At 42.6% G+C, this 68,180-nt stretch overlaps 2 protein-coding genes across 4 annotated transcripts in view; both read left to right on the plus strand.

The window, feature by feature from the left end:
- TNC (tenascin C) overlaps positions 1-4,089 on the plus strand; it is a 73,644-nt gene extending 69,555 nt beyond the window's left edge. For all 3 annotated transcript variants that reach the window (XM_085320110.1, XM_085320108.1, XM_085320109.1), the window contains 3 exons: positions 673-834; positions 2,085-2,248; positions 2,771-4,089. In XM_085320110.1, coding sequence (XP_085176236.1) covers positions 673-834; positions 2,085-2,248; positions 2,771-2,881 — 437 coding nt within the window. In that variant the 3' untranslated portion in view covers positions 2,882-4,089. The remainder of the gene's footprint in view (positions 1-672; positions 835-2,084; positions 2,249-2,770) is intronic.
- A 27,817-nt stretch (positions 4,090-31,906) lies between these two features.
- Positions 31,907-48,342, plus strand: TNFSF8 (TNF superfamily member 8). Its single transcript, XM_085320092.1, has 4 exons — positions 31,907-32,101; positions 39,342-39,387; positions 47,317-47,388; positions 47,945-48,342. The coding sequence occupies exons 1-4, from the start codon at positions 31,907-31,909 to the stop codon at positions 48,340-48,342; spliced, it is 711 nt and encodes a 236-aa protein (XP_085176218.1).
- The last annotated feature ends 19,838 nt before the right edge of the window (positions 48,343-68,180 follow it).

Below are 68,180 nucleotides of genomic sequence, written 5' to 3' on the forward strand. Positions count from 1 at the left end.
AAAAAAAAAAAAAAAAAACTCCCAAAGGACTAGGGGCCATTTTGCAGCCTTCATTTGGTTGGCAAAAATATTTTGTAAAGTTCCTTGTGGCAAGAAGATTGGGCTAAGGAGACTAGGAAAAGCATTCTGTGATTGTTGGATCCAATCTATTCCCCTCCAGTTGCAGTTCATAAATATGATTTCTTCTCTTCCTAGGTGAGTAAATGTACCAAATCCATGTTCCCTGGTGCTCTGTAAGAAATCCCATGATTACCTGAGAAGYAACTGCAAACCTTCCTCCTGTATTSCTAGGACACCCCAACCAACATAAGCAAATGGCCCAAAGAAACAAAGTGGGGTGAATAGAACTGAAAAGCAAATTTTCAAAGCTTGCTYAACATTTGTTTGGTGATAATGAATCACACCTTTCATTACTTTTCCCAAAGGGTTACATACTGCTGTGATTAGAAGGGTTGAGAAGGTCCATGAGAATCTCTTAAAGTCTCTGCCAGCCCATTTTTAACCACTTACTTTTGTACTCACATTACCCTATAGCTCCATAAGCTCTCTTTCTTCACCAGTGTTTAAGTACTATTTTATCTATACAGACCAATTAGATGGTCTTTATGAGACAACATGATGGAAGAAGGATAAACATGGGGAGATAAATGGATCATTCATATATTTCTACAGGTCTGGAGAACCTCCACAAAATCACTGCTCAGGGCCAGTACGAGCTGCGTGTGGATCTGCGAGACAGAGGCGAGACAGCTTATGCTGTCTATGACAGGTTCAGTGTTGGAGATGCTAAGAGCCGGTACCGGCTAAGAGTAGATGGATACAGYGGCACAGCAGGTAAGCTGGTATATTTTTTTCCTCTGATTTGCAATTTCYTTCCAGTTGGCTCAGGGTAACGATGTGTAAATGTGGCAGATCATCCCCGCAGCAGGTACCTCTTGTGTATCAGGCATTTGAAAATATGAATATATCAATATCTTTTATGCTTCCATTCTAAATCCTCCGTTCATTCAGGTGCCACTTTTTATGGCATGCTTATGATAGAATGTAAAGCAGTGTATTAAACAGGCATATATCTCATCTGGAAAATACTTGATTGTCATTTATGCAGCTAATAATAGTTGGGCACAATCTCATCTCTTGTCAGTAGAATATGCTATATTCCTGCTATAAAATGATTTGTAATTTTGGTAAACAAATCATCTGTCCTTTGTAATTATACTGGGGCAAACTCTGCTGCTCTTACTGAGTCCTCTTTGGGGCTTCAGAGGAGTAGGATGTAAATCCAGCTCCACAGGATATCTCAAAGKGAAATACTTTGTACTGCAATGTGTATAAAACAGACAACAGAAAGATCCAATTATGGACTCTTCTCATTACATGAACTTTCTGCACAGCTACTAGAGGTGCACACAAAGGTTTTCCAGCTGTACTAGAATGAATGTCTATTACAGGATTTAACCTGGAGGCTGCTACTGCTAGTAGGATCTGATATGACTACTACTTCTTCATGAGTGTTTAGGGCTAAGTAAAAGGAGATCCTAAGGCATTGAATATAAGATCGTCTCCACATGTATGTTGAAGGCTTCCCCCATTACACCCAACTATAAGTGGGCACCCAGACCTTAGGCCTAGGAAGTTAACAGTAGGCAGACAGCTGTAGTCTGTGTTGCTGGCTGATGAAGATGGGTAGGTTAACTGCATGGACCATCTAAGTGTGGAGACTCCTGTGGCCTCAACTCACTCTTTGTGGCAATCCCTTTGAACCTGACTTGTTTAAACTACCTTCTGTAGAGAGGGCCACAGTCTAGTTTCCAATAAGAAGTGCAGAAACAGAGCTGCTGAGTGACCATTTAATAAGCTGGTGATTACAGATGACCTGGAAAATGTTTTGAATGGCTTCCAATGACAAAAACTGTGTGCTTCCTTCTGAAGTAAAACAAGTCCATTTTGAAAAACTTAGACACACAGCCAGGCCTTTCAGTTGCTATAGGCACAGTCCAAATATTTTGTGCAGAATGGTCCCCTCCGTATAATCTAAATCATGCAAACGATGACCCCGCTCTTTCTTTTATCCTCTCATCCAGGTGACTCCATGACTTACCATAATGGAAGGTCCTTCTCCACCTTTGACAAAGACAATGATTCTGCCATCACCAATTGTGCTTTGTCATACAAGGGAGCGTTCTGGTACAAGAATTGTCACCGAGTCAATCTSATGGGCAGATATGGTGACAACAGCCACAGTCAGGTGAGCTTGATGTTTGAAGGCTTCAATAATGCATTAGAAGAGTGGGAACTGCAATAATGAATCTATTGTTCATTCATTCATTCAGGTGGTTCAGGTAGCCAAATGCCAGAGCTTCAGTAAAAGATTTGTAGGAAAAGACGTACAGTTTCTCACTGAACAACAATTTAATGTCAGCTGAGGAARTAGTGATGTTTTTTAATATGTTTTTCCATGGGAAAATCCCGGGTGTGCAGGGAAGAACTATCAACCATTCAACCATAGGTTCCCATATGTGAAACAAAGTTCTTTCTGCCATGAARGCCAGGGAAAGAATGGCTGCTCTAGGGGACAGTGTGTGGTCTGGTCCATATGTGCTGTGTGTGCTAGAGCACTGGCCTGTGCTTCTCAAAGTGCCTTTWCTTTGCTGTGCTTCTGTTTGCTAGATAGAAAACCGAACCTGCAATCTGAAATGAGGGCAGTAAAGGCTGAAAACGGAGAGCAAGTGAATATGCACCCTCTCATGCTTCATCTTTGCCTTTTCAGGGTGTTAACTGGTTCCACTGGAAGGGTCATGAGTACTCCATCCAATTTGCAGAGATGAAGTTGAGACCCTCCAGCTTCCGAAATCTGGAAGGAAGACGAAAGCGAGCGTAAAGCCCCAGGATGATGAAGGCGATAGGCAGGGCAATGGGGGGAGGGGAGGGGAGGAGGGAGGGAGAGAGTGGGGATGAGGGAGGGGATCCTCTGGTATCACAGGGTGGTGGGATGTGAGGAGCTGGTAACCTTACCAAAGCATCAGCAACCCTTGACTTGGCCCGACAGAGGCTTCTGYAGCAATCCCAACAACGAGCCTTATGCAGCCACCACGTTTTCAGCAGAGCAGCTCCGGCTGCCCGCAATTAATGTCCTTTACACCAAAGACAATGATCTCAAGGGTTGTATGTTGTTTTATTAATTTTTATTTTCTCAGAAAGCCTCTGGGATGAAGTTCTTGCACAGTCTGACTATCTCTTGGGTGGCCCATGGTAGGGGAGGGAGAACAGCTTCTACATTGGTAGTTTGTTTTAGAACCAGCCATATTTTACACACAAAAATGTGTACGATTAATTATCATTATTATTATTATTAGTTATAAATGAAATCCTTTGGTCATTGGAAAGCCTTTTTATATATATATATCAAGTACCACAGAGAAGGATGGGGTGGGAAGGGGAAAGCAGTATGTTTTTAAACTTAAGCATAAAATTAATATTATTAATATAATGACAAAGTAATAATAATAATGATAATAGTAATAAGCTAAGTTTTGTCATTTTTAAGAGAACCATGCTTTCCAAAACACAGCAGGACAGTGTCTGATTGTAAATTTTCTTTTTTAAATAAAAGCACAATTACTTTTAAATAAATTTCTACCTTTTTTCATACATGTTGAGTTTGTGCACATCCAGGGTATATTCAGTAAGTTAAAGGGGGGCGGGGAGTTAAAAAAAAGGCTGAGAATGATTGGTCTGCTAAGCACATATAGAGAACAGTTCCTTTATTAGTGGTCAGTTGTGAGTATTCTGCTGGGTCTGTTGCAACGAAAGGCCCATAGGATTTGGTTTCTTTTAGAACACATTTCCTTTTCTTGCCTGCCCAAAAGCTTTTCACATGTATTTCTAAGTGTTACTGACCAGCACTTGCTCCAGCTAGGTGGGAATAACTAACACAGGAACACAAAGAAAATGCAGAGCTAGGGTTGGGTACCAACGGTGAACACTTGTGTAAATAAAGGGCTCTCTTTTTTATATGAATGAAAACTGTGTGTAGTTCCTCTGTATCACATTCTTGAAGTGAAGACAATAAAAGATCTTCTGTTTTAATCTAGTCTCTCTACCCTACTTCAAGGTTGCAGTTTTCAAACAGAGCAAATGTTTCTGCCTCTTTCTTTGCCATCACTGGAATGTGACTGGGCAAGAAGAGGTTCACACTCTTGACCTAAGCTCTGACATCACCTCAACGGGGACCCCATCACTGGGGTCTGCACTGGGACCAGCCTCCCTGTGAGAAAGCACCRGGACASCTGGGAGTGCCATGCCGAGCCCCAAGGAGTTGCAGATACAAACTTCAGAGCCTGTATGCTGGGCCATAAAGCACAAAAATCAGTCTCAGTAAGTACATTTCAGAAATGTCCAACATTATTTGAAGCATGATTTTAGTGTAGGTGCCTGTGATGTGTCTCCCAGGAGTCACTCAATGCAGTGCACAGCTTCTCACCATGAAGCCAGCTTTAGGACTACAGGCTGCAGACAGTGCAGAGGATGAGAAAGGGAAAGGCCTGGCTGGGGAAATGGGAGAATTTCCTCAGAGAATTAGCTATACATTGGAGGTCTTCTGTTCATTTGGTCCTTATTCCAGCATCTTTTGGTAGCCACGAACTCTCTTTAGTGCAATTCAAGTACGCTCCTGTGTTCTGAGGGCCAGCAGATGGCACACGGAGTCTGCCTTGGTCTGTGCCGAGACTCTGCTTGGCAACATCTGSAAATCTTGCAGGTACCCAGCATCAGTCCAGGCACTGCCATCTTCTTGTACGGAGGCATCTGGCACTCAGAGCTTCTTAGCAGTCCTTGGCATCTCTGCAGCCGTGTTAGGAGAGCTCATTGCRTACAGTAAAGCCCTGTGGCCACAGAGCAGCAATTTTGCTCCTTATGATAACAGGCTTTTTCTTTTTGTGATAAAATACTCTTGGCTTGCAGAAGTGGAAGCTATGTTACAGCAAAAGTACTCAACAAAGAAGGAGSAACTCCTCCTGTTCATGTTCTCTCTGAATATTATTTCACATACTTCAAATTTCTTTCTTCTTTTCCCCCAGTTGAAGTTATACTAGTGAATATTGCTTCTTTTGCACAGGGAACATGAGTGTCTTTTGCCCTTCCAGAGCACTGGCAAGGGTCTGAGCTGCAGCACTACGTTAAACACATTTTCTGTAATCAACGGGCCTTCTTTGGTGTTTGTCAGAGCAAACGATGGGCACTATTAAAAAGCAAATGCAGCGGTGAAGAATCATGGCCCTCCTCTTAAGATATTTTTCRAAGTATTAGGAAATGACACTAAATAATTCTGAATAAGTGGGGAYATGAAAGCCCTTGCAGTCTTCTGTTTGCAGACATTCAAAGAAAGAAGTGACATTTATAAAACAACTTCCCCTTTTCTAGTAACTTCACRAAGCTGCCTGTGTCTGGCTGTGATGTCATGTAGCTTTGGCCGATCCAAGCACGGCTGCTGGAGACGAGCTCAGCATTGCAGCTAGCCCCAGATATGACATTAACAAGTGACACAGAAAAAAAGATGATATTTCCTGTAATTACCCACTCGTAGATGATCCACTTGGTACTTTTCAAGGTTACTACTGCGAGGGAAACTGGCAAATTGTTGAAGCAATGAATGCCAAAATACCCTTCAGACCTGTTATAAGCTTGACTTGGTACCGATCATCTACATCATGGGCTATTTTAAGCGGTATTTTCTGTCCATATTTTTCTCTTCCCTCCTCTCCCCTGATTGTAACTTATAAGAATAACTTGAAAACACATTTARTTTTGAATTTCATTCCAAACTTGCCCAGGCTGTGCTGAATTGCTGTCTGGGTGGTTTGCAAACTCAGAAAGCATAAACCAYTTTAGCATTGGGATTAGCACTTTTAAATCATGTGATTAAGCAGTTTAGGAGCCTCAAGGGGGCAGGAAGGGAAGGGTTTCAATAACGCACATGCAGCAAAGTCCAGACTCTCAAAGACATTGAGGGACATAYTGAGAGGAGTGAATGGAATCTCTGCGGTAGGACCGCATACATACAGGAATCGAGTATTTCTGAGACATGCAGATGACAAATATATTCCAGTGCAGCTGCACCTATCCCCTCTGATTCAGCCAGTGTGTATGCTCAGGTCTGCCAGACACCCATGCCCTTATTTGCACTCCAGCCCTAGTAAGATCTCAGATGTGGATTTCTTACTCGCATGGGGACCCTCAAGCCAGTAGGTAAAGCTTTGTGCAAAAGACAGCTGGRTAGGTCAGCACTGAGACCGAGGTTCAAATTCATGGCAGCAGTTAATATATTAAAACCTTGGGGTTTTCGTGGGACTTGGGCTACTAAATGCTGCTTTGTGTGAATCCAAGTATGAGTGTGCAGCTGTAGTAACATACTGGCTAGAGCACTCCTGCGGGATGTGGAAGAGACTCCATCTGTCTGATTCCATATGAGCACCCTCTTAGGATACTCTGCTTCTGGGTGCAGCTCTCTTCCGTCTCCTCCTGATACTGTTCCATTTTGTTCATTAATCTGTGGATTTAATCCCATCTATTGCTGGGCTAAATGTAACTACCAGACCAGGGCATCTTCCTCGAGCTCACATTAGTGAACAAGTGGCCCAAACTATTGCAGCGGTCTATAACAGAAGGCAATTTCTATTTTCTGTATTTCCTTGGAAGTTACTTCATTCAGAATTACAACTTTGAATTGCTCCTTTAAAAGGACTTTGGGCATGCGAAGAAGCCTTTCAGGACAGATGCGCAAGGCTCCCCTGGGTTGAAGAGTGTGTATAACCAGGAGTCAAGCACTATGTGCTACCTGCCTGTGCACCCCTCCCACCCATCTGGCCTCTGTTTTAAGTGCTTGAATCCAAAASTGCAGCCCTAAAAAAACCTGCTTGCAGCTGCCACATTAACCCTGAGGTTGCTAGACTTTGGCAGAGCAGTATTTTTTTTTTAGTGTCATTTGTCCTTAACTTCGTGAACCTTCTTTATCAGACATTGATTAGTAGCAATGAAAGCTGAATACAAATGTTTATGTCTTACCAGYAAACAGCAGCGTGATCCTCCACCTGGCAAGTGGCTGGAGGAAGACCTGGGTGTGCTGCTGGGACAATACCTTTCTCATAATTCTTGATGGCTAGTGGATCTTGTAGATCCTTGTGGATATTTGAATCTTCTGGAGAAGTCCTTTTGTGTCCTGCATTTGAAGTCTCACTAATGAAGGGCTGCAGGCCCCAAAATGTTACTGTCTCTGGGCAGAGGCTGGAAGAATTTATGTTCTTTGAAAGAAAAGGTTGAAGACTTTCCATCAGAGAAATACTCTCTGCTACAAAAACCTCAGCTGATGATGATGCCTCCCTACAAGCTCCTAGGCAGGTCCTTATTGCCCAGGCYCATTGGCATCACAAGGTGTTCTGTAAAAAATGATTAGAACTAAGATAGCTCTGGAGAATGTCTTACAGTATTCAGGACCATTTTGTACACCCCTGCGCCCTCACTCCTCCTCAAGCCGAGAAGGCTGGGTGGAGCCACCGCAGCAGATGCATGCAGTTGTGCCTCATTCGGCTGATACCGAGGCACTTACATGTGTCAAAGTTATATCAGATGCTGTTTGGGCCCTACTTCGAAAGCTTGCTTCCAAGGGGTTTAGGCAAGGTGACGTGAGCCCCGGAGTAGAGGTAGAAGGGTCTAGACAGACAGGTGGCCGGTTGYTTCTGGTTTCTTGCACTTGGTCAGCAGCTACAGACAGACCGGAAGCCAAGAGCAGATTTGAAACACAGTGCATGGAAAATCTAATATAACATTATGTGACTATCACAWCACCACTGAATTAAGTCAAGAAAAATCATAAAAGTTATTTTATGGGAAGTAGGGAGGAAAAAAAATGTGTAAAAGGAAAAAAGAAGAAACAAACCCTTCAGCAGCTCTAGATCTTCAGGTAGGGATATCCCCTGTTTAGGATCTCCTTATCATTTTCTTTGAAAAAGTCTGCTCAGAAATCCTCTTAACTCTTGTCTTTGCTCATATACAATGAACAACGTTCTTCTTGGGTACTTCCCCGTCAGCCTCATCAGGTAAAGAAATCGCAGCCTTAGGTGCCATAGCAGCAGCTTTGTGTGGGTACAACATATGTTTGTCCTGATAAATAAGGTGAGTGACTGTGAGCAGACAGCAGCAAGAGCTGTGCCTATGATCATCATTCCTGGAAGGCTGACAGCCACACTGTAAAACAAAAACACAATCAGATCTTCAATCTAGAGAATAACATGACCTTTCTGTGGTGAAGAAGAAGCTGGTTTAGGTGAGAGGTAAGGACAATTCTCAGAAAAAAAAACCCAAAACACTTAATATCAGAACCACCTTGGCACTCTGGGTTRTCCTCAGTGCTTGCAGCCTGCTCTTGGCTCTGGCTCGAGCAGCCTTGGAGCAGCAGCCCTGATGGTTGTAAGACGCAAAGGTTTTCCCTTGCCTAGCAGCCCTGGGGGCAACATCCATAGTGTTGAGGCAGATTCTCCGGCTGGGCTTGTGTCAACCCATGTTCCTTGTGTAAAASCAATCAGCCCTATTTTATTTTGCAGTAGAAATGGTATCCCAAGTGGAGGATGGAGCAGCAAAATAWAATCACCTGAAAGCTTTGCAATATGTTTAGTGAAAGGATGGTTTTGTGGAGGTAGTGGGAGCTGGAGAAGACCAAAAAAAGGAAGTTACTACACTGTAGTTAAGCCAAGAAGTTGATATTCTACTGAAGTATGCTATCTCTGCTTATCTTTCATCCATTCTACTCCTACATTTAGATACATACATACTCAAAACCCACCTCAGTTTTACTCACTTTTAAAGTATGGGGAACTCATGGTCTCACTGAGATGCTATCTGAAGAGTTACTCACTTGTACCCTTTTAGGTGACACTCTAGATACGTTTTTTTAGGGTAAAAGTTCCTCTTCAGGACTTCTGAAATTACAATAATTTGGGTTGAGGTTTTCAAAGTGGCCTTGCAATTTAGGCTGCTCAGGTCTCTTTCCTTTTGGCTGAGGTTTTGGTCCCCTCATTTGGCTTCTCAAAGGTCTGGGTAGGGCGATCAAGGAAACCGGTTTGAAACAGCAGCTACGGCTTTGTCTCGGAGCGGCACAGGGGAAAAATCCCAGCGCGGCGTCCCTGTCACCTGCCGCGCACCGGCGCACCCACATCAAAGGCGCCGGCGCCARCGAGATCGCACCTCGGCCTGAAACGGTGGAGGACACAGGAGTAGCGATGAAGTCAACCAGCCTGCTGAATTTACTTACCAATATTACTTGTTCACCTCTCTGTCGGGTACTTTCCTCAGAGGAAATCATTCAGCTTCCTGTCTTTTTACTGTAAATTATATGCTGCAAAGAGGAAAGAGAGAAAGAGAGCAAGACCGCCAGACAGATTAGGGAAAGAAAAGCACACAAGGATGGTTTCGGTACAGATGCTTCCCTTCAGCGGCACCTTTGTGGCTCCGCTTGCCTAGGACATCACCCTTCTTTCCGGTTGTTCAGAAGGGGTTAAAAACAACAGCTAACCTGCAACTCTGTCCACTGCTTAAACTGAAACTACTTTCAAGACTGAAAGTGCTGGTTTCCTCCCCGCCCTTCCCTTGCCACTTTACTTTTACTTTACTTACTGGCTTGTCTGGCTGCTTGTTCTCTCTGAGCGAAGAGGAATGATGTGAAAAAGACTGCTTCTTGTCCAAATGGAAGAGAAACTAGACGTGTCACTAGAGAGCAGAACTAGTCAAGGTTAGTCTTGCAGGTAATTTCCAGTCTTTCATCAAACCAAGTGTAAAGAGTATGGGCAAAAACTTTGAGAAGGGTTAAGATTTTTTTTTAATTAACAAAATATTGTAGGTTTCCATGCAAATGAAAGAAAAAAAAAAGCTATTTTCCCTGGAAAATTATTCCAAAGGGAAATTTTCAAGTAGCCTCAGCAGAGCTGTTGCTAGACCGTAGAGCCAAGAAGTGTTAACTGACTGACATAAACCTGGGTGGAGAAAAATAATTATATATATGTACATATAGATAGATACATARAAATACATATCATATAAATCATTCTATTATAAATACATTTATATATTCTTATATATATGAATATATATATAATAAATATATGTATATATTATATAAAAATATACTTATATATTGTATAAATATATATTGTGTATACTGTATATATTTTATATATATTTCATGTATATGACAAAATATATATGCATGTATATGTAAAGTGGGGCTATACTGGAGGAAGTACCCTGATTTCACATGTGTGATTGCATCTGGGTGGCTTGAACCTTTTGCTCTCCAAAGATCACAGCATCAGCTGGTGCTGGGAATGCCTCTCCCTGAACCGGCCTAAAGGCTCTCAGCTGCCAGACCGGCAGTGCCCCTTGTTTCTAAGCCCTGCATCGCTCCCTGCTCTCCAGAAAGGTCCAGGTGGCCATGGAGTGGAACAGCAGCTCATGGAGGTGGTGCTGCGTGCAGATGGTAACGGGAGAGTCTGTCTTTAACAGAGAGCGGGACCGAGGTTGCTGCGTGCATAGCTCACAAGACTGCAGCTCTGTGTGCCCGTGTTTGTATACAGATGTGCCCGTTAGCTGTGCGGCCTTAMGACTGCCGTCATGCTATCAGAATAYTGCACCAATTCGGATGGGAAACTCCCCTGGTAAAACCCCCAGTGCCGGAGGACATAACAGTCACCTTAGGTGACACATCTCTTGTCGCTCCAGAGTCGCTGGCGGGTGCGGGCACCTTAACCTTGTTTTCTTTCCTGTCTGATGCTCAGTCACTCGTGCAGGCTGTTGGGGCTTTGTCGAGCTGTTGGGTGATGCCTTGCCTGGGCAAAGGCACTCCCTGCCCGCTTCCCAGCCTGCGCTCTGCCAGGCTCTGTGACTATATCTGTGTATATAATGTTTATGCATATATAGAAATTATCCATGACTGTGTAAATATTTATCCACAAATATACRTCTATACAAGCATGTATTTGGTCTAGGAGTGCATGTGCGTGTGTATGTGTGTGTGTGTTTGTGCACTCATTGCAATGCAAGGAGGTGTTCAGCTGAGCATCGCTGGTAGAAAGATCACAAACTGCTACCACCTTAGCATAAACTTCAGGATTTTGTCTTATAGAAATCACTGAGTTCTGGTACCTGCTGCCTTGGTACAGGAGCTCGGCATCAGCCCTCATGGGCTGCCAGCAGCTGCTTGTGACTGTCAAACCCCAGCCCCTAACAACTGCAAGAAGAAATCACCAGAGCTCCAAAACAGTCATGTTTTGATGGATCCTCCCTTCTGCTCCTCTATTAGCCTGTGATAAGAGGACACAGTTATCATCATTACTGTTGTAGCTTTTATTATTGCTATATTACATTTATGAGTATGGCTGCTCTGATTTCTTTAGCAATCAGTTCATTCACACTAATGTATATGTTTTAAAGTACATTACAGGTAAAGAAAAGAAGGGAAAAACTGAACAGATGTCTCTGTCCTGAGATAGATTTGTCCCAGACTGGAGCTTGCTTTATTTGTCTGAGGCCCAAGCAGATGAAACATGACTCAAGCCAAAGGAGCAGTAATCATGTATTTACTGTGTTTGTTTGTTTAATACTCTTAGCTGAAAAGTTTTACTTCTCCCAAGGAACGAATGAACAGCCTGTGCCTTTAGAGCTTGTCTCCTTGCTACCATCTGGCAATCCTCCTCAGCCTTTCCATGTCAATAAAGCACCARTTTGGGAGGCTTTGCAACATGCTCAATTCAGAGAAGACTATTTCCTTTTCCATGTTAGTTGACCGCTGCACAAACACCATCTGATAATGTTACATATGCGAGACATACCCAGGGATCTTCACAGTACTGGAAAAATTGAGACACTTGGTATATCTGAGAAAAGAGATACTGTTTTTTCATTTAAATGAGAGGATTTARAAACAAAGATATCTCGTCAGCTTTATCACAAAGGCAGCTTTATAACAAAGCCAAAGGCTGCTACAGCAAATGGACTATCTGGCATCAGCATGTGGCAAGAGAACAAAACATGGGTATGCTCAGCTCGCTTTTGGTCCAGGCTGACCAGTTAGTTAGTGCCCAAATTCAAAATGGATAAATTGGGTTTCCTTCCCTGTACACTTGATTAGACTGCGGAGCTAGAAGAGAGAGGTTAAGCATGTCTGGTGAGCAACTTTGGCTCTTACTGACGCTCAGACTGTTGAGACTTCAGGCTTTCTTCAGCCACGAGAACTGAGCTTCGTAGAGGTTGCTGGCCAGAGAAACCTCAGCCGTCTTACTGTCCGTGGCGGCCACGTGCTCGTCAACAAAATCAGAGCCTATTGTGAGGACTTTACACCCACTCCAGCGATGAGGTTTCCAAAGTGCTGGAGAAACAGCACATTTTAGGGGCCTATTGTGCACTTATCATTTCTGAAAATAAGAGCACCTTGTTGAGTTACCATCTAGAGATTTAAAAACCTACACTGAGAGTTTCATTTTATGTCAGTTTTAGGCCTGAGGTTAGTATGTATATTCATACAGTTGAAGTATCAGATTAAGCATGTATATAAAGTGAACGTATGATAAATATGCTACGTAACTACTGCTTGGAAATCTGTTTTATTTCAGACAAGTGGGTGTATAATGGTTGTTTTTAAATCTTAACTTTTATTGGTGATCTGCATGTATGAATATGGGTTGGTACAGATATATATATATATATATATAGGTACATTTATATATATATACACACACACATATATATATCACAGAAAGATACCATCTCCCACAAACAACATAGCGAGAAATATCCCATCAGCACAAATGATTTTCAGTGCTTTCTGAGTTCACAAGAGTGTCTAAAAGCAAGATTAGTCTATGTGGTTTTATGTTTCAGTGCTAACACTTCACAAAAGGCTTCTGTTGTTATTAGTGCTGTTATTTGCAGAGCACTGTTTCCTAGAAGCTCCACTTGAGACGATGGACTTTTAGGGGGCACATTGAACCAACACATAATATCCTGCCTGGGCGTTAACCCTCTCCTCAGCACAGTACTTGCTGCAAAGGCACCATATCCAGAGTACATCAGCCTTTACCACCTGAGGGCATCTGGCTGTTAGATGTTTGTCCACTGATACATCAACAGACCATCCTGGGTGTTGTGGCACTACTATGTTTCTTTGAAAAACGGCKTCTCCTTTCTGGGGAGACAACTGCTCTTGGTGGTCAGACCAGCTGAACAGGCCACAAGGATGAGCTGGCTAGAGGGTGTTCGCAGTGGCAGGAAACGAAGGTATGTATGTGCTGTGGTCATTGCAGCTCACCAGTGCCGCAGTGGAGAGCATTGCAGGAGAAATCAGCACAAAAGCCGGTACATTGGCTTATGTAATGGGCAAGGTGAGAAAATAATAAAGGCAGGCAGGCTGTCAAAGAGGATTTTAGCAAGCCATACTCACATAAATCTTCTGACCTAGTTTCTGAAAAGGCCTATATAAGGAAGAATATTCTTCACTGAGCAAGCAGCTAATAAGCCGTGCCAGCATTTAAGATTTTGGAGCGCATCAGTTCTGAGATTCAGCTATCTCTTCCTGGAAAAAAAATAAAAGCTCAGAAAGCAAACATTCAAACATTCAAAGTAAATTCCACCCCCATCCTTTCCCGGGTCTAATACAAAAGTGCTGCGTCTCTGCCGCACTGTGACCTGGCATGATGACCCCGGAGCCATTGGTCTCTTTGCACCGCCACAGGTGAGTTGCCAGGTGCACTGTACCAGGAAGGAAAATTCCCGGCCAAGAATTACCACAACTTTCCAATGTATTTTTCCAGAGTCACTATAGACGTCTCTTGAACTACATGTTTGCGTAAACATCTACGACAACAGAGTCTTGGCATTGTCCTCTTAAAATTCCCTGATGGACTCTTTCCCCCCAACACGCACTTTTTTTTAATAATTTACAGCAGGCTGGAAGTGAAACTGTTGACAGATTTAAGCCTACACAAACAAAAAGACCCCTCATGTCAGCGAACATGACCACAGTATGAAGTTCCCTGCCCCTTTGGAGACTCCATTCCTGGGAGGTCAATGGGAGAGGTTCAGAGATGTCCTTCCTTCAGAGACACATAGCTGCAGGCCCAGCCCTTCCACTCCCAGTAGGGTTGTACGTACGCAGCATGTCTGAAAATTAGTCGAAAGGTTGCCAATATGGACTTCAAAAAGTAGGAAACCTAGTGCTATTGTCCAAATCTCATCATTCTGGCCAATTTTCACAGGTGACAGATTTTACTTCACTGCTTGCATTGGTTCTAGCTGGATACACCACAGCACTGGTGTTATTTCTAATTTATTGAGTTGAAGGACAAATAGTCCTTGTAAGAGTCACAAGATTATTTTTCTTGTCTTTCTCCTTTCAAGAGGTGCTTCATGTGTTCTAAGGAGTAAAAGATATCACACTGTTTTAATGCTTCTTATCCATGAATCAAAAAAGAGATACATCAGAAATTACACAGAAGTGCCTTCCTCTGAAAGAGCTCCAGCTTATTTTTGTAGGCTTAGGTATACAAACCTTAGCTCAAAACAGTCTGCTCCTCAACGACATGATGTTTTCCAGGCCAATGGGAGAAAGTGAAAACCAGTTGTGCAGTACTGTGATTGGAAGAAGAGATGGTTTGGCATGTAAATCATCTAACATAATTGATTTGCTAGCTTTCTTGCTTTGTCCTTACAGAACCACTTACAGGAGAAGACAATCCATATATTTTTGCTTTTATAATTGCAAAAAAAACCCATAGCCAGATGTTGGTGCCCTTGAGCCTAGTAGCTAGTACTTTACATGACCATGAAGACGAGGACAAAATAAGGGCTATTTATAACGATGCTTGTCTCTAAATGTTTTCCTGATCTTCTTCTGGTAGCCTAGTAGCTTGTACTTCACATGGCCATGAAGACGAGTACAAAAATAATGGTTATTTACTACCATGCCTTTCTCTAAATGTTTTCCTAATGTTCTTCTTATATTAAATTTTTCTTCATACAGTAATTTTATGGAAAACATTTCCTATAGGAACCTCTGAAATACATCAAGTAGTCCCATTTCAAACCTCCTAGCTCCCCCGGGGATTTTCACTTTATCTGGGTCAAAACCCAGAGACAGTCAATGTCAATGCGGCTCAAGCACTCAGAGCAGAGTCGTCAGCATCCCCTTCCCCTCTACTTCCATTGCCCTCGCTCCAGCCATACAAGCATCGCCTGTCAATCTCTGCCCTGCCTCCTCGAGGGGCAGGGATCAGGACGCATGCAGCACCTGGGTGGAGGCCTCCTGGCACATCTGTAGGATGCCACTGTAATAGTTTCCACTGCATGTTCTCTCCTATGTAAAAAATATATATATATATAATAAAAAAAAGTGCAAAAAGAAATCTAAAGCTTTTTTAAAAATAAAATAGCGAGCCCCAGGGGAACATATGACACAATCCCCCTCCTCCTTTTCTTTCAGCACTGTCTTGTACAAAATACAYTGCCTTGTGGGAGGACCTATGAGAGGAATTTGGCACAGGTGCTAGTAAAAACTAACCGCATTTTCTTGCAGCTTCATAACCATCTGCCTCATTGGTATGTTGAAATCCCTCAGTGCGGTGTGTGCGATACGGCTACAAATAACCTCAAAGCAGGTTTGYTGAGACCGAAGAGAGACCGGAAGACTAGCTGGCCGTGGTAGTGCAATGATTTTTTGTCCCTCTAAACTTTCACAACACCTGCCTGTTTATTAGGTCTGTATAGCACTTAAGCTTACTTGTGGCTTTCTGTAATATTGCAAAACAACAAATGTCCCCTGATTCTCAGGAAACCATACAAAACCACACTAGAAATCTGTCAGCTATTCTGAAACATGTTCTCACTGTGCCTGCGTTGGGTAGGGATGAGGAGACTAAGACAGACCAAAAGAAAAACTGACCTGACATTGTGCCTGAAACTGCAATGAAAACAAACGTTAAAAACGGCTTCAGCTTTTTTTCTTCTTTTTTTTTTAAAAAAAGTAAATATAACTGCATTTTGTTTTTTCTTTATAAGTTTGACTGCCTTGGGATTTCCTGCTCTTGGATAAACTTGAAGGTGAAAATTCTCAAACCAGAGAGAGACCAGCTTAGCTTTGCTGTTCTCCCTGTGCTGGGCAGTAGTGGCAAAGGGCTGCATCTTTCCCACTYGACCAGCTTGTTGTGCAGAGGGCACACAAGGGTGGGCAGCAACGTCCACCCTCGGCACAGACAGGGAGCCCTTCCTGATGCCAGTGCCTCTTCCTCCCAGAAACCCATAGWGACACCATCCTTTTTCATGATGCTCATTTTTTGGTCCAGGTCAAATACACAGCTGCACAACTCTTTTTCCCTCTGGCTTTTGGAGTTTCATTTGTAGCTGTCAGGGGTGGCTTGAGGGCTCCCTGAGGGACACTAACTTCCAAGTCTAGCTGCAGGTTTCACATTATTAAAGCACACCTTGCCTTATTCTTTCCCATGTTCCTAGATTTCTGGGTGTTTTCATGCAGTGCTGTGTGTGCTAACCTCCCAAAGGACCCTAGGCACCACACGGGTGAGTTCTGTATCTGGAAAGCTGGGGAGCTGCTCCTCTGTCCTGCTGAGCTTTCTGTCTGTCCAGGCGTTTTAGTGTCTTGAAGACAGAGTCCTCCAACAAAAAGCAAACAGCATCTGAATCGGAGGAGAGAAACAGGCACTTCCAGGGCAYAAATCATCTCATCCTGAAGCAGATACATTAAAAAAGTTAGACCAAACCCCTTCTAAAAATATCTGTTTCTCTCTGTTGATTACAAAGTGATGGTTGTACACGCAAACAAGTCCAATCACAGATGTCTACAGATAGGTGAAAGCAGCATTCYAGTGGCCTTCAAAGTCAGCAGCCATCAAATAAAAAGGATCTCAGTGCTCTTACAGCTCAAGCCTTCTACTTTCAGTGCAAAAGACAGCTCCTGGCACAGAGCTAGGTGTCCTTTCAGTTAAGCAAAAGCTCCTCATTGACTTCTTTCTCCTATGACCAGATGTTCACAGCTCCTGTGTTGCCTGGGAGACCCTCTTGTCCTGAGGTCTAATTACAGCAAAAACCTTGTGCAATGGGGTTGATGCTCTTAGTTATTTCCTCCAACAATTGTTTAGCAAAAACTGTCATGTGTTTGAAAAGGCATCTTTTGCTGTTGTGTCACTCTATATGGAGCTGGATGGACTGGTAGAGGAACAGTTGAAGGAGACAAGGACAGTCAGAGGATTCAACAGCTTTTGGGCTTCTCTGCCTTAAGAGAGGAGGTATGAAAGAGCACTACAAAATAATGAGTGCAAGGAGGTAGCAAGCCATGATTCTAGTTCTCCATATAACAAGTCCAAGGGGCATCTCACAAAAATAAGCATGTAAAATATTTTAAATAAATGAAAAGAACATTTGTTTTGTCCATTGCATCATTAAATTATAGATCTCATTGTCACAGCACGTAACTGGACTCAAAAARGAATTGGACAATGCAGGGAGATGAGCACTGTATTTTGCCTGTTTCTTACACTCTTTTCCAAGGCATCTGCTACTTAGTGACTGTGGCTGAAGATGGTATAATGGTSTAGGCGGACATATGGTCTGACTCATTGCATTGACCAAGAACAGGGGTAGTGAACTCTTCTGGTGTTTTATGAGATGGCTCTTGACAGTCTGTGTCTGCTAGCTCTATAATTGTTTTATTGTACACATGGGTCACATCCTTCTAGGGCCCATTGCTGCTGCTGGGATGAAATTAAAATTATAGTTCTCTCCGTATCCAGCTAGCATTGAATTGGTTGTTGATCTGCTGCAGGGTCTAAGCCATAAGTGAATTCACAGACTTACCTAATTGATAATTATTTGGTAAAAGTGAGTCTCAAAGACGGAATTTTAACATGCAGTTTTCAGGAAATRATTATCAGATATTTTCTCACACTTTTGTTTTACTTATGGCATTCTATTCTAATTTGTGCCTACTATTTAACCATTAATTTATTGAAAGAAATATCATGAGAATAATTTATTGAGGATAAGAGATCATTGCACAATATGTACTCCAAATCAGTCATATAAGGAAATTATTACAGTCTGTATTAGTGTCTTTATCATCTAGCTAGTGAATGAAGAATAGCATCTCCATTACCAGCAACTCTGTGAACCTAGCTCAGTTTTTTGGCATCAGCTTCAAAACGGAAACCTTTTGGATGCATCAAAGCAGTTCACTTCAGAACTGTCTAAAACTGCTTAATCCTGTCTAACTTTGGTGTTTCAGCTTTTCCAGAAGTTTTCAGCATTTGTGGTTTTGCCACCGCTATTCAGCAAAATGCAACCCAAATTCATGAACTGTCTTGGCCAACCTGAAAGTGCATTTTCCAATGAATCAATGACTCATTAAACCAGTTTCTCCCAACTGTAGACCCTCAGCATTTCATGGAAGCCAGCTCTACGCTCAGTGATGACTATCAGAGCTGATTCCACCGTAGGAGTGTTGAAAGCCTGATTCGTGGGCTGTACAGCCATCTAGAACTATCTTCTGTGGTAAGCTGAATACCTTTGACACTTCCTCTTCTGCCTTCTTTCATTTAATCTATTCAATATACAGTATACTATTTACTTTGTCAAACTTCACATTCTCTTTCTGAGTGGCTTGTGCTTTGATTTATAGGGCCATTGTGTGCAYTGTTTGTCCCTCTGCTTTCAATTTGACTGGTTTCACCTTCTGGAGGCTGCAGAGTCAGCTGCAGTTCATGCCAAAGATTTACAACTTGACACCATRTAGGAAGGGAAGACAAAAAAAAAGTCTCTATCAGTTGCACTGGTAATCAGACTTGCCTTGTAGTTCACTCTAAAGCCCATACTGTGCAAACACCTGAGTTCAGTGCTTTTATTTCCTATCAGATTTTGTATCATCTTAATCAGACTATAAATTCTTTGATGAGAGATTGTGCCTTATAATACTACACGCGTACCACAACTAATGCAGGGTGTTTCCATTGCTAGCTGTTACTATGACATGGTACTTTCAGCTTTCTGAAATAAGTGCACTGACACCTCTGTCTAGCTGCTTGTCAGTGGTCATAGATCTTGTTAGCTTCCAGATTTCAAGTTGAGTTCTTTATGTCTCTGCCTAAGTTGTCTTTTACGCAAAAAAWACTGCTTATGGTAATACAGACACCATCATAAAGCAAGGGCAATCACAACTACAGAGTAGCGGTTCAGCTGTGCTGTCCTTCCTTCACAGCAGATGCACTTGAGGAAATGACCTATATTTGCTTTGTGGCTACACAGTATCTGGTACATCACAACCCCAGATGCTCCCCTCCTGTTATTCATATTGACTAATAATAATAACAACAACAAGTTCTTCGCAAGCTGTTTACCACCCACATGAATCTACCCCCCAAAAAACCCAGAGGAAATAACATGAAGCAATAATGTTGTTTCTATTTATAATCAGAAAAAAAGTTGATTCCCAGTAATAAAATAGATAGATGTTTATCTGCTGCGACAGAAATGTTGAGTCGATTATTTGAAATTCCAAACATGAAGTTTCCTTTGCTTATGTCAAAGCTGCTTCATCTGCTCTCACAACCTACACCACCACCTCCTCTTTCTCATTATCTTCACCAAACTCCTTCCTTCATTCCTTGGGGTGCCTGGTTATGTGTGAAGCAACAGCTACTTGCTGCCTCCAGGGACTGTGTGGCTTTTTCTCCCAGCCTTGGCCCATGATACTGCCTCTGTTAACCAGCTGTGCAGGCAGCTTGTGGCAGGCAGGGTGGAGGGGTGGACTCCCTGTAGCTTCATGGAGGTCATCTGCTTTGGCAAAGGCTTCAGATACACATAATGTGCCTCTGCTCTATTAATCATTTCTCCATCTTCTGCCTCAGTTTTCCTGGCTGTAAAATAGGAGAAATCAAGTAGATCTTTCCTGTAAAAGGATCTGAAGTCCAGGGTGGAAAGGGCTTGAGTTAGAACTATTGTGATAGACCCAAAGGCCTTGGGATCTCTTTGTGCTTGATGCTGGGTTCAAATATCTCCCTTTCCAAAGAGGTCCAGAATAAACAGACAAGTGTAGAATGGGCATCACTGGCTTTCCTCATGGAGYGGTCATTCATTCCCTTCCCATCCTCTTCCCTTATGCTTTTGTCCTAAGAAATTTAAGGCAAAGTCATCATTAACATCTCTTCTAAAACTTCCCTCCTCTTTCAAGGGATTCAGACAGCTGGTGAGGCCATACATTTGCACAGGTCTTACCTGAGTAAATAAATATGCTGTTTTCCTCATTGTGCAGCTGGGGAAAGTGGGCCACCAGGTTTGAGTGACACGGCTCTGGTCATACAGGAAGGCTGTGTCAGAGCCCACATGTGAAACCAGATTTTTTTTCAGTCTGAGTTGCACCTATAGGCCAACCACCTCTAGAAAATAGCTAAAACAAAACAAAACAAAACAGCATGTCAAGACACATCCTGAAACTGCCTAATTACATTAACAATAGCCACAGAGATATGGGACGTTTTTGCAGTTGAGTGGGTGCCTCAAACTTTCAATTGTTTGCTGTGCTCTTTTTTTTTCATTTGAAGCATTGTTTGAAGTTGCAGTTTCCTATCCTGCATGTTCTGACAAAACTATTGTTACAGATATTCCCTGCTAAATAGAGAAGCACGAGTGAGCAAATGGTTAGGGTATGGAAAGTGCCCTTACCAAGAGAAATTCAAGCAACTTGATCTATTTAATCAAACTGAGGAACGAAAAGACAATTTAATTCTGGTCCATGTGAATTCAGATGGGAGAAAAGGAAAGGTCTGAGCTGCTGGTCAGTGGAAATATAAAGTATTGATAAATGAGGTGAAAAACAGCCAAGGCTTTCATCTTTTCTTTCTTTCTTTCGTCTGTCTGCCTCTCTGTCAATCCAGTAAGAAAAAGAAACAAATCTGTGAAACTGAGGTTAATTAATCATTGGCACAGCTCCCAGAAAGAAATGGCGAATCCATCATCACTTGAAGACTTTGAAACGAGAGCTAGATGTCTTGTTAAATATCTTCTAATCCAGTCAAGTTTACTGGTTCAGTTGTGCTCAGTAAGGTGATTTCCAGGGAAGTCAGAAGGAGGATTCACAYTGATGTATCCTGGAAGACAGAATTAGCTCAATACATAAGACACAGCCTTTGGAAATGTATGCAGCAAAAAGTGGATGCATTTGTTTATACATCACAAAAATGTGTTACAATTTGGGATRAATTTTCTGCAATAAAATATACCCTATCAACGCCAATCCTTCACCTCATTCCAATTTTTGTTCTTCTAATGTTTGGCTATTCATGGCTGGAGCCACCTTTAGCATGCTTTGCCCTTGAAGCATAACACTTACACAAGTGTGTGACTGCCAGATTTCTATTCCTCCAGCCTGAGCAATGGGAGTACTTGAGGAGTTTCCTGGCCTGACTTAGAGATGATTCAAGTTATACTTTCTGCAGAAAGACGCATCTGTTAATCATTAAGAGAGAACATCACTAGAACCTTAATGTTTTCTGTCTCTAAACTCCAAGATGTCCTTTATCCTAAAGGATATAAATGATGTCTACRCCATGCCTGCATCATCTACTGTTTTCCCATGATGGCAAAGAAAATCTTTGATTCTTCTCTTCCAGGTACGCGTTCAAGGCTGAAACTACACTAACATGACAAATCTGAAGGCTAAAATTGAGTTCAGTGCTCAGGAGCCAAGATGGACCACTTTTACTTAATAGGAGCTGAGGGCTTACAGATTGCAAAGAACCATYTCTTTGCAGCCAGATGGCTCAACATTGGCCTCTTCTACAGAGATGCATTTTCAACCATTTTGTTCTAAGACGACAGAAGTATTTATATAGATAGCAATTCAAAATGCCTTAAGCTTTGTTTCAAAGGACCTTGAGTTTTTTGTTTGTTCTTTCAGACTCCATGAAGTTTTTGTAATGAAACCCCAAAAAACTAGGTGAAATATATGGTTTGGTCTGGAAACCATGAGCAATTCTGTGGTTTTGCTTGGGTTTGTACTGAAACTAGTCAAAACTAGGTAGCTTTTTCTTGCCGAATTTTACTTAGAGATATTGAATTCATTCATACCTGAAACTGAGAGCAAAATGCAGGGGGCATGAACCCATATAGTCTAAAGAAGGAAAAAGAGTTTGCATGAAACCGCAGGTCAGGTTTGCTAATTGAGTTTAGCACCAGTTTAAGCTGCTCCGCATTGTTTGCTGCGGAATCTCTGAACCACGGTTGCTGTTCAGTGGACACCATGACTCTTGGCTACCTGCGATTGCCATGTTGCTGTGGGAATACACATTGCTGTTTTCAAGGTAGCATCTCTGAATGTGCAGATGAGCCTCGAGTCTTGCATAATTCTTTCTACCTTTCTCTAATCAACTGGATATCCACCTTGTGGATTTTCCGAAGTGGAGAAAAAATAAGAAAGAGCAGCACTACTAGAAAAACACTGGTTATGTAGTGCAGCAACTCATGGTGATGGTCCTTTGGATTGTCTTCTGGACCTCTCAGCTGTTGTCCAGCTGTTCTGGGAAGGGTGAAAAACCTGATTTTCCATCAGAAGTGCTCCTGTGGTGTGTTGCATGCCAAAAGAAATATTAAGATATTTTTATAAAGGCATTAAAATCAGAAAAAAAGGAATTTGGGGGAAAAATCAAAAATGTCCAAGATTAAATTTTTCAGCCTAAGCCAACAGAAATTGAGCTTGACATTGCTAAGTTTCCTGGGTTACATTAATTCAAGAGAAGCTGAAGGAGAAATGATGTGAATATCAATGGAAATGCACAGAGCTTTTGTGCACTGTGACTGCAAAGCCAGAAACACTGAATTTAATTCTGCAGAGAGCATACAGAACAGGATACGTGTTGGATACTTCCTTCTCATGGATAAGAAATACAGCATTGAATATTTCTAGGGCAACTGCTCCCATGAAAGTACTAGTAGATGCAATATTTTGCCTGATGTTTCTCTTTGAAGGGATAAAGAGAAACTGTATATCAAGGCTGGATATTTTGCTTTTGCTTTTCCAATCTCTCCCATAAATTTTCTCATGCTTATGTAAGTGAATGGCCAGTTTTTCAGAAGCAATCATGCCCTGACAGTCCTGGCAGCCGTGGCTGTAGTGCGACACCGTGATGCCTTGGTTTCTATATCCCCCTCCCTGGATGCACCTGATCAAGGCAGCACTCATTCCCTGGGTCACTGCTGCAGGGTGAGAGTGGGTGATATCATTTAATTCTCAAACTTGGTGTTCTCAACAGCATTATCCTCGATTGGTACCCACTCAGAAAAGTGGCATCTCTCCCACACAGTGGACATGATTTTTTGCAAACATTGCTAACAGGGCTCACCTAATTCCCAAGGACCCCAGTCATTTCCCCTGCCTTTAGCTATCAGAAAGGCATCCACACTTAACTAGTTCTATAATTTATCCGTGGTAGTGGCTGGGGACACAAACATTACCAGACTGATTCACTCCACCTAACTAAGATAACCGTTTTAGGCTAGGATGGATCACTTACCAGAGGTCCCATTTCTCCCCACTACCTAGGGAGAGAGCACAGTGCTGCTTACACTGACGTGTGCCCTCAGAATCGGCACAGGGAGCTGAGGTGTGTTTTACCCACGGTATTCCTGGAAATCCTACCCCTTGTAGTTGCCAAGTAGAGCTTGTGAGAGCCAAGTGTACCTGCTGCCAAACAACCCTGAAAATTCACTGTAGAAAAACGCTCATCTGGAGCTGTAAATTAGCACAATTGCAAATTTGCATAATTGCAGATTACACAGGGTTGGAATCTGAACAGCTCCATTTAGAGGTGTTGATCATGGCTAAATGCTCCAAGGAGGTGCCTTGCTACCTTTCTTTCCTTTTTTTTTTTTTTTTTTTTTTTTTTTTTTTTTTTTTTTTCTTTTTTTTTTTTAATCTGTATCTATGGGAGACTAGAGTGGAGCCAGTGCTGGCAGGTGGCCCAGGCTCATAACTGAAAGCTGCCAGTGGCTTGGGTCTGACCTGTGCTAATTAGCATGAATAAAATGCTCCAGGCGAGGTGCTCAAATTCAAGGCTGGTTAAAACACCTTTCTTGCTCTAATCTCAGGATTCCCACCAGTCCCACATCCTGAGGGAAAGCACAGCCTATCARCTAGGGCGCTGTCTGAGAAGTCAGGGTTTAATTCCTTCTTTTAACAATGATTTCTTGTGTGGCTTTGGACAGATCACTTTAAGCAAAGATGCACTTGGCAGCAGCTTTTCTCTATGTGCTCGGACTCTTGATTTAACTCACATCTACTCTGTAGAGGCTTGAGGGCCTTTTCAGGGAGCACCAGTTGCCAAGCTACTGTACGTGGGGACAAACATAAGCCAGTACCAGCCATGTCCCCAACAAGTCCCCTTTCCAGCTGGTAAAGGTCAAAGCAGAGCCTTTGTGTGCACCTGCACATACAGACAGTCCAGAGACTCGAGTGCACAGCAGTGATTAAACCCTCAAGCTCATATGGAGTGACTTCTGGTTTCTTTATGCTTCATTTCCTGTCTTGAACGTGGAGATGGGGGAAACAACAGCACTGACCCACTTTAAATGCTTCAGTGCTGTGAGGACGGACCTATCTCAGACTTTGTGGTGACCTGTAGCTCTGGTATCTAAGGCAGCTAACATACACTACAGTGGAAATTTTGCAAGCTCTTTTCTTCCTTGAGCTACACGGATACGAAAAATAAACAACTTCACAGCCTCTTCCTTGAGAAGAGTAATGGATTTTTATTATTTTGAGGACAGCAGAACTATTGAAGTCTTTCAGCTTGTCAGAATTATAAATATACTTTTATCCTGCATTCTTTTTCTTCCCATGATATATAGACTGCATTTCAAGTTAGATGTGAATTTGGCTTTGCCCTGGTTCTCATATTATTTCCCAATTGGATTTAATATACAAATACCACACTCAGCAGACTGTATTTCCCTTTTTTATAAGACAGGGAGATTTATTAGCAGTCAAATGTAGAATACCATCCTTTCGAGTGGTCTTTTTTCTAATCTGGATGCACCACACTGCCAGCTAAATTCAGCAGTGATATAATTCCACTCTTTTAGTGAATTTTAACCAGTGATGATTTGGTCCTTATGAAGGTTTAATTAATTTCCATCTGACCTCCAAACCACTCATCTCTCCTTATCCAAAAGCTTTTAATACACTTTTGTGGTGTAGGGAACACAAATAACAGATGATAGCATAAATCAGTCCAAAAAGCATTAAGTTCAGGATTAGACTTCCTGCAGTGGCCAGTACTACAGGTTTTRTATTCATTTCATATGCAAGGAAATTCCTATTATTACAGCCTAACATTTCCAAAACAATGCATTTCCTAATCTAGACTCTTATAGCCATATCTCCAGAGAAACTTGAGCTTCTCTTTTTCACCTAAGAGGCATTTTCAAAACAATTTCTCATCTGCAGTCCAAGGTCTCACCCTTAGGGGTGGTGGGAGGGCGGCATGCAAATGCACAAAGCCACCCGAGTCTGATCCCCCACCACAGCACACGTCCCACCTGGCTCGTCATTATTTGTTTTTCAGGTTTTCCTCAAAAAACAAGGTGTTAGGCCCAAAATGAGAATGCAAGATATTTGYCAACGATCCCTCAGTCACAGCACTGCACTTATCTGCCAGTCCTGAGTATATACAGATACAGCTGWGTTCAGTATTGGTTTCCCTCGTATTGCACACAGTCAAACCTTGCTCTCTGTAGACCTCAGCCAAAGTCCAGCATAATCAAATGGAGCCTTTCCCTTCACTTCTGTATGTTTTAGAGCTTATGGGTACTTTTTCCTACCACTCAAATCCATTTGTTAGAACTTTATACTGCTGTCCTGAAACTGCCTCATTGATTTTCTGAGGTCAAGATTTTTGGACGTGTCTGGAGAACCATACTCAGACCAGCAAGTGTATATATCCACTTTCTCTCTTAAGGAATTGCAAAATGAGTCACAAGTAGAGCTGAATGTAGCTCTGRGTGGCTCAACTTTTGATTATGCCACTTGAATCACACAGAAATGGCCTGATTTTCAAGAAGTCATGAGCATCRTACTGGAAATGAGCATCCTTCCAGTTTTCTGGAACTTCAGGTGCCTAAAATTTCCAGACACAGCTGAAAATCTCATTCTAAATAATTCTGCATTTTTAATTTAAATGATGATTTTAATTATCCTATTTCTTCCAGCTCAGTAGTTCCTGCATTACCTTCTTCATCCCACTTCTGAGTCATTAATGAGAATAGAGAAAGGTTTAATACCCAGAAAAGAGCATTTCATTTTGATTGAATATTATGAGCAAATGCTGCTGAAGAACACCAAAGATTTTCCAGCAAAGCAGACATCTCTCCTCTGCAAAGAGGAAGCTACATGGGAAGAGCAGTTACTGTCTGGGCAGACAGTAACTCCTGCTGAAGGATGGCACTCCCTGACAAATCTGTGGAAGTTATTGTGCTTTTATAACTGTTCCATTTATACCGCTTTATTATTGCATTTTATTATCTACCCTAATGCTTCTGGTTTCTACCTGCRCTTTGGGAAAGATGGATAGTGCATATCACATACAGTATAAAAAGGTGTTTTTCCTGCTAGAGCCAATTTTCAGCTAATTTAATATACCTGCTTTTCTATTGCCTTACAAGGCTGACTGATATAATTCTTTTGAACAACGAAGATAGTTTCACAGTAAGAATAAACACAGCTTCCCAGGGAGATAATACTGCACAACGGTAACTCTAACCTTTCTTTGTTTTTCTTATTTTATTCCGATCTGATGTCTATTTTTATTTAGTAATTTTATTTGAGAAACAAAATGAGAAAGRAACTATTTCTATTTGTGGAAACCTTCCAATATGTTACGAAACCAGAAAGATGGTCTGGATGACAGATACACAGCATCTCCCTCAAAAGCATGTTTTGTGGCAATGGCCAAAAATATCATCACAATAATGTTAAGAGCATGACATTTACTTTGGTCTGTGACCAAGCTGGTCAGCGATCAGGCACAATAGGCTCAGATTCTAGTAACTGCCTTTTAAAAAAAAACAAAAATCTTTGTTCGAGACTAAATTACTGACTTCCAAATGGAATTAGGCTACACTGTATTTTTGAAAATCTTGCCTGTAGCGCTTTACCCTGGCCAAAGTGTGTGTGTGTGGGGGGGGGGTCTCTACACTTCCAATTAGTGGCAGAATATTTCTAACCTGGAAACTGCCCAGCATCATATCCCCATCTGATGGGGAATACACTTCACTGTGTACTAGAAACCAAAAGGCAAGGCAGGCTAAACTTTTTCTGACCCTGAAGTGAGAATGCATGTGCTCTATTTGATTCCCATAGGATCAAATACTGCAGCAGTTTTCAGGAGCGAGGTGATAGTTTGTGCTCAGCTACAAGATCTGGGCCCAAGCACCCATCTCCCTCAACCTGGGCTGAGACGTGAGGCGCAAACATATGCCAAAGCACAATACGAGAGAGTGAGTCATCGCAAAAAACTTTGGAACTTGTGATTCATACCTTGAGTACTCATGGCATTTTGCAGTAACCTCAGTTTACTGATTTTGCATTTCCATTTCAAGTGATTTACAAGTGCCTGAGTGAGTCTGCATGTGTTCATGTGTGTGCAGATGTGTGTATGTGTGTGACTCAAGAACACTAGCTGAAATGGCACTATCTTGAAGGCTTGGAGTAGGGGTCTCTCTTTGGAGATAAGAGCCCGATAGCATATATTTGCTACCTAAGACACTTAGTTATCGTCACTGCTGTCCTAGGAATATGTTTGGGTAATCAAAGATACAATGTGGTGCATTTTGTCTGAGTTGGTTTAGATCTTCAAAAGCTAAGGACCAGATTCTGGCAGCAAACTACCTGTATAAACATGAATGATGGTTTTGATGAAAAATGGACCCAATTCAAAAGGAGGATGAAACAGAGAGTCCTGAAGGTATCTATGACCTCAGTGCCCCTGCATTTCAGTGGCAGTTGGGTTTCCTAAGTATCTCTGAAGAATTGGCAATTARTGTCTTTCAGGAAGGTTTTCAGTTCTCACAGACTTCAAGCGAGGGTAAATTTCCATTGACTACATGGATGGGTTTTCAGTTCTCAGCAAGTTTGGTTTCTTTCAGCTGAAAAGTAGTTAAATAAATATTAAGAAGGGGTTGGGATATTTTGTATTTTTCTGCTAAACAGAGTCACTTGAAAACTCTACCAAGAAATAATTAGAACTTCTGGTTTTGTGGTTCACTTGTTTTCTCCCTCTTTGTCCTTTTATGCAAAGATCATTGCTGCCAAGACTGCAGCATGCACTTCATATTAAAGAGCTGATGCAAATACAGGGTGAACACCTGCTGTTCAGCCTCTCAAACTGGAGCTTGTGAGAATGGATGCAATGCTGGGCAGTGGGCATGCAAGCAGTGAGTTGTGCTCTGGAAATCAGATACTACATAATCAAGCAGAGAGTGGGACAGAGTTTGTAGAGTGAAGTTATTAAGATGTAAAGGGCAATGGAGCATTGCACTGAAGCAATCTCTGAAAGTGTATCACCGTCTACAAGGCAGGGAATACAGGCTACAATAGCTCAAGCTCACCTATTTAATGAGGATGTGAGGTGGTTTATTCACTGTCTAAGACAAGGTTACAGAAGTATTCATTCATCCTGTAATGCTCACTTCTTAAAAATTACTAGTTGCCTTAACATAATGCTTCCCTTAGCAACATTTCAAGATATTTCCTCCAATACCAAAGGGGAATCATTCATCAATCCTGTTCTTACTTAGGACAGCCTTAGGTGCTTACCTTTGCTATTTTGGAATTCTCTGTTGCATAATATCATTGCAGGAATGGATGTTCTGTGCTGTCATGCATTAATATATTATGTAATCCTACCAGCAGATTTTGACATTGCTCACTCGGGGCTGTAATGGGCTCCAACACATGTCAGAGGGATTCTGCTTTTGAGCTACACCTGGAAACAGAAAAGATCAATCTAAACATTGCAGTTTTTCAATGCCATACAAGTAGGCTGACTGAATTTAGCTTAGAAAGCAACAGGCCAAATTTGATCTGCATTGCACCTCTTTGCACAGGTGCTGAATTTGTCCTTTTTTTTCCCTCACTGATCTTCCTTAACCTCTTTTGGTGGATGGCAAGTTGACGATGAGCCAGCAATGTGCCCTTGTGGCCAGGAAGGCCAATGGTCTCCTGGGGTGCATTAGGAAGAGCAGGTCAAGGGAGGTGATCCTCTCTACTGCCCTGGTGAGGCCTCATCTCTAGTACTGTGTCCAGTTCTGGGCTCTGCAGTGCAAGAGAGATGTGGAGCTACTGGAGAGAGTCCAGCATAGGGCTACGAAGATGATCAGAGGGCTGGAGCATCTGCCCTATGAGGAACGGCTGCGAGAGCTGGGCCTCTTCAGCCTGGGGAAGAGAAGACTGATCTTATCAATGTCTGTAAGWACCTGAAGGGAGGGTGTCAAGGGGACGGGCACAAATTCTTTTCAGTTGTCCCGTGTGACAGGACAAGAGGCAATGGGCAGAAACTGAACCACAGGAAGTTCCACCTGAATGTGAGGGGGAATTTCTTCACTGTGAGAGTGACAGAGCACTGGAACAGGTTGCCCAGAGAAGTTTTGGAGTCTCCTTCTCTGGAGATACTCAAGGCCCGTCTGGATGCAAYTCTGTCTAACATGCTCTAGGTGACCATGCTGAGCAGGGAGGTTGGACTAGATGATCTCCAGAGGTCCCTTCCAACCTTACCAATTCTGTGATTCTATGATTCTTTTGCAGTCTTCACCAATGTAGTATCTGGCTGCCTGCTAATATGGTTAGTACAAGCATTTTAGAGTTTGGAGAGCTGACCATGCAAATTCCTGAGCAACCAAAGAAGCCCACAAGCCCATAGAGAGCAGCACTCTCTTAATGATACAGAGGATGAGGTGACATAGAGCCTGACTCACTGTGAACTTGTGCCAGACCACTGGAATTAAGCTCAGCTTCACAATCAGAAAACTGCCTTAAAACTACCCCACCACTATTCCTCTTTAGCAATGCATCTTCCTTGCTGAGGTATATACCTGGAATCCACCATGAGCAAGAGATGCTGAACCATCTTTTCAAGTACAGGAGATGCTAGCAAGTCACTTCAAGATCTTTTTAGCCTGGATTCTCTCTCCTTATTTTCAGAACTGTCACACTGTCAGGGAGGGCTGGGTAGCAATGATTATGTTAGGGAAGGTCCATGGTCTGTTTTCCAAAGCGTGGGTTTGCTGCTSTACAAGACTGTTTGGTTTAAGAGTTCAAATGAATTTTCACTGTAAGTCTTTCCTTTAAAAGATGAGATTAATTTCCAGTGCAAAACAGGACAAGCAAGAGCCACTGCAGCTAGCAGCCACTGCTGCTGAGAAAGCCCTAAGCAAGGATATTGCACTATTGTTTCATCTTTATGGAGAAAAGGATGCTTCCCTTTTTCTCTGATTAAAATGGATTGCATCTGTTTCCATGGTGATAGAGGGATGCTTTTGCTCCAAATGATGTAATTTTGGAAATCTATAAAAGCTTTTGTAGTGTGATTCACTCAAGAAGTAAGTTTACCTCCTTTTCCTGTTCTAATAGTCTTCCTAAAGCATCTCTCATTGTTCAGTGCTGAAGGCAAAATACTGATTTAAATGGACCATTAGTAAGACCCTGTTTGGCCATTCTTATGCCTTTATATCACTGAATTGTAAACTGGTACAATTAATACGCTGAGCCAATTTGATCATGTTCCATGAGTTAACTGGCTTCCACAGACATTAATCATMAAAAGACATGTATCTAACTGCAAAAATTTTTGAAAGCACTGAAGTGACTTTAGACTTGAGCAAACCAGAAAGCAAGGAGTCATCTCTTGTAAAAAAATGCAGGGTTTGCAATTACTGTTCATGTCACATTGGAATGGAAGAGAAATTTTTCCAATTAAAGAAATCTCATTTGGGTTCTGTGGGAATCCCCCAYGGCTGGGAACTAGTCCTAGTCTAGAGTATCTGAGAGTCTCATGGGTAAAGTAGAAACTAGGATTAATTTACCAACTACAGATAACTCAGGACATGACAATGGATACAGACACTCAGAACTGTATGGGCACAACCTACCATCACCCTTTCAACTATTTTGATGTGACTGCTTTCTTTCTATGGCTTTCCCTGGAACTTGCATCCTGCATCGTAGACGCCTTCCTGACACATTTCTATGAAATGCTTCACTGAGAATCCCATGCAACATCTCTAGATCTTTGCAGACAGGAGCAACAGTTACCAAACTCAAAACATAGGTCATATCTGAACCTGGACCTCTGGAGATTGTAGCATAAGGATACTACTAAGAATAAGAAGAGATTACTCTGTATAACAGGAAGGCAGTATTCAAGGGTAATTTACTGTACTGAACTGCAACTGCGCTGAGTATAAAGTGAAACAAAATTTGCATAGCACTCCGTTTCACAGAAAGCCAGTGGCGGTGGAGGGGGGGGAGGACTGATCTGGGTAACTATTCAGCTTCTGACATCAGAAACCTCCAATGCAGCATACAACACTGCCGTCGCGAAATCCCTGATCAAGAACATGAAGCTCCTTCCCCTCTTCACAGCTGCGTCCTGCTTCACGCCCCCGGGTCCCTCTTTCTTTGTACCACAAATGATGAAGTTTTTTTTCCAGATCACATGAGCCAGGATGAGGGGGAAAATCCTGCCAGGAACAGAGATGGGCTGCGAGTTGAATCTGATCAAGAAGAGATACAGAGCAGTACCCTGAGAGCTATATAAGAATGTGCTCAGCACAAGAGCAAACTCTTTTTCAGGTGAAGAACTCTCATGAATCAGCCATGCATATGACTGAAGACACCGTTTCAAGGAGGCTTGGGGCCACTAACAAAACGTGCTTGTATTTCATCATTGCGACACTTGTTGCTTTACTCATCTTTGCTTTAGCCACCATCATGGTCTTAGTCATTCAGAGGACGGTAAGCAATTTCTAACTTTACTCCTTGGCTATCTCTTTTACTTTTTTAAACTCTCACTTTCCAAAAATTATCCTGTGCCTGAAAATCAGACACTGCCAACTGTTATACATGCACACACATGAGTTAGTGGTGAGAAGGACAAAATAAAGAGGAAGAGAAAAGAACTGTCAAGAGAAGTAATTTTTCTATGGGCAACATTAATTTCTGCAGCTTTTAGTAAGCAGTTTCTTCTCTATCAACGGAAGAGGAAAGTTCATAATCCAAGGTTCAAGCCACCCTCTATCCAGCCTACTTAGGAGGAGGGATGGAGAGAGATCACTCCTCCAGTGTCCCCCTGGTTATTTACCCTTTTCTGAAGGGTCTCCTGTGGCTTCTTCGGAGACCAACTGCTGTATGAGATGGTCTGGTCTGGCAGTGCCTACAATTGTTCCTCTGATAGGCTGCTAACTGCTTTGGTGGCAGACATAAAACAGGGCATCTCTAGATGTGACACAGGGTGTGACATTGCCTGATACTTTACAGGAAAGACCAAAACAAAAAACAAGGATGCAGATAACCTTTGCAGTAAACACGAAACAAGGCTTTTGCCTTCAGCTTCCTTCAGTGGGGGACTCAACTAGTCCCCAACTAGTCTGGATGAGACCACGGTGCTGTCTGTTAGGATGCACTGTGGTGTGGTGAAGCAGAGCCCTCTTGAACTCAGAGCAATGGATGGGGGAGAAGCAGCTCTCTTTTTTGTTAGTCCTGCTCTTGRGTGTGATTCTAATGCAAAAGGAGAGTTGTAGCAACGATAACTGAAGGATGTAAGTGAGGAAAATTCTGACAAAAGGTATTTGCCTCTCCCTACACYTGTTTCTACCTTTTTAAAATAAAGAGGACCTCTCCAAAGTGGGGCTGGAATTGAATGGGGAACCGGCAGTGTAGTTCCAGCCAGGGGAGAGGCAGTATTTTCTTCTGGTGCAGGTGACTGTGAGTATAAAGAGTGCATTTCTGAAGTTTGCCACAAACTTCACTGGGGTAAAATGCCACATTAGAAGTTTTATAAGCTTAGAAATCTTATCACAAAATCTAAGTGCTGAAGTAACCTCTGCTGCTAATCATAGAAGGAAAGCATTAGCTCTGGGCTGCTKAAGGAAGTTGTCCATGGAAAACAATATATGACCTTCTAGCACAGTATTTTCTCTTACTAAATTGATCTTGTGCACATTTATGTGTCCATATATGCATATTATCCAGAAACTGAACCATTAAGGCTTGAGTGATATTTTTTAAAACTGTATCAGTGAGGATTCATTTACCTGAAATCACTGTTCTTCCAAAAAAGGAAGCAGTCTGGACATGGTTAGAATCACACATAGGTATTTTCAAATGATAAGTAGTGGGACATTAAGGAAGATCTTTAAAATAACTGCCTAGGTAATTACAGAATTGCTACAGCTATCCTATATAATGTGGCTTTCATTTGTACTTATTATGAAAGTAAGCATTAAATTAGCTCTCTGTCAGGATAAATGCAGTTACACCAGGTGCCAGAGGAGTTATATTACTGAGAGAGTCAGGGTTTTCATTTAAAAGAATAATGACATTATTGCACCTGCTTTGGAAACTGAGCTTGGCTGAAGGAGAAAGTAGTAAGCTGAGGTGTGTGAGAAACACAAGGAAGTTGAGTAGCAATTTTACACTGCAAGCAGAATTTGGCAGTAAATATGTAATTCRTGTTCTAGCTCTCTGTGAGCTAAAATTCTCCATCCATGGCTGGTCTCAAATTTCCATGCCAGGTAAAAATGGTGGTTCTGTGAGAGGTATTCCTCAAAGAATCCCAGGGCTTGCTCCAAAAAACCCTTGGCTCATGTTCACCCTGTCAGCACTCATCTGGGCAGTCTGGGCACCAGCTGCTTTGGTGATATAGTTGTGGCTTGGGCTGAGCATCTTTTAGTACTATTTTTAGTAGGCACCAGGGCAGGGGATCGGGGGAGTTGTCGTACTTCAATATCCTTGACTATTAAGTCTTGTTGCTGTAGGGAGTAAAGCATCATCAATTGGCTTAATTATTTTCTTTGTAACTTCTGAAGAGAGAACCARTATTTTGAGCGATCAGCCCCATGGGATGATCTGATTTTCTCTCCAAGATGTTGTCAGYTGAAGTATGTGAGTGGTCCTTGATCATTGGTGCAATGCTGGCAACTTCATGCTCTCCTCATGCTGAGCTGAGATGGAAACTTTCATGTTCCTCTGGTCAGAGGAGTGCTAGAGGTTCTCGGGGACAATATGGCCCTTAGGGCATGTCTTAGGTGCCTCCTTTGTGGTGGAGGCTTCTGGTGTCTTACAGATCTTAAAGTTACTTTGCCCCATTGTAGGTATGTGGAATTTGGCTGCTCAATCTCCTTCATCCCTTTCAATGAAGGATAATGCACTAAGAAGGTAAAAATCAAACTGTGTGAAAAGGAGGTGTTCTCRCCATCCAAAATCTTAGGTGCTCTTTTATCCAACATGAAAGACCAAACAAAACAAATAAACAAAAGAACTATGATTTCAGAATTGCTTCTCTAAACCTAACACTGTTTCTAATACATCGTATTCATGCCTTGTTTTGCCATGTTTTCCAGCACCCTAAGAAATTTCCATCATACCATGTTTTCAAGAAGGGCAGCACTGCACATTCAATATTTGGCCAGAGATGATGGCCAGGGAACTGTCAGTTTTTAGAATCACATACATAGCTGTGGTCAGTTTAGTTCTTCAGCTTGCAGCTGTGCAGACACTGGGCATCAGGTCAGTCACTTATACGGAACTTTCAGTAGTGATTTTCATTTTCTGTAGAATAAGAATGGTTGTTGTATGGGGGATCTTTGCCTATATTTTCCTTCTTAATACTATTTAAAAGTTGCAAAACCTTTACCCTTCTATCTATCTATCTGCTCCATTTCACTGCTGCTGGGGAGATACAGATACAGATGATATAGATATACATATGGGTTTGTGTACATGTGTATATGYACATATAAATCCAGTGAAAGACTTCAGGACAGGAAGTGCTATGCAAAGGTAGTTACTATGGCCCTCCAATGATAGGTTATCTTAGGATATCTTGTTAGGCAGRCTGTATTTGACACCAAAGTCACAAGATTTAGTACTATATGTAAGATGAGACAGTCCATCACTGTTCTGGGTTTTACAGAGTTCGTGTTTTTAACCTCTGAACTGTGTAGGCCAATCTTCTCAGTACTGTAAAGGCATCAGAGTGGCGAATGCTAAGAGTCAGTAGAGCATTTATACTTGTTGAACTAATTTCCAGGGGTGCTGCAGTTAAATACATAAAAATCTCATTAGCAGAGGAACTGTAGTGACTGAAAATCATTCCTATACTACCTAGCATGTTCCTGCACTAACTACTTGGTGATTTATGTATGCTTAGAAAAAGTCTACCATAGCCTGCCACAATCGATGCTAATTGGCCCCCTCTGGTGGGCAATCTTGATAGAAGCAGAAAAAAACTACTGAAAATTGCCACTAACTTTGCTTTTCCACTTGTTGAACTTTTGCAGGAAAACCATTGAGGCATTTTAGGAGAAAAGGGTGCTATTCTGACTCTTGCTATAAATAGTCTGTAAATTAAGAGCCATATGCCATCTAAAGGTGTCARTTGAATAGGTTTTGTCAATACTGGAATAACTGAATTTAAGATGGGCCTCCATTTCCCATGGCTTTTGTTGCCACATCAGCAGTGGAGAGAGTATCATATTTTCTGCGGGAAAAAAACACCACCTCCTTCCTCACCTTCTTGGCCATAAGATGGTGCAAAGCTCAAGGATGAACCAATGTCCCAGAGGTCAGTAGCTGGGATCCATCACTGCAGGAGAGATGGCTGCTGGGTCCTGAGTGAGTGCTGCTCCTCAGGGCCCGTCTGGATGCTTCCCTTCATGTCCTGTCCCAAAAGAGCACAACCCACTTCCTTTGACAGTAGTAGTCCGAAGAGCTTGTCCSTGAGAGCTCCTCAGCAGAGCTGCTGTGTGTTCACACACCTAGACACGTGCTTGGCTTTCAGAAAAACCCTGGCCCTAGTGAAGCTGGCCCAATGCTATTTTCTGGGGATTGTGTTTTGGAGGTGTTTTTTCTCTTGGACTTTCTGGGGAGCAGATACATGCTCCGGAGACCTCAGTTATTCAGTTCTGGCAGAATTAACCTATAACTCTCTGCCTGAAAACTGAGGGACATTGCAGGCTCCAGCTACAACCAGATATGGATATATGAAGAAGTGAGATAGGATGATTGCTCAGGTATCCCACAGATAACCCAAGATATCAGGGCAAGCTGCAATTCATTACACTGGCTTAAGCCATGGCACTGAAATTAGTAGAACAACCCCTTCTTCTGACCAGGAATTAAAGCTGTAAAAGCYGGTAACATTTCCGGTCAGGGAGTACATCTTTCTGAGCACATTTACCCATCACTGCTCAGGAATTATCACAGTATATGCCAACACCAGTATAACAACACTCTGCAACACTCGCTCTTTGCTACTGCTTGACTGCTAAATGTGTGTGTATAATTCCTCTGCAGCCGGGACCAGTTTGACTTACAGGTTTTCTTCTAAGAAGAGAGGAATTACAAGATGCATTTAATAAGAAGATTTTCACYATGTAGCAGATAAGGGTCCAATCTGATTTAATTCGGAAAAATTTCTTAGGTAAAGAAAGAAATGGCTCTTGCTAGCACCCGATTATCATTTTATCTAATGAAGCAAACTCAGATTATTCTGATTGCTGAGTAATGACTGAAATCTTTCGTTAGCAGCACCCAGAGTTGCTGCAGACAGGGTGAAATTCATTGCAATGAACCTTTTCCTGAGTTTGTGCTGTAGAATTTAATCTCTTCAAGCTTCTAGTCTGTGCTTCTTTACATTTCAAATTACAGCATTACATAGAATATTCCTGCTGTTAGAAAACAGCAATACCAGTAATATTTCAAACCAAGCTCTACTCAGCTGTCACTAATTAAATTGCATTAATATCTGGTGTTTTTACCCACTGGGAGATCTCCCAGGAGAGAACACGAGACATTAATACATTTAATTTTGATCCTGTTGCCCTGACAACAAAGCAAGTTGCAAGTCATCAGACTCTTTTCCTGTATGTCATCTCCAAGGGAGGTCTGCAATGTGAATGCCTCGCTCTGACAATAATGTCTCAATCAAGTGATTGAGCRCCCAGTGGGACTGTTGTCTGATTTCATTTGGTGCAATGTAGTTGTGGATGTAGCATCTCCTTTCTTTCCTGAAAAACTGCCTTTAATCCTCTGCAGAGGGCAGAAATGCTCATACATTGCACTGATATGCAATGCTTCTCCATGCCCTGAGTGCAGGGTGGTAGGACAGTCTCATGCAAGGCTGAGGCTGGAGCAGAAAGACCATGACAGGTGGTCCTTAGAATCACCAAGACTTGAGGGTGTTTTCAGTCCCACATTTGATGACAGGTGTGCATGGGATCCATGGGAGTTTCGGCSGATGGATGTTATGGAGAGGGACTAAAAAGCTTGGAAATACCTGGTCTTCCAAATTGAAGCTCTAGATTTCCTTTCGGCTCCTAACGCAGCAGATTGCCTATATATCCTAGGCAGATCACCTGGAGAAACACATTGGCTCTCCTCTTGCTGTAATATAGATTCCTTTYCCCCTCTCTTACTCAGGTGTGCGGAGAGAAAGTCAGCAAATCAGGTATTACAGGTACCCAAATCCTGCGCTACCTGCGCCGACTCTGTCTGCAGGACACAGCATTTTATGATTAGAGCCAAAGAATAATACTGTTTTGCTGAGAGCAGAAGCAGGTCTGCACTTCAGGTACAGTTGAAAAAACGGTCACATTAGGTCAGAGTCTAAGTAAAACTACTTTTACACATTTAAGGCCAGAACCTTATGTACCACAGAGACATAAGTTGACTTCTCTTACTGTCCTATCTTTCATCTCCCCATGCTACACATTATCCTATTTATGTCCAGAAATAAAGTGCTTATTTCAGATTGCTGTCATAAGACCCTTGATTTCTCCAGCCCAGTAGCAAYGAAGTTGTCTCACACTGGATGCATGGTCTGCCTCCTTGCTTTCAGATGTAAATGTCCTGCCAAAGTCAGTCCTTGCTTCCCTACTATCTCATTCTTGAATATGCTAAATTGGGCCTGGCTACGTCAGACTGCACAACTACCCCAGGTAATCACTATCCAGATTAAAGRAGCTAGTTTAGGCTAGCCTAAAAGGGAGCAAAACCACTCCCTGATACTAAAATTACTGTAGGTCTGCCCTGGTGCATGTGTGTGAAGGGACATGACACACAGTTTCCAGTGCTGAGACACTCTCAGTTTCTTTCCTTGTATGTTGGGAGAACTTGTTTGCTCCTCGAGGGCATTGCTACAGGTCTGTGAGCTGTCAGTGATTTAACCTGCATGGAAATAATATGCAAGCAAGCACACACTTGAAGGTTTAACATTTGGATGGCAGAGGTGTGATGAAACACCACAGACTAAATCTACCATATTTACACACTCAGGGCATGTTTCCTRCTATGCAAACATAACTTCCTCTGCCATCTTGTCCCTTGGGTTTACATCCCAGCAAGTAGCAGGAATAGCTGTGAGGCAGGGCTGATGTACCACTGCTCTAAGACCTGTCGTAGGCATTACAGCTTCTATTTCTGGTCACCTAAGAGCTTTCCAGAGACAGACGTTCTCAAAGGTCACCAGTCCTGTATGAGGAGCCCTGCTCTGTTCTACTCTTTCCAAGCTTTGCAAGCCACAAAACAGGGGGGTTCAGGCTTTTGCTTTCAAAGTGACCCCAACAAAAGCTGCACAGATTTCCCACAGCACTGAGAGATTTGCTGCCCATGTCAGAAATGTAGATTTCTAGATTAGGGGGAAAAATGAACTCTTCAGGCCACACAAACACCTACTTGCACTATTTTTGCACCACAAGCTGTGATGAGGAATGCATGAGAGTGAAATTCRGATGTGTGAAAAAAAAGTTATATCTGGAGGCTTGAGCTCCCTAGCAAGTCCCCTCAGACCCACGTGTCTCTGTAGGAGCCATATGATCTATAGTGGTTGGTGCTGGCTCCTTGTGTATCGGTCTCTGCATTGCCCTCCTGGGACACAATGGAAATTTTTAAGATCCATTTTGAAAACCGGGCCCTCCTTAAGCGCCAGTATGCCCAGCCCCCAGAATAACCATCCATTCTCTTGCTTCTCTTTCAGGCAGCTGATCCAGCCACAGAGGGTGTTGCGAAACCTATCAGGACAGGTAAGACACCTAAAAAGTCAATAGGTGCGATTTGTCTGATCTGTAATGCAAACATTGTCCAAGATGACAAATAAGCTAATTGTGCACATCTTAACCTTTCACATAAAGCTTCTTCTTGAGGAAAAACCAAGGCAGTGTTGCAGTGTTAAAAAAAAAAAAAAGGCTAAAAAAGCTTTCAAATTACTCATTACCTCCAGAAACCAATGCACGAGGAAATAACAAGCATTTCTGAACTTACCCTGAGAGGTTTTTGCAACAGAGCATTTTTGCCAAAGGATGTGAACATCGGTTGGACTATTAGGTCTTGGTTTAAAGGCTGGCTCCTGCAYATGTGGGCATAGCGTCCCCATTTTCGCAAGCCCTGAGTGCAAAGATGCTGGCACATATTTCAAAGCAACTGACTCCTCCTGAATTCCCTTGGCCTGGAGTAGTCATGAGTTTGTTACTGGTTTGCAGGAAAAAAAAAGAAGAGGAGGGGCAGGTGTGGGAGAAGCAGGAAGAAAACMACAGCAAGAGATGCAGAGCAAGAAATTAAAACATTGTTTAGCATAAATCAAGAATAGCTCTATTTATTTTGTTGCTGTTGCTTCCCAAATTATGTGGCCTTAGTATCAAGTATCTTAGCTTACTGCAAACGAGATTGTCTACTCAGCCTAGGTGGATAGGAGATGGTACTCCCTTCCGGTCTACACTGGGGGAAACAGAGGCACAGAGTTCATCTAGAGGGGTTGGAAGAATTGGGAATCGACACTCAAGGTCCAGAGACTCCTAATTACAAAAGCAGCTTTTCTGCACCTCAGTATTTTCATAGAGTTAAGATAATGAAGCCTCTGCTTCATTACCTGAAGCTAGGTAGAATATGCTCTAACTAGGAGAATTTCTGAATTCAGAGGTCTTTTGGGGCTTTTTCATGCCCAAAGGTCTTGAAGTGGTCCCTGCGTGTCACAGTGTCCTACCTCAGAACTTCACATTGGCCTAACTATCATTTTTTTAAAAACTCATGTAAAACTGGAGGCATTTTCTTCCATAGCCAAACGTCTGCCTCTGCAGATGGGCTGCTTCTAACCTCCATGGTGATGGAAAGGAGGCAACAACTGTGAGAAGGTCTGGCCCTAGAGAGACACCCCAGAGCAGAGCCTCCACTCTCATAAACCAACACAACCTCAGGGAAGTCACCAGAACTGTGCTGGTTTTCGTGGCTGAGTTTTACTGCTAGGTAGCAAGATGTAGTGAAAGCTGTCCGAGTGGAGCACAGTGACGGACAGAGGAGCAGCCACAGAGACATTATCCGTCAGTCAGCATCATTTCAATGCAAAGTACGAGCAATGCTGGCATTAAAAGGGCAGGAAGGAGGAGTCTCACTAATCCGAAAGAAGTGCGTTGATTTTTTTTTCCCCTCCAGCTCAGCCAGCTGGTGCCGCTTGCTTTCTCTCTTCATCAATAACTGGCAGCTGCCTGTCAGGAGGAATTTGCAAGATGTTTCATTAGCTGGAAACCTTTTTGTCTTTGGGTCAATATCAATTACAGGCACCCTCTTGCTCTGAATCCTGCTGGTAAATCTGAGATGATGCCACGAGTGAAAGATAGAGGAGGGAACGAGAAAGAAACCCCACAAGGCAGGAGAGGTTTCTGAAAGCTGTTTGTGATAGGTGCAAGCACTTTATCAGCCTTGCCATCATTGCCTGTCAGGGTCTATTATACAGCTCTGGCAGGATAATGGAGCATTAAAGTGTGAGTGAATTACAACAGCCTTTTATTTTTCTGTTAAAATGCGTAAAGCGAAACTAATTGATTAATTTATCCCATGAGTTAGTTTGCAGAGGCCCCTTTGGCAGGAAAGTCCGTTGCACAGTGCAAGGCTTCACTCGTTGACTTCAAAGCAGGGAGAGGTAGTGACTCGCTGCGGGGTCCCGGTGCACCAAAAGGGACAGAATCGCGACGTGGGTGGTGAGGCTTGGGCAGAGGGTGCTGGAGATTGAGATTTGCAGAGCGTCTGCCATGCAGGCAGACCAGATGCTGGTAGAGTAATCTGGCTGTATGCTTCACCCTCTGGTTCACAGCAGTGCCCTCGAAGCTCTAACAGTGGCCAAGGACAGAAAAACTGAGCAATGCTGAGTTGCCAGTGCTCAGCCTCGCTCTAGCCCTGTGTGTGGCTCTGTACTGATGGGGAAGCTAAAGGTGTTGGCTAAGCTGGTGGTAGCTGCTTGTGCAAAATGCCTTGGAGATGCTAGGGGGGGGGATGCGGGAATGCGCCCGTGAGAAGGGTGTGGGTTCCTGCAGGCAGAATTGCTCTGTAACGTAAATGGACAGTCACCCAGACATAGCCTCTTCCCTGAATTAATTTAGTAATGTTAAAACAGCCAAACAGGAGAAAAAGCAGCTTGATTTCATTTAGATTTCCAATGAGATTATATTCTCTTATTAGCTAAATACCAGTGGGCCCTAGAGCAGAGCTAGGGAGCGAGTACCTTCCTGGCTCAGCTGTCAATCCTCGATGGATGGGTTTGCAGTAATCTGCAAGCAGTGGCTGAGAAAGATGCTAATTAAATGTTGGTGTGAAAAATGATACCAGTCTCCTGAAAACCACTTCGCCATACTCCATGGAATGGCTGAACAACAGAGGAAATAATTAAATTTGCCATGAAGTAAATGTTTGTGAAATGTTCTTTTTGCGGATATATTTCTCTGTGGAAACCCATCCACTTTTCACAGCCACTGAATCACATACTAATAAATACCACAGAGGTATTATCATTACATTCACTTTATGGAAGGAAAACTAAGGCATAGAGAAATTTGTAATGGTCTGCCAGGCATCAGTTCTCCTGACATCCTAGCTGTCTTCTCCAAGCCTTGTTTCCCTATAAATCCCTCGAAGGCTAGCTTTTCTTGTTGTTATTTGAATCACAAAGACACAGTAACAAAATCTGTTCTCATTTACAAAAGAAAAACATAGAGATACGTACGCACACGCACACCATATATATTTTTGTCCAGCAGTAAGATTGGCAGACAGACAAGCAAAGGAAATTACGCATCTTGCTCACAGTTTCAATGGGAAATGGTTTCCCAAATAAAAATCTGGCCTTGAGAACTTAAGATAATACAGATGACACATCCTTGCTGCACTAAGGTAAATCAGGCTAAAGCCAATGAGCAGAGAGAGTCATTTTCCAGATTTACAGTGGTATAACCAAGTGCAACTCGCTCTGCTGCAACTAAATCTGCTCTCCTGCAGGCTGGCAGTAATCCACCATAGCACCACTAAAATCCCAGTCAGTCAATAATCCTGACATGGTGAATTCTTCAGAAACAGACATCTCACATTCAGACTGTAGAGATTTTTATTCTCTCAGCTTCAGTATGTGCATATATATATGTATGTAAAGCTCTCTGTACTTCCAGGGAAGTTGGGGCAGATGAGCCGTGTTTCTCACTTAAAAAAATGTGGTAATCTTGGGTTTGTAAATGCTAGAGAGAGTGCACAGACATCCCCCTAAGCAAGCGTCTGGAGGAAACTGCAGCTAAACACATGCAAGTTAGTCATAACAGGGGCTGGTTTGTTTTTTAATTAATAATGAGGTGATTGGTATTGCCAAATGCCAAATGATGTGTCCTCTCGCTCTTCAATACTTAAAACACAAGTTATCAGCTGTATAGACAAATAGCTCACGAAATTATGTGGCCTTTACTACACCGGGAAGTAGGCTAGAGCACGCGCAGCAGCACCTAGGTGAGAAACATCACTACGGGACACAGATCTCAGTTTTACTTTATGGGCCTCTTTGACCTGCTGGCTGGCAGCTGCTTGCAGGACGCTTAACTGGAAGAGCATGAGTTAACGACAGTCAAGGAGACTTCGGATAGGGACTGCTGAGAAATAAGAGGAATTAATCTTGATAACCCCAGGACAATGCTAGAGACAAAATCACCTTGCCTAATTGTAAATGCTCTTAAACTGGAGGTTGGGGAGGAGGGGGTTGAAAGCTGTATATTGCTGGCCTTTACCTCTTAGGATATTTTTCTAATTTATTTTATCCTTAAGATAAAGCGTTTGAGGCATTTCAAGTGTTTGAAATGCTCTCATGCCTGTCCACACTCAAATCTCCAGCCAGCTCTAATGCTGTAGGCACTGCAGAAGAATTGCAAGAGGTGACTGCTGCTGAAATGAGCCTCAAATTCCCTGGTGGGGTGGAGTGTTCACCTTGGTGGCAAAGCTTTGTTCCACCAGGTCACTTGGTCTCAACATCCTTTACACTGCCACCGTACCCATCTCAGGTGGGAAAACTGAGGTAGCCAGGAGGCAGGAGGGGCTCCCCAGGCCGAGCTGCTCCTCCCCAGGACCCGTTGGGCACTGCCCGGCCACACCGCCTCGGTCCACGAGCCCATGGCCCACCAGTTCCTGCGGCTGGAGGACGCAGCCCCGCCGGGGGCTGCTGCTGCCTTTCTGCAAGAGGCGCTCACCCATTTGCAGCGCAGGTGGAAGTCGTGCAAGCCTCGGCCACGGCTCCCGTTTTGCAGCCCTGAGGCACATCTGCTTTGGCTTGGCGGTTAAAAGCTGCCTTAGGCTCAAGCAAATTCTCTGGCCCTTTCCGGCAGGACTGCCCCTTGGGGCGCTCATCATGAGACAAAGGGGATCGGGCAGACGAAAGGCAATTCTCTCCTGGTAGCTTCCCAAGAGCAGAATAACCTAAACAGCCTCCTATCAAGACTCCTTCATCAACTGGTGGGTTTGGAGCAGCCTGGTCTGGAGTAGTGTCTGTGCATCCTGCATCACAGGGAACAAGCGAAACCAGTATGGCCTCCCTGCTACTTAGTCCACACCATAGCTTTGCTTTTCCTCCTTCTTACCATACTTTTAAATCCATATAATCCTATTGACTTCAGTGGGATTACTTCTGATTTACATGCTATCAGTGCAAAGCCAGTTAGGTAATGATGTGGTTGAACATATCCACTGATCAGTGCCAAAACTCTGGTATATCAGTAATGTTTCAGATAAAAGAATTAACTTTAGAAACAAACCTGGAAAAATGGTTATAAGCTGCCTTAGCAAGCAGGGACAGGAAATGTCTCTGTATAACAACTTTTTTTTCCACACCATGTCTTCTCAGAAACACAGCTGATGTCACCAAATAAATGGCTTGCAAACACACACACATATAAAACTTGCTGACGTCAATGAATGTAAGTGCAGGTTTGCAAGTGTGAAATACAGTCAGACCAGCAAGGAGTCAATCTGGAGAGACACCATGCAAATATCCTGAGACAGCTCAGGACGGATACGGCTCCTGGAAGCAGCAGCTCACTTGTGGGCAGGCACAACACTTTGCTGGGTTAGCAAAAGTAATAGGGCTGCAGCTTCCAATGTTTGCTTGAGCAGCAGGGGATTTTCTGCTTTAGAAGGTAAAACCCCCTTAAATGCCCGAGTTTCTATAAAAAGTCTCCCTTGCTGTAGGACATCTGCAAGGTGAGCGGGCTCAGGACCACTGAATGTGCCTCACCGGACTGCTGTGGCCATTCTAACAGGGTTGGTCTGGAGTAAGGGTCAGAAGGGTTTTCTTACATTTTCCTATCCTATTCCACATCTCCATGTCTGTGTAGTGTCTGCACACTCCCTAGAAACTACATTGACATGACTAACAGCATGGAAAGTAGGTTTTGCTCTTCCTCTGGGGATTCCCAGCACAGCCAAGGGAGCTTGGTACACAACCGATTCATTTTTGAGGTTGTGCAGGGAGTACCTGCTTCCCTCCAGAGAGTTTCAGTTAATGCAACTAGAAAAAGACTGGACTTCTTTCAAGACACCCACAGCCTGTTTCTCCAGCAGTACAAGTGTGAAGATGGCAATGTTACAAAACATCAACCAGTGCTACTTGTACATGTGACCATCTTCCCCCTGATTTATCCACCCTCCTGACCAGGAATTTCCTATATATCAGGCCAAGCGGACACCACAGAGGTCTGGAGATTTGAACTGCCTTTCTTGCACCCTTAGTTTCAGGAATTTTATAAAAATTATGATCCTTAGCTCGCTCTGCATTTAGTAGACCCTTTCTATACTGTTTACGTTAGGAACAACAAGAAATATATCACCTGTTCTTGCAGTTATTGCATGGAGTTATTGCAGATTTACTTATGTTGTAACTGGGAGCTGAATCTAGTTCCGCATATGATCCGTCCTTCTGAGAACCTTGTAGTGTAGGTAACTATCATACCAATTTTATAAACTGATTCACAGGAAAACTTGCGTGATATGCAAACTCTGGGACAGGGGGCTATAGTTAGGCCTGGCTCTACTAAAACTCATTCATGCTTTCTTCTTTGTATTCAGCTGTAGAATAAAACACAGGACTTTCCCAAACTCCTGTCTGAGCTGCTTAGGAACATCCACATCCACAGCAAGGCCAGCAGATGTAAAGAAGAAGAGGTCAATACAATGAGTCATTTGTCTGACTGGGTGCAGCCACCCAGGACACAGAAGGATATACTTTATTTTCCGCAAACTGTATCTAATTGTTACATTCATATGCCTGTAGGGTATAGCATAAAACCCACAGGGCTGTACAATCTGTTCTCTACATAGAGAATAGAGTAGGAATAATCAGTGTCAGCCACTGAAAGCCTCCCTCAGTAAGAACGGACAAGGAAAGGCTTGCACAGAGAAGATGAGAAAATGAAATGTATCCAGTGAGGATGTGAAGCACAAGGATAACAGTGAGGTGTAAGGCCAGGGATGCAGATGTAGGGATGCCAGGCCAGGATGTGCATACCAGGCATGCAGGGCCAGGGGTGCAGGGCCAGGGGTGCAGGGCCAGGGATGCAGGAGTGCGGATGCTGGGCCTAGGGTGCAGGCACAGCAGCCCCAATGTTCCCACCTGTGACCCCATTAGAGAGACCCATCCCCTGCTCTACTGCCCTGGTCTCCCCCCTGACATGTGCTCTGGGATTTGGAGGCTTTCTCATGATCCCCCTTGGCCCACCTTCCCTTCTGCTTGGAGCTAAGACACTTGCAGGGTGCATGACACTTCCTTTCTGATGGTGATTTTGTACGAAGACCCTTTTATACACTCCAGATAGTCAACAGCTTCACCTTCAGCCTTGGAGACCTCCACATTTTGCCTCTAAGAGAACAGAGTAACAATTCAAAAGCTCCCAAAAGGTCATTTGCAGAACCATATTCCAGCTAGAAGTGCAGAGCTGTGTCTGTAACTGTACCATGCAAATAGTTCAGCCCTCTAGGATGGCTACGTGGCTTATCCCCATGTAATTTCGGGGAAGCAGAACAAGAAATGCAAGTTTTGAAGCAGTAACTACGAGCTACCAGGGCCTTGGACTGCTAGAAGTTTACCAATAGAGTTAACACTGCTACAAAATCTACATGTGGATCAGATACTCCTGGGCATGTGGTAAAAACCAGTACTGGGACACTCCTCTCTAGCTCCAGGTGTTTGCCACAGGCCTTTGATGGAGATCACTGACCCTTTGAGCCAGCTGCCATAATTGCATGTGCAGTTTGTCCATAGACTCATTTCATTAAATAAGGGAGGTCTTGAAGAATATGTGCAATACTATCTATTTAAGGAAAGACAGGAGGGAGTTGTACATATTGCTTTGCAAGGGGAATAAAAGCCAGTGATGTGGTGGCAATGAGACAGTCGCTTCATCCTGCTTGGATGCGGAGCAGCACCTGTATCCATGACTGGCATCTGGGCCTCCACCCAGCCCCAGGCACAGGTCCTGCACCCCATCACATGGGTGATGGAGCAAGGACTCATTTCAATCATCTCCAGCAGTGATGGGGTGTCTGGGGACAGCTGAAGGTTGAGCTGGACAGTACGAGGTGAGGATCACTACAGTGGGAAGTTGACAGCATCTCCCATAACCCAAACAGCTCTGGAGTGGTTATTTAATCTGTTTTTCCTTCAGGGAACACCTCCGAAGACTATTTAAGAATCCTACAGAGTGTCCCAATCAAGACAGCTGCTGCGTACATGAGAGGTCAGTGGGGAGCCCAGCCGAGGGCGAGCTTTGGCAAATGCATGTTTCAGAGCTGGCTGGAGAGCAGACTATTTGTATTATTCAAAATGAATTCAGTGGCAAATAACTTTTTGACTAGATGGGCATTTTATAGGGAAAAAAAACTTAGTTTTCTTGAAAACGTGGGGTTTTGGAAAATCTCCTATCTGATCACATAGACATATTTTTTTTAACTTGATAAGAAAACATAAATAAGGAAATACCTTCTCCCCCAGAACGCACAAGTGTATATTCCCACTATTTCCCTTGAATATTGCAGAAAGCCATTTTCACTGCTTCTCTTTGTCTTGGGTTTCCCAAAGGGCTGCACAGTCCTTGGGACTTAACACCTCACTTTTTAAGTGTGAACCACTCAGCTGGGGTTAAGGTCCTCTGTTGGAGTTTCTGACAGGAAAACCACAGAATAACAGAATAGGTATCCCCATTTACCAGGAAATACTACTGCAGTCAAAAAACTCTACCTTAGGTCACTAGAGTTCAGTGACTCATTTTAATATGTGTTTGCCTTTTCTTCTAGTGTCAAACCCAGTAAACAGTTCAAAACTGAGCTTGATCGAGAAGGGTGTTTGTGAAGATATCCAGTGCAAGAGTGAGGAGCTGGTGATAGAGAAACAAGGTCTCTACTTGATCTACTGCCACTTGAACTTTTACTTTACCAGCTGTTCAAACAAACCCACAGACCTGAATATAGAGCTCCTGGTGAATGACAAGATCAGCAGGCAGACATTATCCACATGGTGTGCGTCAGACTCCTGCCAAGAAAAGGCTTTTAAGACCTTGTTCCAGCTCCACTTGACACATCTAAACGTGAAGGACCGGATATCAGTAAGACTTAATCAGCCTGAATTTTTGAATGTAGCTTCCCTTCCCAATGAAAATATTCTCGGGGTCTTGATGTACAGTGACGAAATGTGAGCGGCTCTCTGCCTTCCTGCAGCCGCCCACGCTATCTTTCTTTGAACAACAGTAGCCTGCTTTTACTAGGCAAAACCTTGTTTTAAATTTCCTATCTCACTCCGTCGCTAGGGTAAACAAGGTGCTTTGTGGCAGCGTCCCAGAACGAAACCTAAAACACCGTACGACCCGCATCTGACAGACGTAGGATCACTACTCTGTTTTGGCTCAGAGTAGGACTGCTGTGATGTTGGGCTATCCGGCATATAACCCCAGCCACGCCAGTGGTTCCTCAAAACAACCCTGTGCAAACACAGATCAAACCAGGTTATGGGAAGACTAGACAACATGGAGAATTTTTGGCTAACGGATTGCCAGCAAGGTGCCTGTGCTCAGGAAACAGGGGAATCTCTTTATCTGAATTATATCCAATTGTATTTTAAGCTAGTCTTTCCAAAAGCTAATGGTCAAAGCTCGTAAATAATGCTTTCTTTACAACTGGAGCATGCAACAGCAACTCTTGAGCAGCTTTATGGGTAGATTGTACAAAAGCAAAGATGAGGAAATTGTTGACTCACAAGCTGGTAGCTAACGCTCTGGGACAGGATGTAGGAGATTTGGGACTTGCAAAATATTTCTGTGCTGCATTCTGCTATAGACTTTGTGGGATTTAGTTCCAAATGTCTACTTTTTTACTATTTATACATCTTTTCTATTTAAACATGAAGCGCTTTGGGGGCAGCAACTGTGTATAGGCACAGTGCTTAGCCTCTGTTCTCATCTGGGGCTTCTAGAGCCTTCCATAAGAAATAGCAAAATAATGATCTAGTTTTGCTGCAAAACAAAGTTCATGATGATATGTTTTTCTTGAATCTTGTGCAGCCTATCTGACAGTAAACTGAATGACACTGTAACACTGAGTCGTGTAAAACTCTATCTAACAACACAACTTCCTGAAAATCCAAAACTGAGATCTGAGGTTCCAACTTTCCCAAAGACAACTTCAAAGCTGACCCTCAGCTGGGAGATGTGTACTTGGACAATCCACAGGATAGAGTTTTATTAGAGCTTCTTTAGGTCACTAAGAAGCTTAGAAAATGAAGGATAAACCAATAATCTCAGGTCTTCTTATTTATGCATTTCAGTAACACAAAGATATTTACTTGAAATGTAATTTTTACAGTAAGGGAGGGAAGGGACTAAAATTTTTTTCCCTCCATCACCGAAGTTCTACTAAGGCTTGTTTCATCAGTGTCTGTTTTTTCTCCTTGTGTACCTGTATCTCCTTTCCTTCACCTGACTAGAGCGTCTTGAACTGTTCCCATCAAGCCATTCAGTCATGGAGTTAGCGATAAAATCTGTTTCTGGCTTCAGTACCCATTAACTGTTTTATTATTCAGGCTTATCTGATGAATGGTTTGTGTGAACATAAGATACTCCTGACAGCAGTAACTTGCTGCTTGTGCTACTTGACTCACGGTGCATTCAGTGAGGTTTCCTTCTTTGACTGTGTGACTGGAAAATGCATAAAACACTTTCAAAGGGTCATGAAGCCCAAATCTGCATTGTTGCTAGAGGTACCTAGCAAATATTAGCATATGGATACCTATTTATACAGCAATCAGCAAAACTTTCTGGTTTGGTAAACTCTGATGCAAAAAAAAATTCCTTTTATTAATAGTGATTGGGGGAAAAAAAAGAAAAAAGATTACTAAATCTGTGCTTTCTTCTTTTCCTTCACACCTTAAAGAAGAGAGACTCATTTTATAAGAGTCACATTGCCCTGCTTAAGACCTTCTAACCTCGATCGAGATCACCTCGCCCCTCTGACCCTATAAAACTCTTCTGTCCTGAATAGCATTTTTAATCATTATCTGCTTTCACCCTGATACACACAACTAGTGTCCAGAAAGGCAGCTAATGAATTAAAATATACATTTTTAGTTCTCCTCACCTTCCTCTAAGAATTTGAATTGAAAGAGAAAGAACATTCTTTATTTAAAAAAATAAAAAATCTCTCTGCATAGGATGATTTTATTCTATTATTTTACAAAATGAAGAAAATCATGACAAAACAGTGCTAAGCTTCTCAGCCCCCAGGCTTTGTAATACCACAGGAGAAAACAGTCTGGCTGCTACCCCATTGCCGCTGAGAAACAGGAATAAATTATAGCCATAAAGGAAGCCCATTAGTAGTGTGCAAGTTTTCCATCAGTTATAAGAATGTTAAAGAGCTTTCATTAAAACAAAGCCCTGAGCCAAGCAATCCCTATTGTCTGGCACACTCCAAGTCACTTCACTCTCTCATCATTTTTCTTACTTTCTAATCTTTCTGAAGCAGTTTCTTTATTCTTGACAACAATCCTCTACTAAAATCTTTGCACAACACCATGTCTTTTTGGCAAGGTCAACAGCAAGGCACTTTGGGGGAAGAGCTCATTCCCATGGTCTTGGCTTCACTTTTTGCAGCAACCAGTTTGTCAGCGGAGGGTTCCTGCTGGAAACTGGCTTTACCTTAGCTACTGTGGTCGCAGGGGACAGGAGCTCCTGCTCCAGTTCCCCATCACAGACCTCAGCCCTGGAGACTACTGAAAGTACTGAAGTCATGGAGGATTTTTGAAAATTCCTCTCCTTGCCCTCAGATGTGGCAAACATGTGGCTTTCTGTGCGTATGCACTATTGCTAACTTGACCAGAAACAGGAAGCAGCAGAAATCTCACAAGGAAGTCTGTTACACTGAGGTTTCTTAGCCTTTCTCGGAGACTGAAGAACTGAATTGCACTGTTGAACTGTTTTCTTTTGGGCTAAGCAACAGCTATAGGTGTTAATATATGCCATTATTCGTAATCCTAACTGATATGAAAAATGTGCATGTTGACCCAATTCTGGCTGTTATTAACCACTCTAGGAAATTTTACTAGAGACCTAAATAGAAATCAGCCAATGCCATACAATTCTATCCAAGCTCACCCGGGGGCAGCAAATCAAATCAGATCAAATTTAATATCAAAGCTTATAGCGCTGTATATGAACTTCCCCAGAGCTTGAGAGACTTTGAGTCCAGGACTGCAATTACACATCATGAGGCTTGATGGCATCTAGAATGTAACTGGCCTGAACCCAGACTCCTCAAAATTCAGATCTAAAAATTGGGACGTGGCTACAGGAGCACTTACTGAGGAACTTGGAGTTTTACATTCACTTCTGCTCTGTTTCTGTTTTATTTTATTTTCTTCCTTCTGAGGGGGAAGAAATATTGTAGTCACTTAGAGCAAAATTCTTTACTATGCCATGGTCCAGACCACAGGCTATGTACTACCTAAAGATGTGTAGCATTAGTCGTTCAAAGATCTCACTTAGATCAACAGTGCACAGACCTTTGCAAAAAACTCACTGCCTCTGTAGTCCTCTTACTCACATGAATTCCTTCAGAGCATTCTGCAGAAGCCTGGGCCATTGACTTCTGCTCTTAACTTAATGTTGTTTTTCTTCATAATGCTATCACAGATACAAAGATTACCAGCAGCTCTATTTAGTTTAATGAACTCTATCTTGCAATTTAAGGAAGAAAAAGACTAATTAACACAAATAAGCAAACAAAGAGCCCAAATAAATAAGAAACTTTGGTTTTCTGGGACCTCTATACGGGCCTGGCTGGCAGGTGCCTTTCCAAAGTGGAAGTGATATAACCTGTGTTCAGTGCAAAGAGCAAGGGAAAGCCTCAAAGCAAAGACAGCTTCTCTAGGATGAACAACTGCAAAAATGCAACTTCTGACAAGCAACACTTGTGACAGCAGGAGCTGCACTCAAGGACCTCAACATCCCATCTAACTTCTGGGGGTTTTTGGCTAAAGAAGGTTCAATTGTGAGAAAATACGATGGGCTGTGAGAATACAGAGTCTTGGCAAAATGTTTTGGAGGAGTCCGCTCTGCAGAAGTGCCCACAGCCCCAGAGTTGCTCAGCTAGTTTCTAGTTTTAAGACTAATTGCAGGAGCTTGAAGAATTGGGGTTGAAGGGGGGTAGGGGCCAAAGAGTAAAAGTATAGATAGCACTTTCTGAAACTCAAGCCCTTTCATGGCACAGGAAGGGCTGAGCTCCCAGAAGCACAGGCTCTGGTGTGAGACACTTGTGCTGGACCAGAGCCTTCACAAACTTCCCATCCAATGTGAATTCCACTCGCAAAGGGCTCCCTACAGGCAGCAAACCCTTCCTCTGTTGTAAGATAAGGAGGATGCTGTGTATCATGAGTAAACTCACTCATTTTTTTTTATGAGATGCCATATTCTGCAGTACTGCTACACCATTTCCCTTCAGGCATTTTCACAGTGTCTAAATTTAGGCTCTTTGTTTCATATATAGTCAGTGATGAAACAGGAACCTCCAGGGGGTGAGTCACAACACCCAAATTAACTGCCTGAATTAGATGCTGTGAACTAATGTTCTCGGTGGGGGAGTTTATACTCAGTCACGTCACCAGTAGGTGCAAGACTGACATTTTCACTGGGGTCCCAGCACACTTAGACATCGCAGGCCCCCGTTCTCAGCAGCTCCATTTGCTGGAAGATTACTGAAAAAGAATTTAATCTGTGGATTGATAACTCAAGAACATTTTCTGCAGCTTCCTGTAGAAAGCTACCTGCGCCTTGAGGCTGTGCGTGATCCATGGAGAGCTTATGGCTCTCCAGTGGAGTATGTCTATAAGGCAAAATGCAAGTGCCAACTGCATTACAATATTGGAGACTACTTCAGGAATTGTCTGTTCAGTCCTACGTAAATCATTATATTTTTGGATGAGAAAAAAGAAGGAGTTTTTAATGCTTTGGTTATTTTCATTTCTACCAACCTCTTCTTGCTTGGACATGCTCAGAACCAGTATAGGGAAATGAACATTTTGGAATTATCCAGCAATTTATTACTTAGGTTTTGAAGGAAGTGTTTGTTCATCTAAAACCATTTAATAAATATTTGACAACTTTTTCTTCCCTTCAGTTTATATATTTTTAATCTCCTTATGTTTCTGTTATTCTGCTTCTTTCCGTCTTTGCTTCTCTTTTTCTTTTTCCTCAAAAAAATGGATGGAAAAAACAAACAAGATGGAAAGAAAAGGGAGAGAAAGGGAAGGAAGCCAAAAAATGAAGAATTGGGAAAAAAAAAGTTTTAACAGTTAAATGAGCTCTACTGAGGCTCTAATTCCATGAGTTATGATGAATACTGGCCTACAGAATAATCTGAAAATAGCTATTTCTAAAGCTTATGCTCAAGAAGGAAAGTAAGTTTAATGCTTAAAAATGAAAAAATGTAATTTTAATAGCATCAAAACTTTATATGAATGTAATTCTAGGGGCTTTAGTTGAGTTCCTCAAGCTTGACAGTGGCAGAAGAACAGAATTTTTGCCATTGGCAAGCAGAACTGTATGCAGTATATCAGAGCCTTTATATTTAAAGGGTATTTTCTTCATGTAGAAACCTGACTGCATTGTGAGACAGTGCATCTAGGGCTTTAGCAATGGACATAGATATAAAATATCAAAGTAATTATATCATGTAAACTGCAATAGTTATTTTGTTAATTATTCCAATTTAAATATTGCAGGGATATGTTTTTCGTTTTTGTTTTTTTGAATAAATATGTCTTATTCACAACATGGGTGTAAGCTCGTCTTTAATCATCATCAGACATATCACAGAGCGTACCTCTGGATACGGGTGCATCCAGACCTGATCCTCCAATCTAGCCAAACTTAAACCTGCACCTCACAGGCAGGTCAGCCTGATGCTGGACCACAGCAATTCTCTGCCTCCCACCAAGACCATCAGCTTGGGCAGAAGGTTGCAGTGAACATCTGCCCTTCTACACAGCCAGGATATGTCCATGTAGGATGGAGAACAGCCCAAGCGCTGTCTCTGTCCGACCTTGTTACAGCTGCAGTGTTGCCTTAGGACACAAGTAAAGCTTCATTTACCAGAAGTTGTTGGCTTGCATGCCTGAAATCCCTTTTCTATGTGTATCAGCTGGCCTAATAAAAGATGGTTCTTATTCACAGCACTGCTGTTAGTAAGGCATGCAGAGGCTGGACCACACAGGCATGGGCTCAATTCCCGAGCGAAAAATCTGAGCTTCCTGGATAACTAAAGCATTCAGGCACCCGTCTAGTTGTCCTTTTACTGACTACATCTCCTGATGTCAGGGAAGCGCTTAAAACTTTTTGGTTGGTTTAAATGTAACGTGAGTTGAATAACTCCTCACTCACGTGTCGGTGCCGCAGCGGCGGGATGTGCTTGTGCTGCAGCTACCGGAGCAAGAGGCTGGGCTGCCTCTGGGCTCGTCTGGGTCAGTGGAATCCAAGTGGCGGTGATGGAAAGTAACACTGCGCTCTGGGTGCAGCACAGTGGTGATGAGAGGAGGATTTAGCCCTAAAAACACAGCGGAGGCTATGATCTTGCGATGCCTTTCACTCGTTACAGAAAAGCTTGTGGGAAGTTGTCATGGTCTTTCAATGCTTTGCATTTTGTTTTCTCCAATGCCAGTAAAACATCTGTATGAAGATCTAGTGCTGTGAGCATTTTAGTTGAATACTAACTAAAATTTGGTATTCAATCCTGAAAAGCATTCAGTACTTTTGCCCTGACTCAGAGGAACACTTCAGCCTGCACTTCACATTAAGCAGGTGTTTAATTGCAGCCAAGAGGCCCTAGAAACATGAGAACACTTAAATACTTCAGTGTCTTTAAACAGGGATAGACACAGAGAGCACTTTTTGGTGCTTTTGTTTGAGGAGCCTAAGCAATTCTAAGCCATGACGTTACACAAACAATTCAGTAGAGTGCATTTGTCCAGTCTTAATATTTTTAAAGAGTCACTCAAGCTTTTCCTTAGACTTTTATTCTTCATTACCATATATAGACCAATCTTTTTAAAGACCAAATAACTTCATTTCAACTTTAAGGCCAAAAAATTCAATAAGGAAGAACTCTGTGTGCATTTTGTTTAGTTATTGCATAAAGTCACTTAAAAGATATCAGAAATTTAAGAGTGAAAAGGCCAAAAAATCTTGCACTGGATTAATAAAAAATAATGAAAATAATAAAGAAAATCAGAACAGTTCTATAATAACAACTATAAGTTCACACAGGAAAACACAGATGTGACTCATTCTGCAAGTGCTCCTATCTTAAATTCTAGGCAGATAAGGCAGAGGCCCCTCCTTATTGTAAAAGTTACAGAAATTGGAAATAGCATTAGAAATGATCTAAACCATGAGGGAAATGCCATATATAATTTAAAAATTAATTTTTTTGGTTCATTGAAGTCTGAGATTTACCTCTAGTAGGATTACGACAAAACAAAAGTATGATTTACTGCAGCAGATTTGCTAGGAAGCTTTTAATCATCACTTCATTAGCAGTGATCACTAGAGGTGCCAGCTAGAAATCTGATCTATTTAAAAGGTGAGGTAAAAGCCAGTCTAGGTATTGCAGAGGAAAGCAAAACTCACTGGCTCTGCTAGCCAAAAACACGAGCAGTGGCCTGTCGTTCGCAGCAGCCGTCATATCTATGCCAGATGGAAGGGCAAGAGCTAAGGGCAAGGCTAATCATCCTGAGATATGAGGGGGAAAAAGAGACCTTCCATCAATTTTTGTCCTTTATAACAGAGTGACGCTGTTGTTTATTTTTGCTTATTGTGCTTCCAAAGCAGAAATGAATGACTCGAGTGTCCCTCATTTGAGATGTCATAGCTGATTTTAGGGGATTTACAGTCAATTTCACATGTTTTCTATCTTCTGTTGCTATCTGAGAAATCCACAAAAACAAGGGAAAGTGAGTAAATTCAGGAAGGAAACAGTTGAAGCTCAGCCATGCACAAAGAAAACTGCAGCATAAGAGAGAAAAACTAACGAAGCTGTGTGAAAAGAGCCAAGACAAACAGTCCCCTACCTAACATGTTAGATATTTCAGCTAATCTGGTGACACATCATGAATGTTTCTTAGAAATGAGCTACTTTTACAATATGACCTAAATCCTGTCAACTGGACAAAATGAATACATTGAAAACAGTAACTACAACACACAATAGTAACTACAACTCGTAACACACAACACACAATCCAGGAAATAACATTCAAATCTGCTCCCTTTCATTAGGAGAAATTCTAGTGTGTAATCTCAAAGACGTTTTTTCCTTAATTATTTATAGAAATTAATTTGCTAAAGTCCTTTAGGATTCTAAAATATTCTGAGCCTAATCAGATTGAATAGTCATCCTTATTTGGAGAGAACTGTATTACTGAATATGTAAAAATATATCATCTACAATATATTTGCTTCTGACAAGAATAATATTCTGACAAGAATAGATTTCAAGGGAGAATGAAACCATGTTTTCTCAGTTTTTCATTAGTGGTTCCCTTCCAGAGAATCAAAGCAAGCAAATTATGTTAAAGGGGATTTAGAATATCTCATAAAAGAAGCTGAAAATGATTTTTGCTCTATTTTCCCACAAAAGCACATTAAAGGGCTTGCAGGTCTCAGCTCCATTAGGAAAACAGAGTCCCAGAAAGCACAAGCCATGAATTTTTCAACAAAACCACATTTTCCCCTTTTTGTCTGGGAACCACCAGCTTCAGTGAAACTTTTAGCAGCAGAAGTTGCAAAGACCGGTCTGGAATTTCTGGTCAAAACCACAGAAAGATCAAGACACAAACACAACATATCCAGATAGTCTGGTGCTTCCCCAAAGCAGAAGGACCTGGCTAAAAATATTTAAATCAGGTTCCCTCTGGCAGGATCATGACCAATAGACAGCCCCAATCCCTGCTGTTATGACCAACAAAACAGCTCTGCTGCTCAAATTTCTCTTAGTTAATACAAGGAATCAAAAGTGGCTATTAACATTCTTTCTGGGAATCCCCCTTCTTGGCTGCAGAGTGGATGGTTTTTTACTAGTAACAGCTTGTTATTTCTGAAAAGTGAAAAAAACACTGATCAAGTTGCTGAGCACTGGTTCTGGGACCCACTGCTCGGGATGGCAAAGCCTCAGGGGACTCGACTCAGGGGGGCAACGACTCCTGTGACAGAAAAGTTGGTGATGCAAATATTGATTTCACTGGGTGGCCCAGACTGCCTTAACCCGCTGTTAGAGCCTAGCAGATGGTTTTCGTTCATTCAGTATGGGAGACAGGTAGGAGATTTGGGGGTGTGAGAAGCCCTGAAGAAAGGCCTGGACAACTACAAATATTTCAACTTGACCTACTGCTTGCAAAACTCAAGAACAATATCCAACCAAGACTCAGCATTTCAGGTCTGTTATTGGATCCTTCAGAAAAAATCCATCTCTTTGTAAATCCCCAGCAGAGGCAGCCTGTGGCCCTTCCTGATTTTGCAAATAGGCCGCGTGGAGTAGTGTATGGAACAGCACTGGTCATCCAAGTAGCCCTGGGAGTACACATATGTATTCAGTTTCACGTATATTTTCCAGCTATGCCTCACTCTCATCTTGACATCAGATTTTTATTCCTTTCTTAAAAGTAAATAAATCCATGGGAAAAAAAAAGGCCCAGGCTCTTTTGTGCCACTACAAAGAAAGGATGAAAGTGAAAGCTATTGACTGTTGCTTCCTCTTTCCGTTTCCTTGTCCACTTTTCTCTCATATGCTTATCTGCTTGTTCCAGTTAGTGTCCTTGCTTTCCTCTCCTGCTTTCTCGGGCAGCGTCATGCAGCTCGGAGGTGTTGTGTCTCAGAAATGGAGCCTAGCGGAAGCTCCTTAGCAGAAGGGCACTGAGACTTCTAACTGGCTGCTTCCTTTTCGTAGGACAAAATTGTGTAAGAATTAAGAAAAAAAATAGTAGTATTGTGAATTGAACAGAATAATCCTCTGACTTCCCAGAGCTCAAGATGGATTTTGACTTGGGTTTTCCAAGGAGTCTAAAAATAGTGAATAGATCAGTTTCTAAGAAATTCACTGACATTTGAGTCTCCTAGATCTCATTGTACTGTTTATTCACAGCTCTGCCACTGACTCAGTACAGTTGTGCCACTACTCATTCCAGGACAGGGTTGGTCTTCAGCATGGAGCTGGCTTTGGGCAATGGCAGCACTGAGTGCTGGATGCTGGTGGTCCAACCCTCACAAGGCACAGGGCATTTTGGGGCAAGAGCATGACAAATCCCACACACCTCGTGATGAGTGGAGCTGAGGCCACCCCAGGAAGGACTCTGAGACTGGACAATGTTGCCACGGTGTGCCCAGCCAGTCTCATCTGTGGGCAGATGCATTCGTGGCCCCTACTAAGGCTTACTTTTCCTTCCCTCAATTCTCCCCCCTAATATCCCTTACCACACCTCACACCATACCCTACAGCTTGCTTCTGGTTTATCTCAGACTGTGTTCTAACGGCATGGGACAGCAAAGGAACAGCAAAGCTGGACTCAGGATCTGGTCCAAATCCACATTCAGTGGATTCTTCTGGATTTGTATTCTTCTGCCTACAAATCACAAGAAGATCTGTAAAGTCAGAAGTTTAATTCTACTAATATTTACCATTATCCTTAAATTTAAACTGAAGTGCATTCCTTTGTTCAAAGTGTTGTTATTTAATTGTAATTTATGATATTTTGAATATTTCAGTCTACTTGAAATAATTTAATCTTGACATGTGGGATATCAGAAATTAGGACGCAGTAAAATGAATTAGAAGGAATGGAGAGAAAAAAAACCTAGGCTAGAAAATAATTGTCAATATCTTATAACAGAAAGCCTTTCAAATTCTTATTAGTTTCTAGAAAACATTAATAAAAATTAATTAAAAGTATTAAGCATTCGTAAGCAATGAAAAGACTTTCATCAGCTTCTCCTAGAACTGGTGAATGCCCTAAGTCTATTCACGTGCTTCATTACAAGAAGTAGCATCTCTCCATGCCCTCTGGTGTTCCTTTTCATTAATAAAAAGGAAAAGCACTCCTCCTGTCAGAGTTACCAGATACCAAGCATAGTCATGCAATACAAGAACCATTTTGACTTTTAACACTTTCTCATACAGTCTCCAGCTGCCTCGAGTCAGTGCCCCAGCAGTAGATCGGTTGCGGAGCTGCATGAAGCCATATCAACCAAGACTGACATCACATCTAGAAGAACAACTTTTACAGCCAGATTCTTGGTCAGCTCTTGGTTGCTACACAAGCTCAGCATGTTCTTTGTTTGTAGCAAGTCATGTGTAGCCTTATTTTCATGACAATCAGGCCTGGAAAAACAAGGCCATGGTAAGGAGGGTGAGGAAAATCCCTCAAGCTCTGTCTTTCCCTTCCCTTGATGAGCCAGATGCCACCCCCTAGAGAATCTCTTCGTCAACACTGACATTTCTCGCACTGCTGTTGTGACTCTCCATAGTGGGAAAGAGAGCGCTTGTTGCGGCTTGTCCCTTTCGTATGCCTGCAGAAGTAGTGGGCCAAGATGGAACCACAAGACTAAATATTAAATCTTTATTACTGTTGTCAGACTCTACATGGGTTATGGATAGGTTTCCAGATAAATCAACGAAAATATCAGGCTCTGATTCATACAGCAGATCATTTGGCTGAGGAATGGGAGGAAATCACTGAAGGCAGACCTCTGAGCAATGTTTTCATACATACACCCTTCTGAGTATCCCAAGCGAACAGCAAGTCTTTAGTGGGAATCTATGTATCATGCAGAAGAGCATCCTGGTAACCAGTCCAAAATCTTTGATCGTCTCAGAGATGGTAAGAGGGGTATGGCTAAGTCTTGTGTGAGTGGAAGAAGTTTCTGAATGCAGGCAATGAAGAACACCGTCACCTCTGAGATACTAACATGCTATCTCCCTAGCTGCCACTTCACTTAAAACCCTGTGAAGAAGCAGGCAATGATTCCTTTGCCACTTTCTTCTGAAACTGAACAAGGAGCTCTGTTCCAAAGAGAAGGGAATGAGGAGCCCCAGGTGGAGGACCAGAGCCTCCAAAGCTGAAACAGTTTACCTTGTATTCTCTGTGCTCCGCTTTTATACCTGGCTTCTTGCTCAGAATCAAAAAAATGTACATAATCTCGTAATAGCAAAGTGAGGTTGTTGCAGTAAAGATCTTGTGCAATGCTATTTCACGTGCATTTAGACATGCCTGTGATGTACAACCTACAATTCTTGCTGCCTTCCCCCATCATGGCACACAGTAGTGCCCTGAAACAGCTTCTCGCCTTTTCAGAGCAATGTGAAATATTAAATTAAAAAAAAAATCTTCTTAATCAAAGACCTAGAGGAATAGTAAGCAACCCATTTGACATTGCTTTATAATGTTAATATTTTCATTAAAATCAGTGTAAGATCTCAAGAGTTCCTAATATATTTCCCTTGTTTTTTTTTTTTTTTTCTTTTATTTGTGCTTAAATCCACACTAAACACCAACATGCTTTCTGCTGCTCCTGGCCTCATTATGCAATACACAGAGGTTATGTTCTTCAAGCTGAGAGATGACAACTGACTGGGTACTGTCAGACATCACAAAATGTACAGGATCTTGCCAGGGATCTGAATGTCTCCAGGACTTGGGCCAATCTAGCAAACTATCAGTCTGTTTTTGACACGGAGGGATGACTCTGCTTTTGAGAAACAAACTTTAAGACAAAAAAGGTTGAAAATCTGTTAAACAAAGTATATGGCATAGCCCTTGGGGTCAGATTCCATCCTAGGCAGTGTGACATAGATCAGCATGAACTCACATTTCACTGACCAAGAAGAAAATAGAAAACCAGAGGCTTTTTCAGCTCTTGGGAAACGATTCTGCTGTATCACCTGAGCATAACCCCCCGCTGAGTTATCAGAAATCATCAACTTTTCCACACTTGCTTTTCTGCCAAAGGAACCTTGATTTGTGAGCAACCACAGATCTGCTGCAGGAGTTATGGGAGGGGTTGAGCTGTGCCTTGCCCCAGCAATCCCACCACTACCCCACTACAGCCCCACTGTGCTGCTGGTCCATCACATGCCTCTCATCATTCGGGGGAACTTGCCAGGCTTTCACTCTCGTGTGCCTTGTCTACCGCCTGGCCACGTCTGGTATGTAGACTCTACAGTAGAAAAGACCATTGCGCGCGCCCGAGCACATGCTGTAAGCAAGGCCTTCTGCCTCCCTGCCGCCGTACCATCCTTGGCAAGGCTGAATGTGCTCTAGGTGTAAGTCGGTATCTACACTGCGTAACCCTCACCTGCCCCAAAAGAGGTCAAAAGAGGGTGCGGTATCTGCCTCACGCTGTCTTGGCAGCTCTTCCCAGCTCTCACTGCCGAGGATGGAGAAACTTCTCTTAAATTCTGGCAGCCTTCTACATGCACCAACTGTTCTCTGCAGGGCTGCTATAGCGTAAGCTGTGAAGTCAGGGTCCACTAAACCCATGTTTCTGGTGACTCATGAGAACAGCTTTTAATCTTCCTTCTGCTTTCTCCACCTCTGCTTATAGTCGCTATTTCAGAATTAGAAATGAAACAATGACGTATGTAACACAGCATATTGCTGCCAACCCTGCTGACCAGTATTGCTTCATTTTTATCCTTGCAATCTCTTGATGTCATTTGGCCACCTTTCCTCTTATGCTGAGCAATTGTTCTCACTGCAGCTCTATCTTAAGGGGCAAATCAAGTATTGCTCGTAAGCTAGTCTCTCTTCCTCTCTCCTCATGCTTGCATTCTTCCCCCCAAAATCACAGGGAAAGTAAGTTGGTTGGTGTTTAAACTTTTATGCAGTAATGACAGAATCCATCTAGTACCATTAATCCTAACTACATGTAGATACAGTGTCATTTTGCTTGTCACTTTTTGCAGTCAAGCTAAGTGAAGTTAGCTCAGGCAATAGCAGAAATTTAGCTACATATCTGGGATACTCAGACTGCAATAACTTGTTAGCACTTTGTGCATTATTTGAGATGACCACCTGGGTACTGCAACAGTACTATTTAAACAATTATTAATAACATTCCCCTCTTAAATGAACCTGAATCTTCATCTAGAAGAGTTACAGAATTATATGAATACTGTCTAGAAAGGATCTCTAGGGGTGTCTAGTCCAATCTTCTGCTCAAAGCAGGGCTATTGCCAGCATTCGATCATATCAATCATGGATTTGTCTAGCCAAGTCTTGACAGACTCCCAGGAAGAGATTCAGGAACCTCTCTGATGGTCCATTCCTGTGCTGCATCACTCTTTGAGTGAAAAAGGCCTTCCTAACATTTATCCTGAAGTCCCTAAAAGGCAGTTTCATGGCTATGGACAGCACCTTGGTATATCACCTGGCAACACAGAGGTGAGTTTGTCATCTTTTTAACTGCTTTCTGGTAGAGGTAGGCTGCTCTTCAATCACCCTTGAGCCTCCCCTTTGCTAGACTGAACCAGCCCAGCTCCCTCAACCTTACCTTGTAGGTAATATTGCCCAGGACCCTGACCATACTTCTAGCCTCCACTGGGCTCTCGCTGGTTCTCCACATCCCTCTTTAGCTGGGGGGAGGAGGGGGTGTCCCAAACTGAACACTGTATTTCCAATACAGCCTCACCCTCACCAAAAGGTGGGGGAAGGGTGTCTAATAATTCCCTTTGGTCCGCTGGCCCTGCTCCTCCTGACACAGCCCAGGAAGTGACACAACACAAAGGAACTGGTTTGGTCTGTCATCTACTCCTACAAACACACACACTAATTTGGTGAATGGGGCCTGATTCAAAACATCATCATCAGAACTGGAAAACCGTCCACTTATTTCACTGGATTGGGAACGTTTTATAGGCATTTCCACAAGTTTGACGATGCTACCAGCTGCTCACTGAACGTAAGTTTGAAATTACCTTCCCAGGAAGTGAACAAATTAACACTGTCACTTAGCCAGGATTACGGAGACCTTACTCTCTCACTGCGTCCTTCTCAAGCACAAGTACGCAGAAGGAAGTTTATTTAAAAGCCCTTATCTCCTTGGCAGCTTCAAATCTCCCTGCGGTTACGACACTCTCGCCATTTCTTGGTACCACATTTGTCAGGGAGATGGATAGATGTTTCTATGTACGGAGGCTAATGTCTCGGCTATCTCCGAATGCAGGGGTAGAGAGGAAACACCTAGCAGAGGGTCTGTCGAGGCGAGCTACGGGACTTACATTCCGTATGGTGACAGGCATGGGCTATTTTTTTTTCTAGATGTATCTTTATGCAAACTGTATAGATTTAGAAGCAGGCATTTTTCACTTAAAACATGACAGTGCAAGAAAAATCTTTTCCTTATTTCCAGAGTTTTCCTTTTCTCCCCAGCAAAAATGACTCCGTATTTTTCCTCCAAAGTAGAAAATCTTTAAGTTTAATAAATAAACAGGGTTGCCTCTCCTTTCTTGACTCCATTTCACCAATAGAATGAGAAAACTAACTGCAGTCTTTCAAGTAAAATTAAAAGAATTCTTCAATTTTTCCTAAATATTTTCTGACTTAATCAGATACATGTTAACCAGGGATCAGATACCCACTAAGGGCTAAATTAAGCCCCAGCACTCTGTGGCCCTCAGCTTTGTCCGCAGAGTGTTCCCCTTGAGAAATGTGCAGTGGGCAGCTGCCACTAAGCATCCTCCACTTAAAAATCAGGAGATATTGAAGGTACTGCAAGGACATTTCTGAGGCGCTATTGCTTCTGATTCACATGAGACATAAGCAGTCTCTCAGGTACTCCTGAATGATGGTGAATGAACATTGACCTTGACTAGTGAAACCTGGATGGAGATTGTATGCTGTGCTGCTCATCAGAAACACTATACAGAAGTGCTGGCGATGGTCTCACGGCTGGACTGACTTGCCTCACTGCAAGCTGCAACCAAAAGGCCTTCACACTCCTGAGTCTTGGGAATGGTGCAGGCTGCTAGCTATGCAAGAAGGGGGACCACGTAAGAGCTGATAAAGCTCTTTTTTTTCTTAGATTTTTTAGGAAATGTCCTGTTGAGACCAACACGTATTTGTTGTAAGCAGACACACTGACACAGTAAGTTGTATAGCTATCAGAGCACAGACCTCTGGAAGGGAGGCTGTCCTCCTCACTCCATAGCTTCACTTGTTAAGGCACGTACCAGAGGAGCCATTGCGCTGCTGCAACTTGCCAAAGAGAGCAGACTGGCTTGAAATGGCAATGGAGGGTACTACTGAAAGGTAAGGCAATGCACCTCAGCAAAATCTGATACGTGGAGAATCTCAGTGTCTGATCTCAGCCCTCGCTGAGCCTTTGCATTTCTAGGTTTAGTCATTTATAATCTTGTTTTCTCCAGTAGAAATGATGGAAGGCCAGGTGAGATATGGTTAACAAGAACAGGCACTGGCCGATGCAGGCCCTGTTCTGGGTCCAGTCCAGCTCTAGTGTAATCACAGGGTACATTTGAAGTAAGTCAAACTCACAAACATGAGTTACAATCCATAGACAAAAACATCATAGCAACCTAGAGATGACCAGACCATTAGGTTTATCTCATAAGCTTCTACTAATTGCACCATATATTTACCCAATATATCATGGAATAGCTTAAAAGTCTGCTTCTATTTTTAGCATATCCTTTTTCTAGGCTCAGGAAATAAAGATATGGGACATAATGCAACATCTGTTTCTGACCCGTGAAATCAAGACATAACAGACCACTCTGGAAATGTGCTTGTGCAATATACTATGTATCACAAAAAACACTCTTTTTCTCATGGGAACTGTCTCATGTTATGATAGTCATAGGTTTTATTTTTTCACTACTAAATTTAACTGATACTTGGAATTTCCATTCGGTGGCAAATGATAAAATTTTAAATTTTGTTTTCTTCCAGTGCAGAATGAGAAGCCAAATTTTTTTTCTAAATAGAATGTGTAAATTTGTTTAAGGCTTAGTTTCAGAACAGTTGAGGTGCTTCATTATCATTTTGACCAAATCAGAGAAAGTTAACTTGATTAGACTGGTTTGAAACTAAAAAGTCTAAATGCAACACTTAAACATCATTGAAATGAAACATTCAGATAATTTTTTTTGACAAAATCAGTGCTGTTATTCTAAGGTCTTTCAATTAATTCCAGTAAAATTTCCTTCCAGAGGAAAAATATTTTTATCAGTAATATTCTAGTTGGACCTGACATGGCACCAAGTGAAGTGTCCAGGGACAGATTTGCCCTGGAACTGAAGATCTACATCTCACCCTCTTTGCACTAAACCTGCTTAGGACTGCATTGGGGCTCTGAGCCACAAAATGCCAGGCCACACTGTGCCTCGGTCCACAGTGCTCGTTTGCACTGTTATTTCATGTTTTGGACCCAGGTGCCAAGATGAGCTGATTGTTCCAGCACATGGTAAGGACAGAAACCTGCCTGTTAGGAAACTGTGCAGACTTTTGCCACTACAAAACTGCACCGCCTTAACAAAGCTGTTTCCCAAAAACTTAAAAAAATTGTACAAAAAGGTGAAAGACCTCTAAACAAGTTGCTTGAATTCCCCTCTCCATGATCATCGTGGTAGATGATATGTGTATCAACTTACAGAACAGAGAAAAACTTAGAAAACATTTCCGCACCATAACTGCACACCTGAACAGCACAGTGATTAATCTAAACAACATTGGTATTACAGGGAAAAACGTTACTAGCATTTAAAAAATGCCTGTTACCAAAGACATGTACTTATTACTTAAAAGTAATGACAACAGTAGCAGTAGTAGTGGTAAGAAATTTGCTGATGGAAATCCTCAGGCACTCTACAAAGCAGCAGCCCTGTTTTCTGGTACATATTCAAAGTCCAGGCAAGTAAAGCAACTCATGGTGCAGAAGGCAGGTTTTCAGGTTTTTACACTGCAGACTGGTGCTCTGGCCCTTTCCTCTCCAGTGCAGTTTATTTAGTAACTGCAGCCAGCTCTCAGAGAAACCTGTCATCATCTTTTAGCCAAACACTGCATCTTTATTTATGCCTTACAGCACTTGTATTTTCCATGCCTCTAGTAATCCACATCAGGTTTCCCTGGAACACCTGCAATTAGACATGCCGTCGTAGAGGTGCCAGAGTAAAATACGTGACAGAGCCTTATCCTGTTGTTATGAACAGTCTTTAGCCTGGAAGCTTATTAGAAAAAAAAATACTCTGAGATCAAGTACTCGGGGCACGTGCCATGGAGGCAGGCTGCAGCACGCCAAGCTGCGCAGGAGCCCCAGCGCGTGGCCGAGACCTTGGCCTCCCCATCGGCAGGCTCAAACCCTTCCGCAGGGCTGTGTCCCCAGTCGTGTGCCCCAGCAGCGGCAACCCAAGCCGGGGGCCACACTCACCCTCACGCGGGAGGGCTGCACTCAGTGCCCGGGTTTGCCAGAGATGCCCCCATCACTGGTACCCCCACATGCCTAATGGCACATCTTCCACCCTTAGGTGCTGTGGATGCTGTGATGGCRCAAGCAGCAGTGGTGTTTTCCAGGAGAGCTTTCACCCTATTCCTGTTACYGGGCTGCTGTGAGCAGCCAGGCACAGCTCAAACCCATGAATGAGGAGCCAGGGGTGCCACTTGGTACCCCCGGAAGCCCCACTCATGCTGTGCAGCTGAGGAGCGCAGTCAAGCAGGACATGGCGGTGGCACCCCAATTTGCTAAGAGAGAGAGGGGCAAACGAGAGAAAGAACAAACCAGATCCAGACAAAAGAGGAACCTTTCTACCTTGACTTTCTAGGTTTTGGTTTACCAAAGGTCTGTAATTCCCTTTAAAAACTCTAATTACTCATATCTTGTAATGGTACATTTTGACTCCTGAAGCTGGGCTACAGCCCACATCACGCAACATATATATATAACATAAAGTGTCCAAAATAGAGGCTATGACTATTTTACAGACTTGAGAGAGGAGTGAAGCAAAGAGTGAAGCTAGTTAGTCTTATAATAGTGTAAAGGATGGAGAGAGGGTGTGATTTGTGCCAATTCTCTTACCCCAAGTTAGTAAGTCCTAAATATCAAATCCTTTCCAAGTACTCCACATAGATTCCTTAAATCTGAGTTGTTCCARTTCTCCTGGTACTTATGAAAGTCCTAGTCCACATTCTTTGCCTAATAGTCAGATTTAAGGACGGAAAAGAAGAGGCTAACTAAGGAATGCAGCTGCTGTTTAATTGACCGTTGCATGTTTAGGACCCATATCCAGCCCATCTTCACCTTGCCCTGACCTGTCCTCTTTCCCTCACAGAGCTGGGTGTAACAGAGCCACCATGAAGCTAGGATGCTGTCTAGAAGGCCACATCTCTGCTATCTTATAATATGGTCAGAACATTTCAAGGTACATTTGTGTACATTAATATGACATTTATATGTAGTAAGTTGGAAATAGATGAGGAATATAAAACAACTCCATCATGTTTCTTCCCTCTCACCCCAGGACAGCATTTGGTCTAATAGAATTATCATTTTTCCCTGCAGTCTCACCTTACTTCTATCTGTAGATCATCGCGACCAGAACTTTACTGATCAAAGTGAAACCAGAAGTGATTTGCCTTTGACAATTGAATAGGAGAGTATCAGGGATCATCCTCTCTCTGTAAGAGACCCTCCTCATAGCCRTGTCATGTCTGCCTCCTCGCTGGCACACTTTCTCCAAACCTACTTTCTCTACGCTTGCAAGACTCAAAAATCAAAAAGTGTTTGTATTGCCAACATAGTGTATTCATTTAKTGAGTTCAAATGCCTGCAAATTAGGTCGCAAACTGTTCCAGAGGCTGAGCCCTTTTGGCAGGCATTATGATATGACATCTATGCATAAGTTACAATAATTTTAGCCTAAGGTATAAAAAACAAGTTGATGTTTAACCTCAGAAATGAGATGCACTTACAGATATGGACTATATGACCAG

This window comes from Rhea americana, unplaced genomic scaffold, assembly GCF_003343005.1.
Source record: "Rhea americana isolate MKP2758 unplaced genomic scaffold, rheAme1 scaffold_61, whole genome shotgun sequence".
Taxonomy (NCBI): domain Eukaryota; kingdom Metazoa; phylum Chordata; class Aves; order Rheiformes; family Rheidae; genus Rhea; species Rhea americana.

Bases quoted from the DNA above. Each gene is read 5' to 3' on its own strand.
- TNFSF8 (XM_085320092.1), top strand. From the start codon at position 31,907: ATGTGCTCAGCACAAGAGCAAACTCTTTTTCAGGTGAAGAACTCTCAT. The intron at 39,388-47,316 runs GTAAGACACCTA...TTTTTCCTTCAG, and splicing joins TGCGAAACCTATCAGGACAG to GGAACACCTCCGAAGACTAT. The intron at 47,389-47,944 runs GTCAGTGGGGAG...CTTTTCTTCTAG, and splicing joins AGCTGCTGCGTACATGAGAG to TGTCAAACCCAGTAAACAGT.